Source organism: Aphis gossypii, unplaced genomic scaffold, assembly GCF_020184175.1.
Source record: "Aphis gossypii isolate Hap1 unplaced genomic scaffold, ASM2018417v2 Contig00201, whole genome shotgun sequence".
NCBI classification, from domain to species: domain Eukaryota; kingdom Metazoa; phylum Arthropoda; class Insecta; order Hemiptera; family Aphididae; genus Aphis; species Aphis gossypii.
In genome coordinates, this window is record NW_026083025.1 from 13,768 (window position 1) to 85,856 (window position 72,089).

General features: G+C 29.2%; 3 protein-coding genes and 4 long non-coding RNA genes across 11 annotated transcripts; 4 read left to right on the top strand and 3 right to left on the bottom strand.

Moving 5' to 3' along the window:
• Positions 1-6,514: 6,514 nt before the first annotated feature.
• LOC126553322 (uncharacterized) lies at positions 6,515-7,180 on the top strand. The gene is made up of 2 exons (XR_007606484.1): positions 6,515-6,703; positions 6,771-7,180. It is a non-coding gene; the product is annotated as an uncharacterized LOC126553322 (long non-coding RNA).
• Positions 7,181-7,565: 385 nt separating this feature from the next.
• On the top strand, positions 7,566-9,053 carry LOC126553319 (uncharacterized). 2 transcript variants are annotated; one of them, XR_007606480.1, is made up of 5 exons: positions 7,566-7,729; positions 7,798-8,025; positions 8,095-8,251; positions 8,344-8,900; positions 8,959-9,053. It is a non-coding gene; the product is annotated as an uncharacterized LOC126553319 (long non-coding RNA). The 2 variants fall into 2 exon arrangements; XR_007606479.1 differs by having other exon boundaries at positions 8,344-8,893.
• Positions 9,054-12,391: 3,338 nt separating this feature from the next.
• Positions 12,392-17,482, bottom strand: LOC126553316 (uncharacterized). Of its 2 annotated transcripts, XR_007606475.1 has the most exons (6): positions 17,271-17,482; positions 17,113-17,128; positions 16,900-17,032; positions 16,210-16,350; positions 13,011-13,105; positions 12,392-12,875 (listed from the first exon to the last, which is right to left on the bottom strand). It is a non-coding gene; the product is annotated as an uncharacterized LOC126553316 (long non-coding RNA). The 2 variants fall into 2 exon arrangements; XR_007606476.1 differs by lacking the exon at positions 13,011-13,105 and having other exon boundaries at positions 12,395-12,875; positions 17,271-17,481.
• LOC126553315 (uncharacterized) lies at positions 14,003-15,236 on the top strand. The gene is made up of 4 exons (XM_050208458.1): positions 14,003-14,031; positions 14,114-14,499; positions 14,622-14,743; positions 14,858-15,236. The coding sequence occupies exons 1-4, from the start codon at positions 14,003-14,005 to the stop codon at positions 15,008-15,010; spliced, it is 690 nt and encodes a 229-aa protein (XP_050064415.1). The 3' UTR covers positions 15,011-15,236.
• Positions 17,483-24,553: 7,071 nt separating the features above from the next.
• Positions 24,554-25,295, top strand: LOC126553321 (uncharacterized). Its single transcript, XM_050208501.1, has 2 exons — positions 24,554-24,958; positions 25,069-25,295. The coding sequence occupies exons 1-2, from the start codon at positions 24,802-24,804 to the stop codon at positions 25,293-25,295; spliced, it is 384 nt and encodes a 127-aa protein (XP_050064458.1). The 5' UTR covers positions 24,554-24,801.
• Positions 25,296-25,738: 443 nt separating this feature from the next.
• On the bottom strand, positions 25,739-30,039 carry LOC126553314 (uncharacterized). 3 transcript variants are annotated; one of them, XR_007606474.1, is made up of 4 exons: positions 29,820-30,039; positions 28,777-29,394; positions 28,497-28,555; positions 25,739-28,405 (listed from the first exon to the last, which is right to left on the bottom strand). It is a non-coding gene; the product is annotated as an uncharacterized LOC126553314 (long non-coding RNA). The 3 variants fall into 3 exon arrangements; XR_007606473.1 differs by having other exon boundaries at positions 29,317-29,394; positions 29,655-30,039; XR_007606472.1 differs by having other exon boundaries at positions 29,655-30,039.
• Positions 30,040-31,802: 1,763 nt separating this feature from the next.
• LOC126553303 (uncharacterized) lies at positions 31,803-32,648 on the bottom strand. The gene is made up of 4 exons (XM_050208449.1): positions 32,620-32,648; positions 32,306-32,330; positions 32,076-32,214; positions 31,803-32,020 (listed from the first exon to the last, which is right to left on the bottom strand). The coding sequence occupies exons 1-4, from the start codon at positions 32,646-32,648 to the stop codon at positions 31,803-31,805; spliced, it is 411 nt and encodes a 136-aa protein (XP_050064406.1).
• Positions 32,649-72,089: the final 39,441 nt, after the last annotated feature.

Here is a 72,089-nt window from a genome sequence, read left to right on the forward strand (position 1 = left end):
GCGCTCATCATGCAAACAATGCATGAAACAAAAGCATCAATTGCAATTATCAGCGAACCGAACAAGATTCCAGACGGTAACTCCGGCTGGCATGGCAGCGAAGATTCTACTTGCTGCATCTACATTGCACCAGACATAGAAATCACCTGCACCGGTCAGGGCTCCGGATATGCCTGGATAGAGACCTCGGGTGTGCGGGTGTACAGCTGCTATCACTCACCCAACAAGAGGTACTCAATTGAACAATATAAAAATTACCTAAGTCAACTTGAAGCTAGCGTAAGACAGGGTCCGTCTAATGTGATTGTAGCCGGCGACTTTAATGCGCACTCACCCAGCTGGAGTTCACCATACACGTGCCCTAAAGGGGAGGCGCTGTTGGACATGGCAAGTTCACTTGGCTTGGTAGCCAGAAACGAAGGTGACGCTCCAACATATGAGCGGGGAGGTCGCTCCTCGCATATCGATGTGACGTTCGCCTCACCCTCAATTATACGGCATATGCGTACGTGGCAAGTCTTGAAGACAGACATAGCAAGTGACCATCACCCAATATACTTCTCCGTTCATGGAAGTATAAGCCACCATAGTACCAAGCCTAACGGTTGGTCTTGGAGACGGATGGACTACGACAAGCTGGTGTCGTTCCTGCGGACGGACGATACACTGGTAGACGGGACGGTGCATAACGAGGCTGAACTAACGAGGCTTTTAGAAAGGGCATGTGACAGCTGCATGCCTAAACGCAAGTTCTCTGGGCGCAGCAAACCAGTGCACTGGTGGTCTGGAGAGATAGCTGCGCTTAGGCAAGAAAGCTTCAAGGCAAGAAGAGCATATCAGAAGGTGCGGAAACGAAGAGGGCCAGAAGAATGTCGGGAAGAGCAGCGGGTGGCAAGGGAATTGTCCAAGAAGTTAAGGCTGGAGATCAGACGCAGCCAGGAGAGGAGCTGGAACGACTTGTGTAAACAGGTGGACACAGATCCCTGGGTCTACCCTACAAGATAGTGTCCCAAAAGCTGGTAGGTAGACGCCCAATCCCTGGCCTCAAAACCCCGGGACGAATGGAAGCTATCATGGATGGACTGTTCCCTAAATGCCAACCCCCCATATACCCCAGCATCGATGTACAGCTGAAGGACTCGGATTTGTTCACCGAGAACGAACTAAGGGAGGCGGGCAGGTGTCTGCCAAGGAATAAAGCCCCCGGACCGGACGGAGTGCCAGACGAAGTGCTACGAGTGATAATCAAGCAACGGCCCCAATTGCTCTTGCCAACATTTAATAACTGCATGACCACCGGCCACTTCTACGAGGGTTGGAAATCAGCGCTTCTAGTTCTCCTTAGGAAGGGAACAAAACCACTCGAACTGCCCTCCTCATATAGGCCGCTGTGCTTAATCAATTCGGTGGCCAAACTGTTCGAAAGGCTCTTGAAAGCCAGACTACAAGAGTATTTAAGTCAACAGCCGGATGGTATAGCACATCAGCAATTCGGGTTCACCAAAGGAAGATCAACTACGCAGGCAATCGAAAAGATTATGCAAATTGTTGAGCGTGTAGGAACGGGTCAGCTATATAATCGTAAGCTGTGTGCGCTAGCCTCCTTAGACGTGGCGAACGCCTTCAATACAGCACCATGGGAGAAGATTGATGCGGCACTTACGCTTAAAAGGGTGCCGAACTATTTAATACGTTTAATCAGATCGTATTTCGAAGGAAGAAATATTATATTAGAAGACACTCGGCGAGCAGTCACGGCTGGAGTTCCTCAAGGTTCCGTGATCGGTCCACTACTATGGAACGTATTTTATGACGGACTAATGCGGCTAAACTACCCAGAGGAGGTGGAATTGGTGTGCTTTGCTGATGATGTAGCTGTAATGGCTACGGGTCACAACACATGGCTGCTGGAGAACAACATGAACGAGTCACTAATGCTGATTTCTACGTGGATGCAAAACAACGGCTTAACGTTGTCCAGCGAAAAGTCCGTGGCTATAATGCTCACAACCAAGAGAGGGTATGTGAGACCGTGCTTTAAAATCGGTAATACGGAAATCAAACTCGCGGAGCATACGCGATATCTTGGAGTCGAGCTTAGCTCCGTCCTAGGCTTCGCCAAGCATGTCGAGGTAGTCTCTGAAAAAAGTACCAGAACAGCATCAGCTCTTTCCCGGCTAATGCCGAATGTTGGAGGACCATCCGCGGCGAAGAGGCAACTAATGACAACAGTGGTCCATTCTCAATTATTATATGCTGCACCAATATGGCACACAGCGCTAAAGCATGAGCGCAATAGGATTAAGCTTAGTTCTCCTCAGAGGAAAATGGCGCTTAGGGTCGCGAGCGCTTATCGTACCGTTTCCAGTGCCGCTGTGTTGGTAATTGCTGGTTTAATACCAATCCACATACTAGCATCTGAGAGAGCGGAAATTGAACGTGCAATATTGGATGGCCAGGAGACACAAACGGCGAAGGCAGAAGCGAGGGCCAGATCCATAATTAAGTGGCAATGGAATGGGATGGGAGCAAGACAGGGCGCTGGACTCACGGACTAATACCTAAGGTTGACGAGTGGTACAACAGGAAGTGGGGTCAGACAGACTTCCACATCACCCAGTTTCTGTCGGGACATGGGTGCTTTAATAAATACCTCCTGAAATTTAAAAAGAGGAACGATGCGAGGTGCATGTACTGTGACAATCCTGTGGATGACGTGGAACATACTTTCAAGTGTGATAGGTGGTGGGGAGAAAGGCGTTGCGCGGAATTAGAGCTCGGTGTGGACATTTCTACAAGAAATTTGGCGCAATCTATGTTACAGTCCAAGAGGAAGTGGGATGCAGCGGCCAAGTTCATTAAAACTGTACTTAAGAAGAAGGAGGAGGACGAAAGAGTGATGCAAGGTACAGCGCTACTAGCAGTATAAGTCTACATATATTTTATAGCTCGAAGAGCACATCTGCAGGGACAGAGCCCTGCAAGTAATTGTAATATTATTGTGTTAGAGATAGCGAGTGGGGGATTGGCCCACCGCTTCTCAGAATTGTTGTTATAGTTGTTTATTCCGAATAAATGATGGTCAGCGGGGGTAAGTAGTGTGTCGCGCAAGCAAACAGTTCGCCCCCGCTGATCGGTATAATTAAAAAAAAAAAAAAAAAAAAAAAAAAAAAAAAAAAAAAAAAAGAGGATGCTGGATGTTGTGGTGCAGCAGGATGCTAGATGCTGTGGTACAGGAGGATGTTGTTGGTTAGGTAGGTTAGGTGCGCGGCCATCTAACAGTCGTCAGCTCAGTGACTCCAGGCGTTTTTGTATTTTTGCATAAAATTAATAGGTACATTAGCCGAGTACGGGTGTCCGTGATATTTGTAGTAGGCTAACCAAAATCACAGGAATGGTAGCTCGGGGTACTTACTACGATGTGTGTAAGTTTCAAAACGATCGGTCAAAGGGTTGATTTTATACGATTTTCCAAAGGGCATTCAAAAGGGGATTTTCACACATCGATTTCGCAAGTTTAAGTGTGATCACTTAGATTCGGTCACACTTATCACGGCATATCATAACGAAAGACATTACATGCGAAAAAATAAACATAATCCTTTCCAAAAATTAAATACCATAACGCCAAACAATTTGTATCCGACCACAACACCATTTCACGAATACATCAATACATATTATCTGAAATAAAACTTTTTTCAACCCAACCCATGTTTTCTGTTATTTAAGATTTAAAATTATATTATAATTATCATAGTTATATAAATCTCAAGTAGATCGCACAAGTATTCAATTATTAATTAATTTTTATACGATCCATAGTCACTGTAGATTGCGCTGCAATAATATTTTCCCTCCAATTTGGTTTTGTATTCGATAATTTTATTTGTTTTTTGGTTTTATTGTGCCAAAATGTCAAGGCGAGCAAGGGTAATTTTTTCAAATGCTACTGACGGTGTTGTAGCTAATATTATTATTAGCTTTAGAGCTCCACCGTCCCCCACTACCCCGAACACACCACGCTTTAGGGATTGTAAGTAATTCATCTTTTTCATTTATATTTTATTTAGTTTAATTAATTATGTTATTATGAAGTGTATAACTTTTATAAAATCTTTAATAATGTTGTTCTGTTGTTTTTCTTATATATTTAAAGTTACATATATAATGTCTTAAATATTTGTTTTGTGTTGTTCAATTAGTTTCTAAAAAATAAAAGTCACTAGAAACGTAATATAAGTATAAAATAATTTGTACACTTTCCATCCAGTTGAATAAAACAGACATAAAATACCTACTATTGTACTTTTATTGTAATTACAAAAGTTGGCAAGCTTGCAATCATGAAAATACTGAGAACTGATTATTGTGCATTTGCCACGATTATAATGACAGTTTATGCGTCAGTTGTGGGCACGGCTATTATAGATACTATGGTTGCGGCACGGCCATAGATAATAGAAGAATAGATAGGCCACGGACTAAGATATACTGGACGGTCATCGATATGGTGGCGGCGGGGGGGGGGGGGTAGTAGAGGAACGGTCCTCAAATGTTTTGACACCGCCACTCTCCCATCCATAATAAGTACAACTAGGAGTAAAAGCGCTCCTAGTAACTGCAGCACATAAAAAAAAATATATTTTTGAATTACAAAATTACAAAACTAGATTGCGCTAGGTGGTATTAGAAACACACAAGAACTTTTCATGGACGCCTAATCACGAACCGTCCCGCAACCATAGTATCTATAGCCGTGGTTTTGGGTATGTATGACACAACCGTAGTCAGAAATTGATACGTCGATTGATGTATACGATGTTCATAAAAAACCTAAATAACACGTTTTCGAAAAATCTAAATAATAGAACTTATGCAGATCCCTACGGACAACAATTTAATCTCTATTGGTTTTCGTCATATCTCCCACGGTTTTCCCGGCAAACAGCTCGTAAACGTGATTTTCCAAAGCACGAAATTGTCAGTTTTCATTCGCGTTTTCCCGGTAAACCGATGGCCGGACGTACAATTTGCATAGAGGTCGATTTATTCTCCGAGGGATTCTTCACTAGGACCACCTTTTCGTTTTTCCAAAAAGTCATTATTTAAAACTTTTATTTTTTAAATGGCGTTTGACGTATACGATGTTTTTAAAAAACTTAAATAACACGTTTTCGAAAAATCTAAATAATAGAACTTATGCAGATTCCTACGGACAACAATTTAATCTCTATTGGTTTTCGTCATATCTCCCACGGTTTTCCCGGCAAACAGCTCGTAAACGTGATTTTCCAAAGCACGACCCCCCGCCCGCTAAACTTCTCCGCCAGAAAACAATTATTCGATTTTTAATTAATTTATTTATAATGTATTTGCATGAAACACCGGGTGATTTCGCGGTACCAACAATGCACAATGAGATTAGTTTTTCTATCATTATATTATATTATATTTCTATCATTATAATGTCTTACTTCTACGCCTCGCCTTCTTGCAGTTGTTCCTCAAATCCGCTATATCAATAAGTCCGGTAGTATAGAATACCTAATTGACATTTAGTCGATTCGTACTATTGTACTCTCTCCGTGATATTTGTAGTAGTTTCACCAAACTCACAGGTATGGTAACCCGGGGTACTTGCTACGATCTGTGAAAGTTTCAAGACGATAGGTCAAAGGGTTGGTTTTACACGAATTTTGGAAGGGAGTTTACTTTTCCGGATGAGTCCCGCGGTAGACCAACAATGCACAATGAGCTTAATCTATCAAAAAAGGTCGATATCTCGGTCAATATTGGTTTTTCGACCCCCCTCCAAAGGACCGAAAATACTCCCCGGGTGCCGTTCCATAGGATTCGTCGAAAAATCATGGGTTCTATGGAAGTAATATCGAGGCTTACGACCTCGCGAATCGCGAATTTACGCTACTCCCCCCGCCCGCTAAACTTCCCCGCCCAAATACTTCCCACATTCATTTCCGTAAAAATTTGAAAGCGGAATCGTAATCAGCGGCTCGTGCTCTACAGAGTTATGATGTTAAACTGTTTAGTATCGAAAGCCATCGCATAGGTGCTCACCGCCAAAATGTAGAAGAGACCATGTAAAATCCCATGCCGTTCACTGGGACTCTTTTCAATATCAGGGGCGAGCACCTATGCGATGGCTTTCGATACTAAGCAGTTTAGCATCATAATTCTGTAGAGCACGAGCCGCTGATTACGATTCCGCTTTCAAATTTTTACGGAAATGAATACCGTGGAAGTATTTGGGCGGGGAAGTTTAGCGGGCGGGGGGTCGTAAATATTACGTAAATTCGCGAGATGTGTTAATTTTAGCCTCTCATAACCCATTGATTTTTTCGACGAAACCTATGGAACGGCACCCGGAGAGTATTTTCGGTCCTTTGGAGGGGGGCCGAAAAACCAATATTGACCGAGATATCGACTTTTTTTGAAAGATTAAGCTCATTGTGTTGCAATGTTTCAAAAAGAGCGTCGTTGATAATATATTATAGTTATAAACAAATTGAATACAAAAAAAAAAAAACTAAACATTCATAATACTAAATTCATATATTCATATTTTTTAGTCAATTTGTTGCCGAATGATACTGTGAAAATAAGTGATGACAGTGTTGTTGTTATTAAAATGATTAAAATTCCAAAAATAAAAATTCCCCAAAAAAATATGTGTTATGAGAACGTAAGTTTTTTTTATAAAAACTTGAATAAAAAACAAAATAACTAATAATTTATTGTATTATTTTTAGAATGTCATAAAAACTATCGCGACTGCAATGATGGAGTTGCATGATATGGGGCATAATGCCATCCCCTTGGATGTATTAATATGTTACCTAAAAAAATGCTCTCAATTTAATATTAAAATTATCAAATACCTTACAGACTACAATATTGAACTCCAAAATAATTTAAATAATAATTCAAATAAAAAATTCTTTCCAACAAAGTTAATACATCAAAAAATTTTTTCTTACATTAAACAAAACAATTTATTTCTTAATTATAATCAGCAAAATCATCAAATTATTCATAACCTTATAAGTCAAGATAGCCATTTAAAGAAAAAAAGTAAAAAATACTTGAATCAAGAAAAAAAAAAAATAAATAAAGCAATAGCCAGTAAAACTTTAAAACATATGGTGGAATTTGAAATAAAGTAAGTTGATTATAAACATATATACAGGGTGTTCCATTTATTCATAAGAAAAATAGTTTAGTACATTTCATACATTTATACATAAGTTGCCATTTAAAAATCAAAAGTTGATAGTGGTTACACCTACAAAAATAACGATTAAGAAAAATGTGGGAATGAAAATTATTAATAAAGTAGTACACATTTTGAAGTTAAAAAAAGTTAATACTTTTTGAAATAATTAGTATCTTACGTTAAATGGATCACTCATATTTACATATTTACATTTTTATATTTATAATACATATAGTTACCAACTGAGTTTTTAAACATTTAATATTTACAGAAAACAAATACCAATTAAAAATGAGATTTCAATACCATATCATTATTGGAAAATGAAAATTTTGAGTGTTTATCAAATTTAAAAATATTTAATATAATCCCTGAAGTTTTGTTTGATGCATTCCTCAACTTCAGTGATAATTATTTGTTCACCGAGGAACATAACAATAAAATTCATGCCATTTTAAATAATTTTAATATGTTAAATTTGACATATACTGAAGAGTAAGAATATTTTATATTATATATATTTTTATTTATTTACATTTATATCTATTTACATTTGTCTACAGGAAGCAGAATACTGATTTTGGAAAAATGTTACATGGCACATTAGAACAAATGATAATATGTTCTAAATTTAACATTGTATATAAATATATCGACAGTTTTATAACAACTAACAAGTTCACAGAAAATGCATACGTCGGAAATAAATATTTATACCTCAATTTTCTATGCATGGTCCATAAATTGGAGAAATTAAGAACAAATTTGTATTTCGACATGGAAATGATTGTGTAAGAAAAAAAAAAAATATTAGAAATTTAAATTACATACAGTTTTTACATATAGACATTTACTTACAGAACGAAATTAACCCAAATAGAATATATGAGTATTGATATGGGGATGTACTCAAAATATTTTATTTTTGAAAACCATGAAAAGTTTTCAAATTTAGAAATAATAATTATTGGAACATATAGCTGGTTGGAGAAAAATAAATACGCAAAATTCTTAACTGTAAGTTATTTACATATATTATATAATGTATACATACATTATTAACAAAATGTTTAATTATGAAATTATTTAACTATTTACAAAAATTTCAGATGAAATGCTTGATTAACTATGTACTTAATTTTTCAAAAATTTTACATATACATCTTAATAAATTAACAAGTTCCACATTCATAAAAAAAGCTGTATCATCACTAGAAGAAAAACAAATAATTCTCTGTTCTCGATCATCTCCTAAAAATCCATACAAATATTACTTAAATACAAATTTCATAGCTTCAAAACATAATTTAAACAAATCAAAATTGTATTCTAATATCATTCACATTTCTCCTTCAAAATTTCAATTTTATATTTCCCACATTCTCATCCCCATAAACTCTATTGACAACTATATTTAAAAAAACAATTTAATCTACTTCACAAAAACTTTTCTTTTATTCTTCAAGAACATCTTAACACAAACGTACAAAATTTTTTTTCTGATTTCCAAAATAATCTTCAGTCTTACAAAAATAAAATTCAAGAAATAAATAAATATATCAAACAAAACAGCCTAAAGAAAATTCCAAATTATCAAGTAACGACAATTCTAAATACTCCGGCGTCGATTAAAAAAGAAAAAACATCATATTACAGAAGGTTAGAAGTTAGTTTTAGATTTTTACTAAACTTTATATATTTATTTATTTTTATTTTTTTTACAGGGGTAATGAACAAACAGTATATGAAAAACTACATTTAAAGAATATAATTTTATAAACATAATTGATAATTAAATAAAACACGCTGTAATCCTGCACCAAGTATTATTTTCTGGACAACTCGACCTCACCACCCCTTTTTGCAAATTGTAAGTATCCAAAATGCATTTCCCAAAAAGTGGTGCAGTTTACACGGACTTGCTGCGGTAATGCGCTTCACGTCGTCATCCAACGCAATTGTTACCCTCCTAAATGCATCCACAGGATAGCGGAGTACGTACCCTTTACAGGGACGTATTTTTTATAGCTGTAGGATTGTGGGTTATTTTTAAATATTTTTTCAAAGTTATGGTTTAGCATGCGGTTGCCGCATGATGCCAGTTATTCGGACTTGCTGCGGTAATGCGCTTCACGTCGTCATCCATTATGGTTATGGTTAAATGCAAATCCATACGGAGAACAATTTAATCTCTTATGATTTTCGTCATATCTCTCACGGTATTCCTGGGAAACGGATCGTAATCGTTTTCCTAATCATTATATTATGTTTATATGTCATGTATTTATGTTACGCACTCTGATTCCAACTAAAACAAAAAAAATTATCAAGTACAAAACAAAATTTGGAGGGAAAGTGTTATAGTTACGCAATCTCTGTGCTGACATTTTTCGAAGCTTCGAAGCTCTAACCTTTTGAATTCGTTTTTTAATAGTTGTTTGGTTTTTTTTGTTCTTAAAATATGAGTAAACGTAGCTTATCTCTGGTAGAGTTAGCAAAATCAAATGTTGTGTTGCAGAAATCAAGTGTACCTGAGATTTCTAGCAACGACAACAGTGGTTTGTTGTCGTTTGCTTCATGTAAGTAATAAACCTACAAATGTATTGTTTTATTTTTATTTTGGTTGGTATATTAGTCATAATTAACTCCTCTGGAGTAACCAAATCCCAAAGAAAAATTACCACTAAAGACATTAATAAAAGATAATAAGGTTATTGAATGCGAAATTCAAAATGTAATTGGTAATGTAGGATTTGGTTATGTTTATTGTGGTAATTTGAATTATTAATTTTTATTATTTAATTGTAATAGACCATACAAATACTAATTGATTTTATTTATTTATTTTTTCACCAATAAAATGTCGTTGTAACAAGTACGAATAAGTAATAGTCCAAACGAGCGTTTGGCAGGGAGAAAAAAATTCTACAACATAATTACTTTCAACAATCATTAAGCTACGTTAATATGCATTTACTTATAGAATTTCTTCATTATAGCCGGGGCTATACATGGCGTAATCTTTGACTTTTTCCATAATTGTAAATTTAGGTTTGAATTCAAACTCTTGATTATATATTATATCTAGCTACTTTTTAACTAGAGAAAACCATTTAAGTCCAGTCAACATAATATCATGATTAAAAGTAAGGGTCCAGTTAATCAGCACTGATCGTTTGTTTAACATTGCACTAAACTTTTAGGTACAAAACGTATGGAATCGTGTGTCATAAATGTGCACGATTCAGTATGCTGATAAGGGCCGTACGTAATCGTGTTCTACCGTAACCTACGATCGGAATCTAGTTTATAAAATAACTATACCTGTAATAAGTCCGGTAGTATAAATTACCTAATTGACATTTAGTCGTACTATTGTACTAACCACGATGTAGATAAGATAAGGTGATAACACTCCAGAAGTCAAAACGAAGTTTTATCTCAATTTCACAATACCCATTACGGTCATAACAAGGTTTATTGATAAGGTGTCGTCACTTGTTTGAAATCTTGATTGAAAATTTTACCACAGATAGACATCACCACCGGGAGCGCTATATGTCCTATGAAGGCCGATAAATGAATACTTTTGTACGCCAAAGCCATAGAAAATTTAAAATAAATTATGATTTAAGGAATAAAATACAAAATTTTATTTTGTAAATGACCATGACTTCTATGTTTGTATTTAAATACTTTTTTTTTTCAAATACAATTATTAATATTATTAAATACTGTTATTACTCATTTTTAAATTTCCTATTCCAAAAAAAATATGTATGGTTAATTCACTAAATTATCATACCTACATAATACTTTCCATAATATATTCAACAAATAATATTCATAATTACATGGACGTAAATAGGGAAATTGGGAGGGTGCTTGGCCCGCTCTGAGCCATCTTAAGCCTTTCCTAAGATATATATATATAATTTAAAAACTTCATATAGGTACATTTTTAACTACTTATTTTTCTAACATATTTTGTAGTTATTGAAGAAATAAATAAACAAAAAATTTTGACAAAGGTTGGTTGCTTAATACATAGTCAAATATTAACTAAGTATATAATTACATATTATGTCAAAACAAGGATGATATTTGCTTGCAAAAGAAAAAACGAGCAAGTTGCTGAAAAAAAGAGAACACAAAAAAAACTATGTATTATGTATACTAGAAAATAATAATAATAATATAATATTACTTACTGACTTGTTTAATTTAATTTGTCATGCTCATATTGAAGTCTTAGTAAGATATGGGTCCGGTACTCCGGTAGGTATCCTTTGCTTGTACTTAGAACGTGACATTTCTTAAACGCAATATATATAAATTATAGTATAGGTAGCCAAATCCAAAAATAATAACATTTTAATTAATATACTTACAGTTTCAATAACATTTTGTATTTAACAGTATGAAAAAATCGGCCTTCATAGGACAGGAAGCGCGCTCTGGTGTCTATGGTAACTATGGTAAGAATTTCAATCAAAAGTGTGTATGCATAGGGATATAGAGTGACGACACCTTATCAATACAAATTGGGTCATAATCACGATTAAAGATATACAGGTTGGGAATCGGCTCATATAAACAACCACAAATCTTGAAGCCCAAATTGTCTAAAAAAATCAGCTGTTCCCACTAGTCACTAGCGCTACCAGCGGAATTTTTGTACAATATCATCATCGATATTACCGCGCTTTTTATATTCAAACGATATATTACGTAATTAAATATATTATATAATATATATATCTTAAATAATGTTCAATATTATACACTATTAATGTGATGATAAGTTTAGTTGCATTTTGTGTGATTTTTCGCCTCAAAAATAACTATTTTTAAATACTACCTTTTTTTCTTACTGTACGATATTTATTATTTTTTTCATAAAATGAATAAGAATTGTTGTGTTCCACTTTGTACTAAACAATTTAATTGCAGTACTTTTGGTGTACCCAAAAATGCATTGCAATTATGGGAAACTTCATTGGGTATTCATTTAAAAAGTAGTTCTAGGGTTTGTGAAAAACATTTCAAACCTGAGGATATTGTCACTGAGTGGGTCTCAGGCACAGGAGTAAATAAATATTCAGTACGTAATATTAATCTTTAATTATTTTAATATTATCATTTAAATACAATATATTATATAAAATTAGTAGTTAATTACCGCAGTTAAAAATAATACACATACATTTTTTATTTATCTCTATCACTGATAATTACAAGTAATAATAACTGTTTTTCATAGATTTGTTTTAAAAGACCTAAATTGCGAGCAGGCGCTATTCCATCAACACATTTGTTACAAACATTTGGAACGGTGAATATACTATAATACATATTTTTTCATACAACATTTTAGTTGCCTTGGTTGAATTAATAAATAAATACTGTGAACTCTTTAGGATACTTTAGAAGCTACTTCTTGTGTCAACAATATCAATGATTACAAAAACAAAGAACTAAATTTGTTAAAGAGAAAGGTTTTATTAACTATTTTAATTTAACACTATAATATACACTACAATACATTGCATTTAATAATTTGTATTTGTGTAGAATATAGAAGACATACATAATGACCATTGTTACTGCAGTTCTGACAGCTACATTTCATCAGACATACCTGAAAAAACATTTTCAAATGAGTTAATTATACAACCAGTATCATTAAAGAAGACAAAGCATGTTATATCTGATGTGGAGCCTACAATAGCATTATTTACGGATATTTTAAAAAACATTAATTCCGTTAGGTTACCATTAAAATGGTATGCAGATTATGATTATCTTCCAGGTAATACAAATCAGTTCATCATTGGATTTCATAAATTAAGTTCTTTTGGAGATGGATATCTAAGAAGTATAAAAAAACAAATTATTATGACAAAAGGTATACACTAATATATTTATTAGACATAGCCTTAAAATCATACAAAAAATGTAAATTGTTAAAAAAAAAAATTATTTACTAGCTAGTAACTACCAATCACTATATTATCTTCATTTACACACAAGTTTATTAATATAAACTAATAAATTATATTTATCCAGTGCTTTTTTAATTATTAATAAATTAATTTATTTAATAGATTCAACTATATCTATCCAAGTGTACGGGAATGAAGTTTCCATAGAAAATATTGGTCTGCTTTCTAACAAACCTAAGAATTTATTAGAATTAGAAAATATTATCAAGTGCATTGACAAGTTGAGAGTATGTGAACGATCCGTGTTGATAAATAAGTACAAAATCATTGAATCAAAATTCGGATCACAATTTATTCAATCATATGATCGATGGCGCCATACTAATTGTTCAATTATACTTGATAATGTCACTGAAAAGTAACTATTGTTATAATTATTTTTAATTATATTTATATTTATTTTATATTTTAAATGTATAGTAATAGTTGTAAATGGTGCAAAAGACTTTCATACATTGTCAATAGTAAATTTAGATCAAATAGCAAAATTCATTTTTCCCCAACTAAAAAAAAGTTCTTGGAAAGGCTAAGAAAAACAAAAAAGGTTGTTAATCAAAAGTTTTCAAGAGCCAATTCAAAATTAAATTCTTTACGACAAGATTTGTTTAATGTAAAAAGTAAATTGGAAAAGATAACAGATACTAATCTGACTTCAATATTGGAAAATTTAAACATTCCTGAATGTCAAACAGATCTAATATTTGAGATACTTAAAGCATCTAAAGTTAAAAATGTAAAAAATCGTAGATATAGTGATAACTGGATGATACTTTGCCTTTTACTCCAAATAAGGTAATAATATTTATAAGGATTTTACATAAAATATTTAAAAAAACAAGAGGATACTACCTAAACATTTTTTTTATTTTTTTAGATCTCCAAGTGGATATAAGTTTCTACGAGACCAAAATATTCTCCCTCTTCCGTGTACAAAAACCGTTAGAAAATATTTACTTGCTATTAAAATAGGATGTGGATTCGATGCCAATTTTTTTAAACTTTTAGAAAAAAAATTTTCAATTAAAAATCAATTTCAAAGGAAAGGTATACTTTTGTTAGATGAAATGTTTTTAAGAGAGAGCATTAGTGTTAACAGTCGGACACTAACATATGCTGGACTTGAGGATATGGGAGATGAAATTCAATCTGGACAAGATAGCAAACAGAAAGCCAATCACGGATTGGTATTCATGTGGCAAAGTCTGTGTGAAAATATGACGCAGCCAATTGCTGTTTTTGCCTCAAATGGTCCAGTGAATGGTAATAAATGACTTATATTAATTATCCTAACTCCCCAATATTAAATTCCTGTTTACAGGACTGAATATTAGGTTTTACATTTATATTTTTTAACTCTATCAGAATAATTTTTTTTTTTTAAGGAATTGATCTCGCAAAATTAGTTGTAAAGGCAATTTTACTTATTGAACAGGCTGGAGGAGAAGTTTTAGGAGTAACATGTGATGGCGCTTCTACAAATAGAACAATGTGGAAAACATTAGGGGTATGAAAATACATGTAATAATGTATTAAGTACTTACACTTATATGTTAATAATTAATAATATTTAAACTGTACACTTTAATAATATCATAAAATATTTTTTATAAATTTATAGATATCAGTAAAAAAAGAAAATTTTAAAAATTACTTTGCAAACCCATTTGATAGTTCCAGAAATGTATACGTGTTTTCAGATGCACCCCACCTTTTAAAAACTGTACGAAATCGTTTATATACTAATAAAGAGTTAGTGGTATGTACAATTTGATTCAATTATTAATTATACATTAAGTAACACTTTATGATTCATTATGACACTACAAAGAGAATTGTTGTTATTATTTTAGATTGATCCATCTAAAAATGCCATAAAATGGGAATATTATTCTAATATTTTCAAAATTGAAAGTAATAGCTTAACCAAAGTATGTCCAAAGTTGACGAAACACCATTTTGAATTAAGTAGTCTTTCTAAAATGAAGGTGAAATATGCGGCTCAAGTAAATAAATGATATGCAGTATACTTCTATTTATAAATATTAATTATAAACATAAATAATAATTAACAAACAAAATATTATATCTATCAATGTTGAGTTTAGATTTTTAGTAGATCTACAGCTGTCGGAATAGAATTTTATAAGAAAAAAAATTTTGAGTGTTTCAAAGACAGCGAAGAAACAGTAAAATTCACCTATATGATGAATGATATATTTGATGCCTTAAACAGGAAACACACAGCTGAAGGAGTTAGAAAGGATGATACAAATTTAGAGGTTTTTTATATGTTGTGTGTACGTGTTTAATGTTTACTTGTTCCTTATAAACGTGTTGACAATATCAAAGTGTAGTAAGAACCTAATATCTTAAATACCTATTGTAGTAAACCCAATGCACACGCATTATATTATATTATGTTATATTATACATCAAACATCTACCTTTCTCATAAACAACTCAAGTTCAACCAAGGAACGTGCTATGTCGTTTAAATAATAATTAGTACGTGGTCGCAGTGTCCTGCACAGCGATCACTACTCTATCTATAACATTTTACGATTGTTTTTTTTTCCTACAATATTCATTAAGTGTTTATGTGCCTATGTATTGTAAAATTTGTAATATAATATAATATTATACATTAAATTGTACAGTAAATAAATATGTACATATATATAATTATCATATTAGATATTGAAGAAAGGATTAGTCTGGCTAGACGAATGGGAATCAAATGTAACTAATGGTTTAATCAAAGAAAATAGATTTTTAACTCGGCAAACATATGAAGGACTTAAAATTACTATAAAATCTACAATAAATTTAGTTGAGAGTCTTTTAAATGATCATGGATTTTCTTATGTACTAACAGCAAAATTTAACCAAGACAGTTTAGAGGTTGGTATATGATTTTTAGTAAATATCTGTTTAAATTTAAGAACTTGATTTTGTCATACTATAACTTACCTATTTTCATTTATTTTAGAAGTTTTTTGGGATTTTGAGACAGGTTTCTGGGCCCAACGACCATCCAACAGCACCCACTTTCCTCCAACTTTATCGTATGCTGTCAATGTACTCTTTGGTGAAACCTCCAAAAACAGGAAACTGTACAGTAGAAGAAGGTTGATAGTTAATTCTAAGAAATATTAATATTTAAAATATTACTTTAATCAAAGGTACAAGATAGAAAAAATTAAAAATAATGTTAGTAATTACAATTTTCAGAAACAATTCCTGTAATTTCAATTACTGACATAAAAAGTGTACTTAACGATCCACAAAATGTGTCCAAAAGAACTATTAAAGTGGAAAAATTAAAAAACAAAATTAACAAAATTATTCAAGATGACTGTTGGGATTTGGATGATATTTTTTTAGAACATAATTATACAGACTCAACAGTTTTTGAGTGTGTTGTATATTTTTTAGCTGGGTAAGATAAATAATGAATTATTTTCTGTAATGAATCCCCTCTACCTTGGTCTATTTTAAAAATGTACTAATATTAATTTTAGATACATAGCAAGACGTTTAGTAAAGAATACTAAATGTGAAATGTGCATTAAAAGTCTAAAAAATATAAATACCTCTGGAGCTGGCATAGGTAAAGAAGCAGATTTGATTCAAGCTAAAACAAGAGGCTATCTTACATACCCTAGTAGTAATTTGTACATTATAGTCAAACGTCTTGAAGAATGCTTTGCCATACATTCTAACTCAAGTGATGTGTTTGAAGATACGTATGAAGAATTTTTCAAACAAAATTTGACTTTGAAGTTTTCATGTCCTATACAAGACCATAAAATTGAAATGTTGACTAACATTTTCTCATATTATATAATAATGCGCATGAGGCAGTTTACTTACATTGAAAACCAAAGTACTAAAAAACAGAACAAAACAAAAAAAAAATTATCAAAATTAGTAAAAAGTTGAGTCATTATGGTACTTAAAAAATCAATTATATGCATATCAATAAATTTGTTATAAGATAATAAGATAATAATATTAATAAGATTGTATACCTAATTGTTTTGTTTTTTCTACGCAATCGCTGAACAACTTGGAGTTTTGAAATTTGGATTTAATATGGTCACAAATTAGTAAGCGTCCTAAGCTCCATCGCCCCCATCACTCGTAAAGTTCGTAACTCATGTAGTCTTCATGACCACGATAACTGATTTAAGATATATCCTTAATCGTGTTCATGACAAAAAATCAAATTATCAAAATAAAAAGCGGCATTGCGGCAAGCTGCAGTAAGCACGATCACATTTAATCGTGATAACTAGTAATAATTGTTGACACTGGAAATTACTGAGCGCTAGTGACTAGTGGGAACAGCTGATTTTTTTAGAATGTATGAGCTTCATTTTATCACCGTTCGATTCCCAACCTGTATATCTTTAATCGTGGTCATAATCGATAATAACAAGATTGATAAACAATAATATTAGATAAAAAAAAGTGTCCTATCTACACTCACACCAGAACACCGGCTACCGAGTGTCATTGAACGACTATTGTATGCCTGTATCAGCAATAAAGTATAAAAATAACATTTTGCAATTTACCATTATGAATACACAATAAACAACTGGTTACTGATACGGTATTATGACGTATTAGTAGATAAACGATAATAAATGCCGGCATTCCGGCAAACTGTTTATTAAAACATGTGGTTTTTGATTAATCGTTAATGTTATTTTCCCATTATCAAATATGGGATATTAATCATTAATTAATTAAGTACTATACTTTAAATGTTTAACCAAAGAATACGTTACAAACAAATACTAAATTATGTGTATTATTTAAAATATAAATTTAAAGTTTGCGCCAATTATTCGAACGCATACAGCATACCTATTATATTTTTTGATAGTGTTTTAATGTTGTAATTTGATTAATAAATTTGAAATTAAATAAAAATATACTTCTATCCAATCAGCAATATTATTATGTATATGGGAATCAGATTTCATACTTTGCCGACAACTTTATTTGTATAATTTATATATTTTATATATTATTATTTGATACTAACTCTCCGTGATATTTGTAGTAGGTTCACCAAACTCGCAGGGACGGTAGCCCGGGATACTTGCTACGATGTGTGTAAGTTTCAAGACGATAGGTCAAAGGGTTGGTTTTATACGATTTTACGATTGGCGACTATTATCTAGGTGAACCACAGCCACGGTTATGATTACATTATTATTATTGTTTTCCTTTTATCAGTTTTTTAACCTAAATAACACGTTTTCGAAAAATCTAAATAATAGAACTTCTGCAGATTCCTACGGACAACAATTTAATCTCTATTGGTTTTCGTCATATCTCCCACGGTTTTCCCGGCAAACAGCTCGTAAACGTGATTTTCCAAATTATCATATTCATCATTATTATAAGTTTATGTGATTTCGGACGGTCGTTTTTTGGATTTCCTGCTTTCAAAAACCCTACAGAACGATAGTAAATGCACTCGGGAATGCACTCATACCACTCTCAGAACTCTAAGTCGAAAGCCTGATTTTACACGACCATCGGAAATGAGATTAGCTTTTTCCGGGTAAGTCCTGCAATAGACCATCAATGCACAATGAGAACGCCGTCTCCGAGATATTTGTAGTAGGCTAACCAAAATCACAGGAATGATAGCTCGGGGTACTTACTACGATGTGTGTAAGTTTCAAAACGATCGGTCAAAGGGTTGATTTTATACGATTTTTGGAATTTTTTAAAACACGATTATACGTAATATAGCATAATATTGTACGCGGAAAAAATTAATTTCTCCTTAAGTATTGGTTTTTGCTATTTTTAATTTGCCTTTTATTTACATAATATTAAATTAATATATTCTTATGTTTTAGTCAATTTGGTTGCAATTGATAAATGTTATGACGTACTAGATAGTAGGCCACCAGTCTGGCGGCTAATTAAATCAAAAAGGCTTATTAGCAAAAAAAAAACAAATATTACAATGAAGTAAGTTTATTGTATAAACTTTGGATAACAAAAAATAAATAACTAATAAATTATTATATTATTTTTAGACAGCTTTACGTGCCATCGCTAAGGCGGTGAAAGATCTCTATGGCGTGGGTCATCGAACCATAGATGTTGAGCTTTTAAATTCATATCTACAAAAAAATACTATTTTCAACCTCAAATTAAATAATCACTTTAAAAATAATATTCAACTACAACATTTCATAAATCAACCATCAAAATTCGATTTTCTACAGCAATCTTTCTACAACAAAATCCTTTCAGTCATAAAGCAATATAATTTTTATAATCAATACATTTCAAAAGAACATACAATCATAAATACTATAATATCTACTGACTCTAATTTAAAAAAACAATCCAAAAAATATATAAATGTATACAAAAAAAAATTAAAGAATGCTCTATTAAGTTCAAAAATGTAAAATATGGTAGATTTTGAATTCAAGTAAGTTTATTATAAATTATAAATATATATATTTATCTAACCATTTTATTTTAAAAATTTTTTATGTACAGTAACCAGATAACAGAAAGTCCTTCAATTATATTGTTGGAGTGGAATGTACAAAAATTCAATGTTTTAAATAAATTAAAATGCTTCGATATTATTCCTGAAGAACTGTTTGAAAAATTTAAAACATTATGTGATGATTTAATTTTTATTAAAAACAAACAGATGGCCATCCATAATATTTTAATATTTTCAAATATATCGGATCACCGTGGTATCGAAAATTATAATAAAGAGTAAGAATTATATACATACATTTTTAAGAGGATGCCACACCCGCATGTGTTGTCTCCGTCTTACAAATGTACAACATAGCAAAAACTATTTTGCGCAAATATCTATTAAAATATCTATTATTATTATAATCTATTATTTAATCTATTAGAGTGGCTATAGGTCAGGATATCTCTACACTTAAAATAAATAGATCTACATTACAACGTAAAAGAGCGATGTTCCGAGAAACAAAAGCAAAGGAACTTAAAATTAATTTTAATGTATTAAAATTGGATTACGTAGTTTTACATTGGGATGGTAAATTACTTCCCGATTTATGCAAAAAAGTGAAAGTTGATCGATTACCAATTGTTATATCATTCGAGGGAATTACACAGTTGCTAGGTGTACCAAAGCTTTTAAATGGGACTGGTGTAAACCAAGCAAAAGCTATTTTTGAATCGTTGGAAGAATGGAGTATTATTGATAAAGTGCAAGCTGTATGTTGCGATACAACAGCATCAAATACTGGCCGTATAAATGGAACTTGTGTTTTATTGGAACAGTTTATTGACCGTGATCTATTATATCTACCATGTCGTCATCATATTTTTGAGCTACTATTAAAAAGTGTATTTGATTTAAAATTGAAATTGCCTACTACAGGTCCTGATGTACCTATTTTTAAACGGTTTCAACAACAATGGCCAACTTTAAATACACAAAACTATTATATTGGATTAAATGATACAGAAGTAAAATCATTGGTAGAAAATAAAAAAGATCTAATAATAGAATTTTGTAATAAAGAGTTAAAAGAGAGACAATGTAGGGAAGACTATAAAGAACTATTAGAGCTAACAGTTATATTTCTTGGAGCAATACCACCTCGTGGAATAACATTTCGTTACCCCGGGGCCTTTCATCACGCATGGTGGATGTCAAAAGCGATTTACAGTTTTAAAATATTTTTATTTCAAAATCAGTTTCAGTGTCAAAGGAAAGGAATGCTTTCCGTGACATTTGTATTTTTTTAATAAATATTTACGTGAAAACGTGGTTTAGAGCACCATTTGCCATTGAAGCTCTTTTAAATGATTATAACTTATTAAAAAGCTTAGTTGAATATCCAGATTCTGATATATCTCGAGTAACCATAAACAAATTGTGTGGACATTTATGGTACATTTCTCCTGATACTATGGCTTTGGCATTTTTCGATTATCGTATACCAAAAGATACTAAATTAAAAATGATAAATGCAACTACCTCTACCGATAGTATTGATAATATTAAACCGAAAAAAATTAATATTCGTTTAAGTGAAGTTAAAGAGTTTGTTAAGAAGGATTTTGATGATTTAGTATCACCAGAAACCCTGAATTTTTTTTCAAGGTTTTCTATTTCTACGGAATTTTTTAATGTTGATCCTGATACATGGGAAACGAGAGAAGATTATCAAAAAGGACTTAAAATTGCAAAAAACCTTATGGTAGTAAACGATGTAGCTGAACGAAATGTAAAATTAATTGAAGAATATAATACAATATTAACGAAGGATGAAGACCAAAAACAGTATCTTTTACAGATAGTAAATGAGTATCGAAAAAAATATCCGGATAGTAAAAAATCAACATTGTCATTCATTTAAAAATATAGTACTTAATTTACATATTGTACCTATTTTCTTATTATTGTTATTTTTCTTATTATGTTGTAGATATTAATTCTATTTAATTATGCACTTACACATACATTGATTATTTTAATTATTCAATTCCAATAAAATTAATTTTCCAAAATAAATATAATATTTTGTTTTTATAATTTTTTTTATAAAAACTACCCTATTTCGTCGTATCACAACATAAAGCTTGTACTCGTAAAAGCAATCATATAGAAAATAAATGGAAAATTTCGATTTTTGTTTTTCAGAAAAAGGTAATAATTTTTATTTTATTCTAATTTTTACAGAAAATAATAGATTTACGAGAAATTTTGTCTGAACGTTTTTTATAGAGAGTACCTGAATCTACAATTTAGGTCATTTGCAATTTTATACTAAATGCAATATATAATGAATTAAATCAGAATAACCCTATAACTACCCTATTTGGTGAATATTCAACCCTCTTGTGGCACCTAAAGGGGATTATTAATCATCACCAAATTTTACCCACATAAATTTTGTATGGTTATGAAAAAATTGGGAGGGTGAGAAATTAAAAATTTGAAAGTTCATAAATAAGGGCCACCCTTATATATATATATTATATATATTCTATATTATTAATTTTTAAATTACGACTATTGTAATTATCTTCTTTTTGTTTACATAAGATTTACCATTTATATATATTGCGCACATAATTCGAATTACTACCCTGTCATATGTACATCTGCACACGCATACAGATACAGTATACTGTATAGTATACATTGTATACATATAAGGAATTCTATTAGGTATATAGTGAATTATCTTACCTTAGCTTGACTATAGACTTGTCAGCGATTGAGTGCAGCCAGTGTAGGAATAATAGATAGGTATGATGTTAATTCACTTAAATATAATATTAATTAAGAAACACAAGTGATATAATATTTACACTGAGTTAAGTAATAGATTTATTATTTATAAATTAAAATGCAAAGGCATTTATTTTAAACATACATAAATTGGTTCTCCACGTATAATCATCGCCAAAGGCTTAAGACGCACATAGGGAGAGTGTTGTTGTGTCCCAGTGCCTGATGATCGATGGGTGTCTTCTGAGCCGGTGGGGTAATAAATTTAGATAATGGTCAAAGGACATAACAATGTCTGACCACAAATGTCTACTATCGTATGAATATATGTGCGACTAAGTATATATAAGGAAAATGATGATGCCACTATTATAGTTATATGTGGCTATCATTACAGTATCTATGACTTACACTTTTTGAATAATAACAAATATTTAAAATCGTTAGAGGATAAATCGTTATCGTTACGCGATTTCGTAAAAATTTAAAATTCAAACGCACTTAAAATTTTCCTATAATGATGCTTCAAGTTTTCTCTATAGCTACTTGAAGAAAAACATATGGAAAACTTAGTGTTGTATTTTTAATCCTTAGTTATAAACACAAAACATTTTATGATTTTTCAACTTCAAAATTACTTGCAAATTTTCGCGTTTTCGACAGATTTCGTAAAAATTTGAACTATAAACGCTTATAAAAACTGACAAACGATTTTTAATATTTTTTAGCTACAATAAGAACAACTCATAAGGAACCTTGTATTAAATTTTCAAGTTTTTCTGGTCATCCAAAATTTTTATACCGACACTTCAAAAAAAAATTCGCATAAAAATCGAAAATTTCAGTGGTCTATAAATAACTCAAAAAAAGTCAAACATTTTTGAAAATTTAACTGTATATAGATAACACTAACATAAATATTTGGTGAAAATTTCAAGTATTTACAGTGATTAATTTTTGAATTACAACTATATAAAAAAATCGATTCGGCGAAAACTGGTTTTGTGTAAAAATTCCCGTTTTTCCGTCATTTCTTTTTTGTTTTTCTCGATTTTTTTGAAAACTGTTGGAAAATGTTTACTTTTTACCTCTATTAAGCACCAAGGATATTCACTTTTCCATCGGAAACCACCCCCGAAGTTTGAAATTAAAGCATTATTTTGACTAGTTATGCTGTTCACAGACACAAAAAAAAAAAAAACCTGCATCATTGTAAAATCAATACATTCATCACTTCGTTCAGAATCTAAGAACATCAGCTTGTATACAGCTAGGGAGGACAATCGGCCGGAAAATGTAAATTTCGACCGGCTCTTGCCTCTATTACCATTTCGTCATCACAAAAATGTAAAATTCAGATAAACCCAACTTATTCATTCACGATTTTTTTTTTTTTTTTTTTTAAACAACTAAATTCTCATTTTTTTTAGTAATTTTTAAGTTATGATCTTAAGGAGATATATTATAGTCGATTAGCTAATTATTAGCCTTAGGCGGGGCACAGAAAAAATGTTGAGTGTTTTTTTTGTATGAAAAATGTTAGGTTTGTATGATGTAGGTTAGCGTCTAACTGGATATAAAATAATTGTGAGAAACAATATTATGATTACATGATGACAAAGATTTTGTTTAATCGTAATTTGTATGAATAAATACATTATAGATAGTTGATTTTCGGTTTCTTGTGAGTCCAGACTTTAAGATTAATTATTCTGGAAAAATATAAAATTGTAAAGGTCTATAGTGTTAAAGTGGGTACCAAAGAATCTAACAGTTCTAAACTAGAAAATGAATTGTTAAAATTTCAATTATGTATACTTGTTATATATAGTTATATATGACTTGTGACTTGTGAGTTATGAGTAATATTAGTAAAACTACCAAGTACCAAGTACCTACTACAAATGGATAACTCAAATTATTTTATAACAATTTCAAGGTAGTGTATTAAATGTATAGTGTATAGATAATGTACAGTCACATTAAGTAATTCTATATAAAAAAAAATCATTTAGTATATTCTGATAACTATAATGTATAAAGGGAAGCAGATGATGTTTTCCTTTAACTTTGTAATTAAAGTTGAAATAGGGATGACAATGGATTAGGAGTATGAAATACATTCATTCGTAACATTTGTCTTGATCCATCAACATCAGTTATTTTTTGCAAATTATAAATATTTATTAACAATCCTAAGATGCAAAACATTACTATTAAAAGGGTTGTGGTTTTAAATGGTCGTGGATTCTCCTTAAGAGACAATAACGGGAATTGGAATGGAATGCGCCGCATTTTATCGGGCCAACGTTCGTACTCTCTCTCGTATATCACGACAGTCTATAGTTGATAGTACTATAGTCTATAGTACAGCCAGAATTGTAGGTTGTTGGTTTCATTCGTCACAATGTATATGGCAAAAAATTCAAGAACTTGGTGAGATTTTGGATTCTAAAATTGAATAGATTAATAAAATTTCAATAATTTATTATAAATGTTTTATTTAGGCACAAAATAATTTATAAATTGTTGTAAATAAATTCTAGGACTAACCAATTTGTACAGGGAAAATAGGAAAGTCCATGATTTATTTCGAATGGTAATGACAATTGCGTTGTTGCCAAACCATAAATTGGATGAAGGTTTTGATGTAGTCAGAAGGATGTACCATACAAATATTAAAAACTTGATTGGTCCATCTGAAAATCAAATCATTAATGAATTCTTTGAATATTACAGGAGAACATGGTTGACTGGTAATTTTAAAACATAAACAAATAATATTTATGAATTACGTTAAGTAATTTAATTATTTTTTAAATAAAAAAAAAACTTAATAACTAACATATTTTTCTATATGTATATAAATAATATAAGATAAACAATTAAATTAATTTAATAAAAATACATATAATAGGTATTAGATGTATAATTATCATTGAAAAAGTTTTAAATTATTCATTTTATTTCCAACAGATAATAAAATACTGACAGGTAAATATGCCATATAGTTTTAGGAAAAATGGGTAATATAAAATAAGTCGTTATTTCTGATAATATTTCTGATTATTTATTTCAAAGGAAATATTGATTAATATCTCAAAATATAGTTTTTATTTATTTATTTTAATATCAGAAAAGATTATTATATTTAACGAACCTTAGATTTTATAATTTATTTTTTGATCAATAAATTAACTTAAAATATATGCTCAATGTTTCAAATAATTGGACATTCAGATTTATCAAACTAGCTTTTGAAAATAACAGAAATAGTATGAAGAAAGCACCCCCTGGAAATTGTAATAGTATCTCATTTATATAAGTATATCAAAATTCTGATAAAGATTTGGCTTAAAGCTGTCACTAGTTATTGATGTCAAAAAAGTGTTCATTGCCCACCCCACTAAAATAAATCCTGGTAACAAAACTCTTTGGTAATAATTGGTTAAAAAAATATATTATAATATATTTTATAGTTACACTGTGGCAAGCCACAATTATTTAACTACTATAATTTGTACAGGTATTTTTTCTGAGATGCTGTCAGTAAGCCGTCAAAACAGACGAACGAATAATGTTTTGGAAATTAGTCACAGAAATCTCATGAGCCACATTCAAAATCCTAATCCAAGTCCATGGTTATTTTTAGGTAAAGAATGAATAAAGTTGATTTTAATAAACAATCAATAAATTTTTAATAATATATAATTTTTATTTTCATTTAAAAAAACATACTAGTTCTTCGATATTTTTTTTATATTAGAAAACCTTATTACTCACACTCATAGGATAATGAATGATTACCGGTTGGCAGTAAATGGCCTAGAAGTCAGGCAACATAGACCACGTGCAAGCAATGTACAAGATAAAAAAATAACGTTGGGCCTAACAAAACTTGACCAAAACCGGTTTACTGTGGCAGAATTTTTGGGTTACACTAAACATATAACGCCAAATTTCGGAATACAACGACCACAAAATGAAGGTAAAAATTCTAATAGTTGTATTACATTTCTATTAGTATTATTAGTTAAAATATAAATTTTTATAACATATTGTTAAATAATTTTTAATATTTTAGAGTTACAACAGGATGTAGGATTCGATGTTGAACCAGTCGAAACTAATAACCAAAATATTGGTAATCATGGCTTTTTATTTTTAATAAAATGTAAATGTTTATAACAAATTATTAAATAATTTTTAATATTTTAGAATTACAACAGGATGTAGGATTCGATGTTGAACCAGTCGAAACTAATAACCAAAATACTGGTAATCATGGTTTTTTTTATAAAATGTAAATGTTTATAACAAATTATTAAATAATTTTTAATATTTTAGAGTTACCAGAACAGGTTTTAGGATATGATGATGAATCCGAAGAAAATATTTTAGAAAACATTGGTAATGATGGCCTTTTTTGTATTACTTTTTGTTTTAAGATAAATAAATTTTTTATTCTAGAGCCAAGTAATCGCGTGATAATTGGATATGAGTCACCGCCAGCATTCTTCCAGGGAGTGCTGAGGCATTACAACTTGGAGTTAGAACCACTACCAATTTATGCAGAACAGAATGCAATGCCTGAAGATGATTTTGATCAAGTAAATTTAAATAATGATGATTTGCGTCAAGTGCAGGAACATTATGATGAAGGTTAGTATACCGAGTAGTGATAGGTTAAGTCAGCGGTTCCCAAACGGTATGCACTGTGCCGCGGTGCCTTTCCAAGGGCGCCGTGTTCGCTCCACGCTGCCGACTATTATCTGGTTCAAAAAATAAATTATGACAATAATTAACGGTTAAGATAACAGTAATTTTGATGAAGTATCATTATTTTAATTATCAAAAAAAAAAAATGTAACACCACTATTGGATATTTTGACCATAGAAAAAAAAGGTTCATAGATTTTATCATTGACGCCATGAGCAAAGCTAAGTTCCAAAAAGGTTCTGCAGATCGAAAAGGTTAGGTTAGGTTAGGTTAAGGTATTAGGTATTGGGTTAAGTGTAAAATGATTAGTTATCAATGGGCAATTTGAAAACCTTATGTAATTTTCATGTTTTAGAACTTCATAGTTAAATTGTACCATACATGGACATAATATTTAAACAAAAAATTTTTTTCATAATATAAGAATGATAAAATAATATATTTTATTCTAGAACCGTTGGTTTGGCCAACTTTTGAATTTCAACCACAGCGACAAATTATAAATGAAATAAATAATTTTCCTCACATAGAAATTAGAAGATCAAATGATGAAGGTATATATTATATTTTAATAATATAAATGTACAATGTTATGCAGGTCATCTACAATTTTACCCACTATAATACTATTGAAAATTCTGATAAATATTCAATATTTAAAAAGTATATATTTACTTATAATTAATGAGTGTTAGATTGATAGACTAAATTGCCTCTAGTCATTTCAAAAATTGTGCATATTTTCTCTCTGTGTTTGTAATTACTAATTTTTAAAATATTAGTTATAAATTATACTTAAGCTTTAGTCTTATGCCAGGCAAATTGTAGAAGTATTATACAAACATTATTGATGAATAATAATAACTACATAAATTATCATGTGAAGAACACTTTGCCATAATATGATATAATGTAAACATAGCTTATAAGCCAATATCTCTGATTCAATTTGGCCATTAATACAAATAAATAATATTAATAAATACTTGTTATGCATAAATAATATATATTATAATTATTTTTCAGTTGAAAACATGAGAGAGTGGTGTGCGTGACATGCATGAGTACTGGGTCCAACATCGTATTGAGACCATGCAACCACGTCTGTTAGTGTGGTGAATGCTTTGAAGGTTTAGACAGATTAGTTTGTCCACTTTGCAGATCTGTAATAACAGAAATAATTGTTATTTTAGATTAATTAAATTAAACATTATATTAAACTATATTAGTGTTTCATCATTTTTCAATATTTACCGCTGGTAGTGTGGTATCAATGTATTTTTTTCTGTTATTTATTATGTCTGTTATTGTACCTAAAACATAAATTGTGGATGTTACTTGTTGGGAATTACGAAATTGCAAATGTGTTGTTTCATACTGTTAAGTAAAAATTATATACTGTAAAATATCATCAGATCTAATATTAATTTAAAAAAACTGACAAAAAAAATTGCTTGATTTTTAAATTAAAAAAATTATAAGAAGAACTGCAAAAGCTTTGGTAAATTTATAATTTGGATAAACTAGTACGTACCACGGATTAATCTGATGCAAACAGAAGCATGGGTATCCGCTGTCAGGTTAGGTTAAGAAAACAAGAACAGAGGCGGATTGTAAGCACCTTTTTAAAGGTGGTTTACAATGGTAAAATTAAATTCAAGATAATTTAATATTTTAATAGTAAAGAATTAAGCTAATTAAAGCAGTTACTATTTATTATTAAATTATAAATTTTAAATTTATGAATGATGATAATAATATGATAAAATACATTATTATTTGCCCACTCCATAACCTAGCCTGATGGCTGATACCAGTTAACTAGTGAGAAATTTTGATCAAGAGATCCCAAGATCCCAAGACAGCTAGATCCATGTTGTTACCATAATATGGTTGGGATCTCGATGACCCGGGTCCTATTTGTTCATACACCAGTCACGATCACGATTTAAGATATCTTAAATCGTGCTATTAGTATAAGGTCTATGGTGTAAATATCTCGTATATCAAATTTCTAAAGATATTCTAAATGTACAACCAATCATTGTAAATCACCAATCAAAATTTTTAATACTAATATCTCGTATCTCCGTGTCAGCGTGTCATAATACATCGTATCTCCATTGATTTTATAAATACATTTATGTGTCTCCTGAAAAAAGTGAATTTTGGACTTAGTCGAGGACCACGGACTAAGATATAATGGACTGGCATCGAATTGGCTGGGGGAGTAGGAGGGACCGAGCATCAAATGTTATGAAAAATAAAATCCGAATGATTCCAACGCCATCTACATTTTTTTTTTATATTATTTTAGTATATAAAAGTATATAAATTATATAGAGAGCGCTAAAATCATTCGGATTTTTTTAACACCCTGCACTCCTCGCTCGCGTAACATTTTCGGCTCACAGATATTGCACTCGATGCCAGTCCATTATATCTTAGTTCGTGTCGAGGACGTATTGCAGACGGCGCCAGACGCAGTTTCACCGACGAATGACGATATGAAACACGGATGACCTTGGTTAGGTTAGGCTCTTGTCACTTATACTACTAGACTTGAGCGACAATAACCTGTCATGTCCCAGAACATTCTATATGTTGTCGACACTACACAAGTTGCAAGTATTGAATTTAAGCAACAACCGAAATCCGAATATCGTGTATACCTTATTTGATAATGAAACAGGCGAGTTTTTAAACATATTACTATTATCATTGTTATTATAATAAATAATATGTTGTATTTTATTTTAAATTAAAACTATGCATTTTAGATTATTAAAATTTCCAAAACAATATTATTAATCTTATAATAAAATCAATAGCCCTATCAACATAATTGTTACTAAGCTGTTGTAGCTAATATATTATAATAGTCTAGCCAGTAAGCATTTCCATAGATTAAATACACACTAGATAGCCCACTACCATATAGAATACGGAAACATGTAAATTAATAACGTGTCACCTCAGTGCCGCCGAGTACGTACTTTAGGTGGTGCATTTGAACCACCTAAAATTGTGGGTGGGTGGGTCTCGGTTGGGTACTTTTACCAAAATGGTTAATACTAATACTATATAGTAAGTATAAGTAGTAAAGTAGGTACTAGAGATTTAATCAGTTACCAATAACGTCTTAGAGTATAACCTAGATATTACATTAATACAATACTACACTATTACCATATTACTATTAGTCCGTGTAGCTTAGTTGCTGTATTCCTAAACGAATTTCTATGAAAGTAATAACAATGTAATATCATTGAATATTATTCATAATCAATGGTAATATGTAACAATATGTACTGGTTACGACGTACGGGTATCCTTTTCTTATGTTTTAGTAATGAATAAAAGTTAAAATTAATAAATGTTGGCCTATGGTCTAGTCTGATTGTTTGATTGAATAATATGTAGATATTGTAGGATTTTTTATCGATGATCGAAATCGGGAAAAATATCTAAAATTATCTCTAGACCAAAATCCAATAATACCCAGTCACTCACAGAGCATCATTTTAACAATAATTGTTATTTATCACGTAACGTAATGTGATGAGCACGGTTTAAGATAGAATGGTTAAGCAACGAGGTCTGATATTTCGGTGGTAGAGTTTCTTATCAAAAATATGAAAAACTCACTGCCATGTGGCGCGATCTCGGATCTACTAAATTACCACGATACTCTTGATATTCTTAAAATATATTAAATAATAATAATAATTAATACTATATTATAATTATTAATTACTATTATATAGTACCTACTTCATAATACTTTATGATTGAAAACGTAGAAGAACTTTACGATGTAAAATTTTTTTTAACAAATGTCAAATTTATATTGGCATTTAATAGCTTTCCAATCTAATACCAGCTGTATGAAGTATTACCTAATTTTACAAAGAAAAATAAGAACCAGTTGTTAAATCAACTGATTTTTAACAGATTACCAAAAGGAATAATAGGTAAATCAAAGTAAAAATATAGTTTGTATAATAACATAATTTTATAATTTGTAATTGTTAATATCTTACTATATTATATATAGTACGCTATAAACCAAAAGCTTATAAATTATATTTCCTAAGATGATACTAATTTAGACATTTTTTTCTTGGTTTTGTTTAATTTTTTAGCTTCCTGATTTTTTGTATAACTATATTGTCTCATCCTCATTGTTATATACATAATAAAAATGTCTGTTATGATATCCGTCTTGTGTAGATTACATGGAAAAGTTATGGTTATGTTCTCTGTCTGGAAGAACTCTTCTTGTGTATCATCAAAAGGACTTGAAGATTCAGCATGTTTCATGAAGCATAACTCTAATGACTCCAAAAATTTGAATAAATAGTGATTTGGATGTGTTAAAAATCCCCGCGTTTTCAAATTCACCAAATCGGCAGCTGGATTTGATGATACACTATAAATAGTTTGTAAACTCTTAAGGCATATTTCACATTTTGTAGTTCTTATCAATCTTTTATTTATATATCTATAAAATAATAGTGTAATAATAAAAATTGTATTTTTAATTTTTTTTTAGTAAACCTACCCAGCCATAAAATAAACTGCACACTCAAAAGCTGTAGAACTGACATCACTATAATTGTGTTCGCTAAAAACATCCTCAAAATTCCATTGACCTTCTTCAACAATGTAATCAATTTTTTGTTTTAAATTATTTATTTTAACTTCCCTTTCATTTACATCATTTTTATCATTTAAAATAGTTTTTAGGTCTGTGATTGTAATAACTGGGATATTTTCTACAAGAATAAATATGAAAAAGTACTTAAATTAGTGAAAAAATGAATTGTTTACCTTCTAGTATACAACAATTTCCTGATTTGGGGGGCTTGATTATTGAATATACCGATAACATTCTGTATAGCTGTAAAAATGTAGGTGTAGTAGGGTGGTCATTGGAACCAGCAACTTGTCTAATGGTACCAAAAAATTTCTAAAGAAAATAAATTCACATACAATTAATGAATCATATTTCTAGGAAATCAGTAATTTTATACATATAATAGTAGGTATTTAATTATTACTTCTAAGCAGTCTTGATTAGTTTTACTTGTCAACACATAAGCAAAATTGCATTCGTCAAGAAGATAATTTGTCAATTATATATATAACCCTTCAGTAGTTTGTTTTGTTAAAAAATCATCTTCTGACAGTAATTTATTGGCCACATTTAATTCCCATCTATGTAAAACTGTCAGTGCGTTTTTCAATACCTTTAACCAACAAATATATTTATGTACCTAACTAATTGATTTCACTGAACAAAATATAGTAAATTTACAAAAACCACAACTACCTACTATATTACAAATTATTAATTAGCAAATAAATAAAATACTTTCCTAAGATTTTAGTACCACAAAACATCACATAGAAACGAGCAACACATAACATTTAATTAAACCTCCAAATCTTGACTATTTTTTTTTATCCCTTCTGCTGGAAATTTTCTATTGAGGGCGTCAAATAAATTATTCATAAAAATAGTAAATTGTATTGTTTCCTCGCATTCATTGAACCCTGGGTATGATTTAGTATTAAAAAATCTTATACCATCTGCTACGGATTTGCTGAAAATCTGTTAAATAAAAGATAATTTACACAATATTAAACAACGTTTTTATTTTTCATAAGGAGTTATTTGATTTTACTTGTGAAGCAAACTTCACTTTCATCTTTGAGAAACTGTTAAGTTGAAAGTGATTTTTGGTGAGTTTTGGACAAATTCTTGTCAACGACTTAGAATCAGTTTCATAAAGGTGCTCATAAATTGCCCATTTAATTGGAGGTTTTGTTGGACTAATCTAATCAACAAGTAATGTTAATATAATAGGTATATATAATTATTTAAGTTGTATTTACTAATATCCTTTCAAATATTGTACTATTAAAACAAATTAATGATTATGTATTCATTGCTAAATTAAACTATTTCATGAATAATTATATGTTAAATAATCACTCTTAATGTTTTTTTAGCGTGCAACCGGTTTCTGACAGTTTTCAGCAAATGTGGCGCATCAGAGAATACAAACACTTGGCGATTGTTGTCGTATGGATTGGTAATTGAATTTCGTATTTCATCTGATTGTGCATAAATTCCTAACATATGCCACATTGTACGATTAGTTGATGCGCCATCGCTTGTTATAGCTAGCACTTGAACCCCAGAATTTTCCAACAATAGAATCGTCTTCAGCAGAATTTTAATTAGATCAATACCTATTCGATTTCAAAAATTTAAATGTAACTTATTGTACTATTTAATAGTTAAAACACGGTTCACTTAAATGTACCTTTAACTGGTCCTTTTGAGGCAAAGACAGCGATTGGCTGATGAAACTTCTCAGATAATCCTCGAATCATCAAAACTAATGCGTGATTAGCTTTTCCTGTATTTTTAGTATTCAACTCATCACCATAATCTTCCAAACCATGGTATGTTAGGTTCCTAGTGTTAACTGATATACTCTCTCTCAAAGATATTTCATCTAACACCAATACAACTTTTTTTTGGTTCTCTGTTTTATTGTCAAATTTTTTTTTTAATAGTTTGAAGAAATTATTGTCAAAACCACACCCAATCTTAACTGCTAACAAGTGATGTCTTAACGTTGTTACACATGGCAATGGCAAGATATTTTGTCCACGAAGAAATGAATAACCGCTCGGAGATCTATGAAGTATTCCAGTATTTGTAAATTATTAAAAAACTTGAATATTATACTATTATTACTTACCTTATTTGAAACATTAGGCATAATAACATCCAGTTTTCATTATAGCGTCTACTTTTAGGATTTTTAAATTTTGCTGCTGCGAATATTTCTTTAATTAGTTCTGATTGACCCTGAGAAACGTTTGCTTTATTTAAAATGTCACTTAATTTTTGTTCACTAAGGTTTTTCATTTCATTTTGAATTTTATTTAAACTATTTTGCAATTTTAAAATTTTACTATTTCTACGAAAATTTTGTTTTTGAATGATTTCTTTAGCCTTTTGGATTCTACTATAACTTTTTTGCTTGTTAGGAGAAAAAACTGTTAAAATATTTTGTCCACTATTAATTCTTGCACGTTTTTTTTGACTAGAATACAGTAGACGTTTACACCAGAGACAAATATTGCAGTTACTGGAACACATTTATTACAGTATTGTGAGCTATTTCATTACTATGAAACCAGTTATTTGGTACATCTATCGTTTGTCTGTTGTTTAAAACCAATTGGTATAATGAAGTTGAAGGGCTTAAAGTGTCAATCTGCTTAAACAATAAAGTAATATTGAACAATGAACAATTTTATTCTATTTTAGTTTGTAATCTGTTTTTGAAATGTACCTTTCTTTTTTTAGGTTCTGGCAGAATCAATGCATTACTAGGTATACATGGTTCAATAAATTTCTGTACACAGTTAGAGACGTTAACAAAATCCATTTGTTTATTAATATTTAAGTTTGGGGTGAGACCTAGTGATAATACCACATTTTCATTACAAATTTTAATATTATCATGTTTAATGTTCATTGGGATCGCACCCTTTTTAAGTTGCAATCTCTTTAAACACACCTAACAAAATATAGAAAAGATTAATTATACAAAAACTTAAACATTATTTATAAAAAATATATTTACAGTATATTTACTGGATCCTTGACCTGAGTCCCAAGTACTAACAATATCACTTTCATAGAAATGTTTTGCACAGACCCTATGACTTTTTTTAAGTTGCATCCCTAATGCTTTTTCCCACAATATTTTAATCTCTGCATTTTTAGGGACTCCAAAAAGAGATTTTGATGCCTCGTGAGGCTCATGTACACAACAGTAACTTGGCATTTTTAAATTAATATAAAAAGAAGTATGAAAATTGTATAATTAATTCACAATAACCACAATTATTATAATATCATGGTTAATAGAATTGGCGCGATTAACATATCCTTTATCTCTTTTTATGTATATGACTATTAATTGCTATATTCTGTAGTATGTTAACAGTCATACAGAATAAAATTCTATATATTTTCTATTCTGTAGTATGGCTAAATAGTAAATAGTAAATAATAAAATGCCGTCTGGAATTATTGTTTTTGGCGCCAACATTTAGTGATACACCATATTGGCACTGAAAGCGCTAGTATGCAGTGAGTAAAAACATTTATTTGATAAGAAACTTTTCCGCCGTAATGTACCGTGGGATTGTATGAATCGTTGCTCAACCATTCTATTTTAAACCGTGGTGATGAGACACTAATATGAAAATGACAAAATATTTTTAGATTGAGATAAAACTGATAAATATAAAGTATAAATAGTATATCTAAATCAAATTAAGTATTATTACTTGTTATTATTATTGGCATGGTTGTTCATATGGTACGAGTTACTATGTAGAATGTAGATATGATTCTACGACTTCTTAGTCAAATTTCCCAAAACAGTGTTCATTATTGGTAATTTCATTATCTTAAAATTCAGTGTATTGTGGTCTGTGACAGTGCAACTTGTATTTACAATTTAGTAACATATTTTCTTTTTACTCGAGCTTAAGAGTTATATGTAGTTAAAAACCGTTGAATAATTGTCTACTTTTCATACCTATTCATATTTACTTTTATACTGTTTTATTTTTATAAAACAATAAATATGTCAGAAAAGTGTATATGTGTTTGTGGCAAAAAACGGGAGCAACTTAATATTGCGAATTGGAATAGAAATTTGGACAACTGTAAAACACGAAAAACAAAAATTTCGTCTAGACCAATATCTTCCTTTTTTCCTGCACCGAAAAAAATACGAATGAATGAAAAAACAAATTATTCTATTTCAAATGGTAAGTTTTACTCGGATAAATAATTTTTACCAGTTCAGTTTAATTTTCTTGGTAGCTATCCCAGACAGCCACGCCGGAACATATAATGTTTTCATAATATTCTATCTAGTTTATAAATGAAATATTTAAAATGTAATATTATTTTAATATTTTGAAAACTTTATAAAAGAAATATTATTTTTCAAAACATTAATTTAATGTTAAAATTATATTTTATTTTTAATATTACAATTAAAATGTATCAAATATATTAATGTAATATTTAAAAAAAAACTTCTACTAACATTTGGTTCAACATATTTCAACAACATTATAATATGTATAAATTCAATTAATATTTTTCATCATAATATTTCCAAAATATTTTGGATACGTTTATTTTAAAATATTATTATTACGATTTAAATCTTAAACTTAATTTTAATGAGCCGCTATGGTATGAAATATACGTGTAATGTGTATCACTACTATCATCACTAAAGACTATGGTTAGCAAATAGAAACATCGACCATCGTAGTTTTTAAGAAAGTCAATAATAAAGATGTGTCTTTCAAACAAGACGTGTGTCATATTGGATCAAACTCTAATTGTCAATTTAAGAGTCAAATTAAAGCTCAAATAGAAAGTAGTAGCAATATATTCAACAACAACAATAACAACAACACCAGCCAACATTTTAGTAGTCAGTAATTCATCAATTGTTCAATGTTCTTCAACTTTATTTAACAATTCTCATGTAGATTCAATTGTTGAAGATCAAACTTCTGAATCTATTAGTATTTCTAATAAACTAAGGTCTTGGGTTGTTCAATATAAGGTTTCTCATAATTGTTATAATTCTCTTCTTAAAATAATGAAAAGTGAAGGTTTAAAAGTTCCTAATGATATATTATAACTTTGATAAAAACCCCCAAGACCCATAATGTTATAAATATAACTAATGGTTCATACATTCATTTTTAAATAGAAAGTATGTTATTACCTATTCAAAAAAATAATAATGCTAATATTTATATACCAAATCATGTTATAAAGATAGGCATTAATGTCGATGGGCTACCTATTTCTAGAAGTTCTAAATCACAATTGTGACCTATACTGATTTCTGTTTTAAATTTTAAAGAGCTTATTACTAATGTTGTAACTTGAGGAATATATCATGGAGATAAAAATCCTAATTCTGTTGAAGAATTTAAGAATGCATTTGTTCTAGACCTCTTAAATATTATAATTTATGGTTTGAATGTTAATTGCACTCTTATTAAACTAGAAATAAGTAACATTGTTTGTGATTCTCCAGCCAAAAGTTTCTTTTGAATGTGAAGTCACATAATGCATATTTTGGGTGCACATCATGTGAAGAAGATGGTACATATGTAAGCCATAGAGTGGTATTTCCTGGAGTAGAGACTACATTAAGGACTGACTATTCTTTTCGAAATAGACTTAATGAAGATTATCACAAAAGACCTAGTCCATTAGAGTTATTGCCAATTGATATAGTGGATACTGTGTGTCTTGATTATATGCACAATGTATGTTTGAATGTAACAAAAAGATTGATTGAATTATGGGTAAAAGGTAAAAAAGATATTAGAATGATTGATAATAATATTCAAGAAGTGAATAATTCAATATTAAAAATAAGAGATTATGTACCTTCTGAAATTTGGTGTCTACCCCGCCCATTTACTGATATTGAATTTTGGAAAGCTACGGAATTAAGATTTTTTTTATTATACTCTGGTCCCATTGTTTTGAAAGGCAAACTTAAAAAAGCCCAATATTTTCATTATTTATTATTAGTTTTTGCCATTAGGATTTTATTATACACTGAAACTTGTTATACATTAAATGATAATGCAGAATTTCTATCAAAAAAAATTTGTTAAGGAATATTCTATGTTGTATATGGTGAACATCACTTATTGTATAATGTACACTGTTTAATCCATCCTCCTAAGATTGTAAAAACTTATGGACCGTTGGTTAATTTTAGTTGTTTTCGGTATGAAAATTATTTTCAAAAAATAAAAAATAGTTTAAAATCAACTAAATATCCCCTTCAAGAAACTCACAACAGATTATTAGAAAAACAAAAGTTAGAGTTATCCCAGCAATATGAGACTCCTAAAATGTACACCACGTTCAATGAAATAGAGCATAATATATACTCCCCATTTTATTGTATAATTGATAAACTCTTTGAATAAATAATTTTTAATTATATCAGATTATATCAGACATTTTTTTCTGCTCTAGTCCACGGCTTACGATTTTTGTGCAATACTTGCATTGTAACAAGAGCTTTCGAAGATGTCGAAGAAAAGGAATATTTGTTTAACATTTGTTTCATTTGAATTTTTTTTATATTTTTATATTTTTCATTTTTATTTTTCAAATAACGTATTACTGATCTTTTTGTTTTTAACAATCTTTTTAAATTAATATTTTTTGCTAGAAGTTGTTTATTTATCATTTGCATTTTATAGGACTTTCTGGTGTGTTTATGTATGATTTTGATTTATTTTTCTGTGGACTTGGTAAATCGATTAACATTGAAACCCAAGATTTTGTGCCTGGAGATGACAAAGTAGGGCTACCAAACATCATGGAAGGATTCAGATTTTTATCATTATTTGTTACATATTGTCTCACAGGTGTTAAAACTTTAAATTTACTCGGAGAAGGTGACCAACCAGGACTTTTTGAAAATTTTTTATCGCCTATATACAACAATATTAACCCTTAATTGCATATAGTTGCATTCATGCAACATTATTATTTTTATTTTTTTCTGTTCTTAGAACTATTGGTATGTATAGTTTGATTACACCATTGTATTCGTCAAATAATTCTGATTATTTTGATATCATATTTGTTTACTGTTAAGTGTTTATTTATACTTTAATAATTCCTGAAACTAATGAGTGATTGTACGTTGACCAAATGGATATATGATAACTTTGGAGAATCATGATATTGAAAATATATGTGATATCAATAATCAAAAAATGTGTATCGCTTATCGTACATCTAAACTATGTTGTACAACTGTCGTTTAGGTTTTTTCGATAAATGGTACAAAGATAATCCATGATAAACTCCGGTTGCACGAATGCAACTATATGCGTACTAACTTCTTATCTGTCTACACACGCTATCGACTTGTTGGTTGATTACAAAATAATTACAATACATGCTTTTAATTACAAAACGTTTTATATTACCTATATTTTTTACTTTCTAGACACATTATTCTATTCTGTGCTAGACACTAGTTTTATAAATAATATTTTTCGTGTTTTAGTTTTTATATTTTTATATTACAATGTCGAATCATAAAGGACTTAGTGAACAAGAAATGCTGTTTGAAATACCAGTGGATTCTGATGATGAATTTGATGAAAATGACTTTGATGAGTTAAATGAGTTTGTAACTGTAGAAGATATGGATGGTTATCTAAATTCTAATGAAGTAGAACTACCTGTCATAGATGAAAATTTGGTATTTGTTGAATCTTTAAATCATAATAATCCTATTGATACATCTGTACCTCATGATGTAACTAATGATGTATTGCTGTCCTCTACTTATGCTAATAATTTTTCTGAAAATACCACTCAACCCACTGTTTCTATATCTGAAAATACTAATTGCCATCAAAAACCATTTACTCCAATTACATCAGTAAATTGGACAAATATACCCTTTGAACATAGCACAAGCTCACAGTTTCTAGGTAGTGAAGAACTTACAACTGATATTTTAAACTTGGATTCTCCCTACCAAATATTTAGTTATTTTTTTGATAATGATCTTACTGACCATATTTGTGAAGAAACTCTAAAATATAGTATTCAAAAAAATATTCAAAAACCATTTAAAATTAATAGAACTGACTTTAAAAGATTTTTAGGGATCTGCATTATGATGTCTGTTCATAAAAATCCGTTTATTCGTAGCTATTGGTCATCGAATATAGGTAATACTGTTATAAAAAATACCATGCCTGTAAATGTGTTTGAAAAAATCAAGCAATTTTTACATTTTAATGACAATTCTCAACTAATTCCATTCAATAGACCTGGACATGATAGACTTTATCGTATAAGGCCACTTCTAGAAACATTAAATAAAAAATTTCAATCAGTTCCTCTAGAAGAATGTCTGTCAATAGATGAGCAATTATGTTCTACTAAAACTAAACATTATTTAAAACAATATATCCCCATGAAACCACATAAATGGGGTTATAAGTTGTTTGTTATGGCAGGTGTTTCTGGTTTTGCATATAATGTGGAAATTTATAGTGGGCAAGAGAATAATTCAGATCTACGTAGACCTTGTGAACCAGATATTGGTGCAAGTGCAAATGTTGTTGTACGTCTTGCTCGTATAATACCCTCAAATAACAATTTTAAATTGTATTATGACAATTATTATACTTCAATACAGTTAATGATTTATTTAAAAAGTAGAGGTATTGAAAGTCTAGGAACTGTTAGGAGAAATAGACTTAAAAATGTACCATTTCCTTCAGATACTGTTATGAAATCTAAGGATAGGGGTACCATGTATGAGTGTACAGCTACTGTAAACGAAGAAAAAATTACAGCAGTCTTATGGAAAGATAATAAGTTGGTAATCTTACTTTCAACATTTGTAGGTATGAACCCAGTTGAACATGTGAAAAGGTTTTCTAAAAAAAAAGAAAAAAAAACAATAATGGTTCCTTTTCCTAATATTGTTAGTATTTACAACAAGCATATGGGTGGAGTTGACTTGCTGGATGCCACCAATATTGGAAGGTATAAAATTTCAATAAAATCCAGAAAGTGGTATATGAGGTTGTTCTATCATTTAATTGATATAACCGTTACAAATTCTTGGATATTAAAAAAACGTATTTATGAAAGTAAAGGACAAAAATATCAATCTAGTTTGGCAGATTTCCGTGAAGAATTGGCTGTTTCATTATGTCAAATGGGAGAATTAGTATCGCCTAAAAGAGGTAGACCACTTAAAGAAGACAAATTAGGCAATATAACAGATAAAAAAAGGCAACGTAATGTTAACACTACACCTATGGATGTAAGGTTTGATGGTTTTCAGCATATGCCTGAGTGGTCTCAAAGCAGACAAAAATGCAAATACTTAGGTTGTAAAGGTATCACATACATAAGCTGTGCTAAATGCAGTAAGGCTTTGTGTTTTACTAGAAGTAGTAACTGTTTCAACAAATATCATATGAAATAGTTCTAACTCTGATATCTATAGTTATTTCAATTTTCATATTTAGAATACCAAAGATTGATTGTTACCTATGGTATTATTATTTTGTTATGATATTTATAAAGACTGGTTGTCATTATTATTATTTTATTTGAATATTAAATTATTTGTTTACCAATTGATATTAATTATATTTTCATTTAAAAAGATAAGTTGTTATTATATTATTTTATTTAAATGTTACTTATTTGATTATTTTGTAATGATACTTACACTTATAAAGACTGGTTGTCATTGCTATTATTTTATTGAATGTTAGAAGACTTAACACATTGTATAACATTGTTATATAATATTATGATTTTATGTTTTAATTTTATTTTTTCCAATAAAAAAATATTATTTTAAAGAACTACCTTGGACTAGTTTTTTGTAGTTAGAATAAGAATAATAAAAGTAGTTAAAGTGAAAATTAAAAAAAAAAAATATACATATGGAAATAGAAATAATAATAAATTAAAGTTGGTGCGCATATAGTTGCATTTGTGCAACGGACTAAAAAGCTGTACTTTTCAAGTTTGGATTTTAAGTTGGAATTTTTAAATTATTTTTAACAAACTCCCCATACTCAAATTAATCAAAAACATTTATTTTCAGCAAAAAAAAAAAAAAATCATGCAATTAAGGGTTAAATATATATTATATTACATGGTGGAATAAATAATAAGCTGATGAATTGATAACTGAACGATCCCAAATGTTTCCAAGGATTAGGGTAAAAAAAACGCTTCCAATATTATAACATTATTTTTTTAGCAATTAAATTCCCTTAAAATTTAATATTTAAATATATTGTTATTATGCTAAATTTCAAAAAGTGTGCTTATTCAAATTATTAAAAATAATGCTGTCGACATTCATTTTTAGAAATTTTTTAAATGAAATAAAAAAGTGAAAATATTTTCACTCTTTTTGAGTTATTTTTAGGTATTTGAAATTAATTATTTTAACTGTGTCAAAATACTTGAAAATCCCTATACACAGTTCCTCATAATTTATTTTTATAGTGATTCAAAAATTATAAGAATACATATGTACAACTTTTTTTATTAGCTTTTGAAGTTCAAACATTCATAAAAAATTCGTCAAAATCATGAATTTTTAAAAATTATTTTTTTTAAATTTATAAAAATATTTGTGTAAGTAGCTAAGAGTTTAAGTTTAGTTATTCTTCATATGTTTGACTTACAATTATTATAAAAGAACTTGAATGCAAACCAATTAAAAAATATATTTATCCTTAGTTGAAATGTTTACAGTATCCAAAATTTACTCGTAAAATAACAATTTACTATCAAATAATTTTAGATTTTTGTTATAGTTATAAATTATTATTAGTCCTAGAAACTTGATACATAATCTGTTAGCACCGAAGCCGCTCCTACGAATAATGCGGTTGGCGGCAACGACTCGCGGGGTGATGGGAAAAGGAAGGGTACCAAAATATTACAATAATAATAATAATAAAGGAAGTATAATATTTTACAATAATAACATATACATACAATAATACAATCAGAGGCGCCCCAGTAAGATAGACAATAGATAATATTTCTATATATATAATATTAACACAAGAAATAACGATTACGACCTGGCTCCAATATGGCACCGCCGATACACACCGCGAGTTCACAGCTGTGGACGTTAGAATAGTTCGGCCGGCCCTGTACGCGTAAGTTTCTTCACTGAGATGCCGACAAGTGGCGATATGGCTATCTAGTGCACGCCGGGTTAGTTGGACAAAGCTTCAGGTACATATACGGCGAGCGAGTCCAAGTGTGTGTCCGGTTCACCAGCTCGCAGAAGGCAGACAAACAAAAGCCAAAACAAAATGTCCGGTGCCGGGGACAGCCACACAAGGTGTAGGGCCGAAAAGGAACAAAGGCGGAACAACGACTTAACAATAAATGCGTTGTCCGCAATCCGCACACGCAGTTTAGTGTGACCACAGCGCAAGGCAGCGAGCGGACGCGACGATGCGTCAAGCTCGACCGCCTGGAAAAGACACAGGATTTGGCCCGCGACAGGTAGCCAACGACCAGAAATCCAGTGATGGATGGCAGAGGGGGGGGGGGAAGCGACTTTATAGCGGAGCTTCCCCGTCCGACACGGCGCTGCAATAAGATACGTCGCGTCCGTGCTCGAACATAATCCAATATTATTTTAAAAACTTAAAATAATGATTTAAATTTAAAATTACATTATAAAGTATGTTTAATTATTAGTAGATAATATAATAATTGCCAGAGTAGTTTTCAAGTTGAGTGTCTCCAATTGTCATGTCTGAGAATAATTTTCTTTTTAGTTTTACCGGCGTTTGTATTATTTCAGGTACTATAATAATATCATCATGAATTGGTGGTTTTAAAAACGTATTTATTTTATGACAATAAATATATATACATAATCAATATTTTTAAAAATCTAACATATTAAATTAAATTTCCTTACGATTATTCTTTTTTTTATTGGTATCATATGGATTTTTTTTTGGAACAGCATTTGGAATTAATGTTAAACGTTTGGCCGATGGGTTCATAAACATATGTTTTTCAAAATGATCTCCACAAATCAAACGTTTCTTCAACGATTTAAAAGTATTTTTTTCCATTTAGCGATTTAGCCCCCCCCCTTTTTTTAATTTCATATTTATTTCTAATAGATCTGCGTCTGTTATAATACCTATATTTTAAGCAATAACTGAAATAAACTACATTATATACTTACCGGAATTTTCTATCCAAGTTTTTGATGTTCAATTGTTTAAAGTGTCTACGACTTTTTTTACGAGTGTAAAGTTAAGGGACCATAGCTAGGACTATCTTTCCGGACGCCTAGTGATAAGAAACCTTGTACGCCTGGTTGCAGTTTATTATTTTCAAGGCGCCATACGCTTAAATTACATTATAGCACAAGATAGCGCCATGTAATTCACCCAGTGAATACTGATTTTAGTATTATAACATAATGTACTGTGTATAATATTATAAGTACCTAGGTCCTAGATGCATACGATCTTTCGGTACTGGCGGGCGCGCGGTTATTAATTTGACAATGTTCCGGAAGGTGGCGAAGCGATTTGATATTATATTCGGAAAGCCAGGAAAATTCTCTACGTGCTAAATATAAATCTAGAGTGCACACGGGTCTCGGTTGTACAGCAATAAGTGACTGAACGTCCAGGGTCCGCGCCGTTTTTAATTTTTTTGACAATGTTCCGGAAGGCGGCGACGCATTAAACCAATATATTCGGAAAGCCAAGAAAATTTCCTATCGAACGTTTATAATTTCATTTTGTACAAAGCTTTCGGGGACATAGTAATATGCGACCGACCAGCCCAGGGTACCAAGAGTTCACGGCCGCGGTACGACGATCTATTCGCGGTTTTTGATTTTTCCGACCGTGTTCCGGTCGGTGGCGCACTCTTAAACCTACATATTACGAAAGCCCGGAAAATTTTGAATACGATGAAAATTAATCTAGAGTGCACAGCTCTTTTGGGGACATAGTAATAACCGTGTTCCATCACACTAACAACTTTTAGTGAAGTTTCTGTAAGTATATTTAAAGAAAATGTACTGTGTAGAGTTAAGGCTTATAATGTTGTTTCAATTGTTGATTTTTGCTGCACCAAATTAGTAGATTATTATAGAAGGAAATTTCAAGAATTTTCAAATGATAGAAACCCCACAGCACGTAATTCTTTTGAAAAAATTATTAAACTTTGTGACTATGCTTCAAAAGATGAAATATATGTTGAAAATGAAGAGTATTATATCCCAAGTGAGGAAAATAAATAGCTCATGTATTGTGTTGAACCTACTATTGGTATTTGTTCATGTTAAGTTGGAATACATGGGGTATTTTGTAAACATCAAGGTATAGTTTACAAATATTTTAATAAAACTGGAGTTAACTTTCCTCCAGTAACCATAGAAGACAAATACTTAATAACAAAACTGGCATTAGTTGAAAAAGTACCAAATAAGACATTTTATGAGAGCTTATTACCTGCAGAAGTAATTCATACAGTCACCTATATCTCACGACATTCATCAAGATCCAAATAAAAAAAGTTCAACAGAAAGTATGCAGATTGAAAAAGAACACAATCCCAATTTAGAAAAACACAATTGTTTATCCATATTAGATGATGTTACTCAGAAATTGTCTAATAATATAATAAAGTATGGTGAATCAACTTATGAGAATTTGTTAAATTTTTGTAAATTTACTGCATAACATTAAAAATTGTGTAACTAATGCAAAATCACATTAATAAAAGTATATTATGTATAAATATTTTTATATTATTATTAACTTATAACTAATTCCACAAACCTATACTAAAGTATTACTACCATAGGTGTTTAGTTTCCTTTTGAGTTGGTTCTCATATTTAATTTTTATATTAGGTACCTATATAAATTAACAAATATAAGTAAAAATATTAAATATATTTATTATTATTAATCATTATATTTCCAACTAACTTTGTTTGTCATTATGTTAATAAAATTAATTAATGTAATACTACACTAGTAAAAGTATATTGAACTTATAAGTTAATTTACTTTAATTAAACTATAATACATAAATACAATATATCATAATTTGAATTTGAAATGTATACAATCATTACATCATTAATGTATAAACGGGCCGGGAGCGTATGACGATAATACGCGCACCCCGGACACCTATGAATGTTGCTCACCACTAACACTTAGGTCTAAAAAATATGTTATGGAGGACTAGCTGGGTGTGTAGTGGTGTAATGGTGTAGTGGTGAACAGCAGTGGTCGGGATCGCCGGACAAAAACTGTCGAGCTACGTAATGCGCGTAGTGTAATTATGTGTATTATCTGTGTTGTGTGTGTATATAGGTGTGTGTGTACTCTTAAATGCTAAAACGGATAGGTAACTCTAATAAAAATGGTAACTCAAATTGGTAATGGAAAATAAAATATAATAATAAAAATATGCGGCCTACTTGGCCCAACAATAAAATGTATACAGTATAATAAAAATAATAACTACAGCCCTTTTGGCCCAACAGGTAAAAATAGTTTGGCACAGCCTATAATAATAATACCAATATAATATTTAAAATAAAATAATAATACAAAATAACTCACAGATTGTCGGTGCTCGGCTGGCTAGCTGCTATCTAGGCTATAATAATTTCACACACACACGGACACAAAATAATTTAAATAATACACGCAAAATAAATAGTATAATAAAAATAATATAGATAGGTGGCGATTAGCGCTCACAACAAAAATGAATAATATAATATAAAATGTGGCGATTCGTGCCACACCAGGTATAACAAAAACTAGTGGCGATTTGCGCTCACACTGTAATAATATAATAATATAAAATTGGCGATTAGCGCACACAATACAATAAAGGTACAATAAAATAAAACGGTGGCGATTCGCGTCCACGGATAATAAAATATGAAATGTGGCGATTCGCGCCCACTAAATACAATTTATAAAATTTAACTCGGCGATTAGCGCACGACAAAAAACCGCGTTACTGCATAAACGCTGGAGAAAAGACTGAAAACAATAGTTATAATAATATTAATTTATTACGACTGGGCCGGCCTGAATCCTTATAATTTCGCCGGCCGCGTTAATATATCCCAGCAGATGCACGGCGGCGGCGTACGATAACGCGGTGTAATCTACATGTTATATAACTCACAAGACACATTCAAATAGGTACATACAAAAATAAATGGCCGTAGCCATTTTCCTCCAAAAACGAAATACCGTTTTCCTCCACTGTCCATTTTCCTCCAAAAAAAAAAAAAAATTTTTTTGACCATTTTCCTCCACTTTCCATTTTCCTCCAATAAATAAAATAATAAAATCGTCATTCTTTATCAGAATATTAAATTAAAAAAAAAAAATAACAAATCAAATATTTAAATTTTAAAGTATAATTGTAATATAATAATACACCGTACGCGCTGAACTTGGCAGGTGGCTAAAAAGAGAAATAATATAATAAAAAGTACTCACGTCAATAAAAATGCATCAATTAATAAATAAAATAATAATAAAAAATTAGTTAATAAAAAGGGATTGGTGATAACGCAACCAGACAATATGTAAAATATAAAATATAGTAAAAAGATAATGAATATAATAAAAAAGTATGCATGTCGATAAAAATGCATGAATCTATTAATAAAATAATAAATTAGTTAATAATATAATATGTAAAATAAAAGATATAAAATATAGTAAAATCACTGCAGTAAATAATATTACATTTTTTTATAATTATAAGACATCTCAGCAACAAATGAATACCTGTTGGAAGAAAATAAAAATTAGATATAATATGAATAATTATTTCACTTTTTGTAATTAGATACATACCTAGACATTTCTCCGTTTTGTAATTTGATAATTAACATGTATACTTCTCATTTTACAATAAATATTTGTTAACAAATAGGTACGCGCAAAATGTAATCTAGCCATACTCTATTTTTATAATAAAAACACTGACTAAAATATTGGAGGAAAATAGACATAATTTTAGTCAAAAATAATGTGGAGGAAAATGGAAACCAACCTTTTTTGTTTTTGGCGGAAAATGGACAGTGGAGGAAAACGGTATCTCGTTTTTGGAGGAAAATGGTCCCGCCCAAATAAATATTATGGTAACAGTTGATAGTGTGTGTGTGTGTGTCCAGCTGTCCGATATCGATAATTATTTTATATTATTTTATATTTATTAGAATTATGTTGCGGCGGCAACAATGTACATCATTCAAAATAATATAAAGTTAATATATATATTATAAAAAAAAAAATTATTATTACATTTATGTACTGTTTTCCTAGTTCAATATATGAATCAATATATTATATATTTTTAAAATAAATAATCAAACATAATATATCAAGTATAATTTATTAAATAGTAAATAATACATAGTACCTAGTATAAACTATATATAGTAATAAATCATAATTTAAATTTGAATTCGGCGCTAAATATTTCAGACTAATGAGAATGCCGTATTTCCCTATGGGTTTTATTTGATGTGCGGAATGTTAATATGCGTCCCGGGGGAGAGGGGACCGTCTATCTAAAACTGTGGTACTACGATACTTTATTTTACTGATCTTTTATTTTATGAGCCACCATAATTTGGTGGCTTCCAAAAATTGTCCAATGGCGAATTGGAAAGAGAGTAAGATTGATTGTAATATACTTTTTGATTGTAATATACTTACTCTCATATAATGACCACTTACTAAATCGTGGTTTGTTATATTGTCATGTGTTCTATTCTCTATGTAGATTAGTCTTTTTTTTTATTTTTTTTTCGTGAGTTTGGATTGTAAATATTATTGTTTTATGATGTCAAAATGTTTTATACATGTCTTGCTATTATATTCTAAAATTTATCACTCCGATTTGAAAAAGTATGCCATAGTAGAATAACTCAGAACCTTCATCTTATATTAGGTTGCCCATCTGAGCCATCTCGTGTATTTATTTATCATTATATGGTTAGTCAAAGATAATCGGTAGATAGCGTCTAGTTGTTCAAAAATAAATTATCTGATATTAATTTAATACGGATTAAACACAGATGGGTGTGACCATCATAATATCGCTGTTCGTCAAAAACGTATACTTATGTTTTTACCAGGGTGTATCAACACACCATGGTTTTACCCGTCCTTCGTAAATAGATAGGTACCTACTTATAGTATGGTCAGTGTGGCTTGACTCATTTATTCGTACTCGTGAATACGACACGTACGACATAGACTAAATGCAGTCTGAGTAGAACTCATTGGCAATATTTCTGAGGGTAGACGGTACGTTTTTCTATTATTCCCAATATAACGGTTATAATATCGTTTTAAAATAGCGAAGATCTAAATACGACACGGTGTAGTGTGAACCTGGCTTTACTTTATATGTACTACATAATATAATTATAATGAGGGAAATAAGTGGGCTGCTTATTGTTCTGTAGGGCTGGTGAAAAATGTATGTGGCACCCGATTCAAAATCCTGCGCACGCCTATGACGGTCCGCGATAGATTGATAATAATTTATAATTTATAAATATCTTGCGTATATTGTTAATATATGACTACACTACGTTGGTATATTATGCTTTTATAATTATTATAATTAATAAAACATATAAGTAATAAGCAGTGGCGTCATTTCAGTTTTCGGTAGAAGGGGCAAATTAAAAGTTAAAAAATTACTGACTCTATGATGATGGGTGGATAGAGGTGAGAGAGTGGTTAATTGACAAACATTAAATGTATGCCATTTATGCCAAAATTTGTGTCAAAAATCTAAAAAAAAAAAACATTAAAATATATTATATTTTAAGAGTCAACCAAATATTACAAACTTGAGATATAATTAGATAACAATGATAACAATTATATAATATACTCTAATTGACTGTTTCATCTAAACAATTTTTCTTTATAAATTGTAATTTATACGTTTACTGATATACTGATGTCTGATATTGCAGATTAATTATTAGCCCTGGGCCAAAAAAACTTGAAATACATTCCAATTCCAAAATTTCTTAAATCTTGCGACGATGGCATTATTTTCAATCGATTTATTCTATTTACTAGACATCTATATGAATACCAATTTTTATTAAGTATCCGATTACCGACCAATTTTAAATAACTGTTATATATTTTCCGTTATTACTAATGACAATTATATTACTGCCATGTTTGTTTGTTTATAAATTTCATTTGTATTGGCGTTGTTACGTTTTTTAGTTTACAATTTAGTCAGACACGTAGCTATACTAGCTACGTCGCACAGTGCAGTACCTATAATATAAACTATTAACGCGCGCAACATCAAATATCACAACGCGTGGATGTATTTAACATTTCACCTATTTAAGCTACAAAAATATATAAATATACATATTTGTTGTAAATTATGTCAGCAATATTTTTATGTAGAGGTATTTTTGTGATAAAATTAATATTTTTAAAAATAATTTAAAAACACTGAAAAATTGCACATAAAATCCAAGATGGCGGACACTTCCGGACTTCGGAGCGATTACGACTTTTTTTTGGTTAATCCACAACCAACAACCAAATTTTCTGCAAAGTTTCAAAACTTTCCGATTTAATTCCTAAAACCACCTTTTTTGAAGCTTAAATGACTGGACTACTAAATGGCTAAATAATTGTTATATTTTTCTTTTATTAATTACGAGGTTACCCCTATAACATTTCCGTTTATAATATACTATATAGTTATATAATATTTTCTGTGAATACGCAATATTTTGTCATGATAATTATTAATTAATATATTTAAAATTTCAGATTTTTTTTTTATAAAATTAATTTGTACAAAATTGAATTTAATTTAAATCTGTGGTTTAAGAAAAAAATTAACTTACCGTGCCAATAAAATTAATTAACTCGTTAGTTACTGAATAACTTGGGAAAAAATGTAACTCGTTAAGTTAGAAGTTACTTCTAAAAAAAAAGTAACTCGTTAATTAACATAGTTAAAAGTAACTTAACTTTTTAACTTAAATTTAACTTATTAACTCGTTAATGCCCAGCCTTGTGGATTAGGTGCCTATAGTTTTACAATTTGATTACATATTGAATATTAGTTTGGGACGTTTGGGTACATACTTAATATTATAATGATTAAAGAACATTTATTGAAGAAACAATCTGAAACTGGTCAACTTGACTATGAATTATTTATTATTTCAAAATTACCGATATTTCTTTAAGAAAGATCGAACTGAATTAAACTATAATACTATATCTATGGCATTAATTCAATGCATTTATTAGAAACTCTTTTTATTCATTATTATAATTTTCCAAGTCAATCCCTGTACGGCAGTACACAATAATATTATTTATGAGTTTATGACTATGGCCTGTGCCGCTGGTGTTTGGAAGAACTATTCAATGTAGTTAATGATAAACGCAAGACAATAATAGATATTCATTATTTTTTTGATGTTTTCTATTTATAATACGATCACTACGATCATAAACCAAACATAGCATAATAATACAAGTATAGACAACCAATAAATACTAAATGTATAAATAAATAAACCAAATTAAATGTACAACCATATTATTTTTTTAATCTATATATTATTAGGTGTATAATTTTATTTCATTGCAAGTGCAATTTGAGTTGAAATGGCCGACTCATGTTGTCGGTTTTAAATTTCCGACTTATTATTTAGTTCCGTTGACGTTTTGGTAGATATCTTAAAAAAATGTTGTGTACGCAATCATAATTAAAATATTTCCAACACTATATTATGTCGTGTGTATGTTATAACTATCTTTAATTATTTATTAAATTAGTTAAAATTGAACATGCCTAACAAGTATGGTTAGCAAAAATTCTACATTCGTAAAAAAAAAATGTTGTGGCGCCCCAATTTAACGTTGACCAATTGGCGCCCTAGGCTGTAGCCTACTAAGCCTATTGGTTAATCAGGCCCTGGGTAAAATCATTCATCATTGTATACGAAAAACGATTCTGGACGGAGATGATTTGTCAGTCTAGGATAAATTATACTTAAATATTGCCAGACATTCTAATTTGAAACAAACATTTTATTTTTCAATTAAGACGCATTTGCAAAAGGCATGGTTAATCAATTTTGACTTTAACTTTAGATATAAATACAAACAATTTTATGAATTTTGAACTACAAAATAATTTGCAAATATTCATGATTTTGACGAATTTTTGTCAAAATTTGAACTTCAAATGCTAATAAAAAAAAATTGTGCCTATGTATTCTTATAATTTTTTAATAACTATAAGAATAACATATGAGGAACTTTGTATACAATTTTCAAGTATTTTGATTGGGTCAAAAATGTGATTTAATTGTTCTGTATAATATGTTGATCCATTAATATATAATAATATTTTTTACACACTAAAAAAAAACAAAAAAAAACTATATTGTTAAGTCAGATTATGGTACACTTATTTTAAAATTATTAAAAAAAATTATCTTTTTTTTATCTCTTTATCTAGATGAATATGAGTTTAGTCATCTTTCATCTCTATTTAAATACTTTTGAGTTGCATCATCTTTATCTTTATCTAGATAAAAAAATACTTATTTAATCCGAACACTGTATATAACCTATTATAAGGCCATGATATAATTATTAATTTACAAGTAATAAGCGACGGCCGGAAATCGGTAAAATAATTTAAAAACAGCTAGCAAATTAAATTAAACCACGTTTATACGGGTCATGAACTCGGGAATTTGTCAAAATTGAGTGCGAATGTTCGCCGCTAGGATACGTCATACTCGTCTGAGGCAAAGCGCTAAAAATGTATTTTGCCGCGTAGCCGTTGAAAATGTTGAAATAGAGCCGATAGCCGCCACCCGGTGACCGTGTCATTCTGTATTTTGCGATCACGCGGAACGGTCGTCAATATTAAAAGTTTTAATTTTAAAATTTTAAAATTTTAAAATTTTAAAATTTAATTTAAAACACAATATAAATGTAAGTACAATATTGATGACTACCTCTAATATTTTATATATTTTATATTTTACTTATCTTTATTCCCAAGTTCAATTTTAAATACATTTAATGATTGTATTACATAATAATCAATTATTATTTTTGAATAATATGCAGGGCCACATTTAGCTCACGTTCACATTCTTCTTGTTAAAAGAAACTAAATACTTAACCGTAAAAACTAATCACTGTAAATACTTGAAATTTTCACCAAATATTTATGTTAGTGTTATCTATATACAGTTAAATTTTCAAAAATTTTTGACTTTTTTTGAGTTATTTATAGACCACTGAAATTTTCAGTTTTTATGCGAATTTTTTTTTAAAGTGTCGGTAAAAAAATCCAACACTTAGTTTTCCATAAGTTTTGCTTCAAAAAGCTATAGAGAAAATTTTAAGCGTCATTATAGGAAAAATGTTTTGAACGTTTGAGTTTTAAATTTTTATGAAATCGCGTAACGATAACGATTTATCCTCAAACATATTATCTATGATTATATAAGGTATTATGTATTATGAAAGTGCATACCATAGCGTCCTCTTAATTCTGTACAATTTAAAAGTAACAGTTAATTTTCCTTGGTTAGTATAAATTCAAATTTATTACATTAATTGGTAAATAGGATAACTAAGTATTTAACTTTCAGCGTACCTATTGTGGTTGAATATACAACTAATATTGATAGTGTTGTAAATATTGTTAAATTTATTTTTGAAATTGAAATTATTCATCGTAATATTTATATTCCAAAATAACAACATTAATTTGATATAAATAACTAACTTATTGTAGTATAGTGCATAAATATTGAAATATTTTGTCTCATTTATTATATAAACTTTATGCCTATAATTTAACTTATGTTTAGATGCCAACATACATATATGACTATGGTGGTGGAGGCGGCGGTGGTCGTGGTGGTGGAGGCGGCGGTCGTGGTGGTGGCGGCGATGGCCGTGGTGGCGGTAAAGCCCCTAACAGAAATAGTAAGTATATATTATCATATGATACCAACTAATTGGTTTTCTATAGTCTAGTTCTATCTACGGACAATTTATATTCATGTGCACAATTTGAGACTTCAGATTTAACTTGTTATTTTATGAAAGATCAATCTAGACAACCTAAAGACAAGATTTACTACAAATATTTTAATACAATACGAACATTAAAGACAAGTGGGTTGATAACTAAAAAGACCAATGACAGACAAATGTTCAAATCCTCAAATATTAAACTTTTTAGTCGGTGGGATAGTAATAATTATGGTAAGTTTATTAAACCAAATTACTAATTTTTAATTTTTTTAGTTACCTATTTATAATAAAATGTATTACTAATTTATTACAGAACCAGAAGAAGATATAAATTTAGTTTTAAACCAAATTAGACATGATAACTACAGTTTACCAGAACTAGAACGTCATTGGAGTGCAACAGTTAATTATAGATTAAATACAATTAAAAATGCCACGTCAACTCAAGAAATATTTAAAGAATGGCCAAGCTATATGATACCAATGGGATATAAATTAGTATGTAAAAATATATTTAATATTGGATTACATTTATATTATATTATGGTACTTTACCAATAATAGTTAATAAATTTAAACAAATCATTACTATTATTATTATATGACATTAAAATGAATTATGTAATAATATAAGTAACCTATTTAGTATATTTTGGTTAATACTTTTATTAATTAGATATATTATTTCTTGATATATATATATTAATATTTAGGTACTAAATTGACTCAATTATCAACTGATTTAACCTAACATCATTTAATAAAGTATAAATCATACACTAGGTATCTTTCATCTTTCCTGATTATTTTTAGATTGATATTGACTTTAAAGCATTATATCCAAATTGTTTTAATGTTCTTGGAAATTATGAATTAAAATTGGAAAAGATATTTGGTGCTCTGATGACCAAAATCAAGGATTACAATTCTCGGAACATTTTAAAAAGTCTTACAGATATTGAAAACCCAAATGAAAGTAAATCATTAATTTATTATTATATACATTTTATGAATAAAATTATCTTCAATAACAAATTTTTTTCAGATGTTAAACAAGCTGTTACATTTTACTTATTCCACTCTATGTTTGTTCCTACATTGAAGAAAGTTACAATCGACGACAGAGGAAAAAAAAAATAGTAACATTTTCAATAAAAGATTCATTCATGGTATTTTGCAGCACAGTAACAATGGTCGAAGAGTATATAACTAATCGTAATCAACTTAAATTGCCGATTCAGCCCTTTATTATAATTTTTGGTATCCCATTAGAACCAAAAGAAATAATTGTTTTTTTTTGATTCAATTAAATTTAAAGTTTTTACTGTCATAAGAGCAATAGATCCATGCTTTAAAATATTTCAACTATTTAATTTGGAATATCCAATTCAATCAGGTGCAGTTTGGCATTTTTTTCAAAAATACTTGTACTCAATTAAAACAAAATTTGATAAATCTTACCCTAATTTAAACCAAATAATTTATGACTTAGAAAATAGTGTAGTACATTTAAACAAACTAGGTTTTTTCAACCTGGAAATTTCACGAGACGCTATGCCATAATACGTATTACGTATCTTCTCGTTTACATTTTCGACAAGACAAGTGTGAGTGAGAGTGACTATAATGATTTTATCAGATTATTATTTATTAGATCATGTTATATTGTACCCATACAGCCATACGGACTATAAGCTGTGGCTGTACCTATATTTAGTGTCTGTTTTCCAAACTTCGAAATATATATCTAAAATACATCATTATTGTCTTCATCGTCGTCAACGTTGTTCGGTTTTCGACTTTTCGTGTTATAGTGAAGTGCAGTTTATAAATGTATTAAAATTTAATAATATGGAAATAACGAGTTCAAACAAAGGTGGTTTAAAAGCCTTATTTAGTAGACATATGTATACTATTAAATATAAAGGTATTAAAAAAATATCATGGCGCTGTGTAAAATCAAATGTATTAATGTCCAGGGATTTTACAATCTGAATTGGATTATTCTGAACCGCACGTAATAAAAACACTTTAATGACATGTACCAAAAATACAGAGAAAATTAATGTAACAAAATATGTGAATGAAATGATTCAACTTGCTGTGCATAGTGAAAAAAAGCCGGGACAAATAATTCCGAAGTGGTAGCAAAAGCTCTGATGCCAGCTGAAGACACTGTAAAAAGAAGATTAAGAAGACAAAAACCTAAAACTAATCCAATAAATCCTAATTGTCTCAGTGAGTTAGTTATAGAGGATGAATGGTGTTATTTGGGTGACAAGTCAACACGCTTTTTGTTGCACGATAACGGGACTGACAAAACTGAACGGATAATTATTTTTGCAACAGATAATGGTTTGAAATATTTAACTGAAGCTTCGACCTGGTAAATGGATGGAAATTTTTCAATTGGCTCCAGTAATATTTCATCAATTGTATGTCATTCGCTAGTATAATTTAAATAAATGGTTAAGTGATAATAACATGTTCCATCAAGTTCAACAATTTACTATAAACGAAGAAATTAACTTGGTATCTGTTTCTGGTGAAACAGTTTATAATGATAATAATATTAAAGGGATCATTTTACCTTTACAATTTCAATTTAAAGCTTTTTTTGAAAGTGATGATAATTTAAATAAAACTTTAACACATTATTCAGATTTAATGAATGTCAAAGATGCATCAATAAAAAATTGTGTGCAAGGTAGCTTATGGAAAAAAAAAATTTCCCAGTACCAAAACAAGATAGTAGTGCCATATTTCATGTATATTGATGATTTTGAATTGAATAACCCTTTAGGTTCTCATGCATCATTTCATTCCCTTTCTGCAATTTATTATAGTTTTCCTTTAAGCGATCAATCAAAACTTTCTAATATACACTTAGCAGCATTAATAAAAACAGTTGATATGAAAGATTTTGGTAATGATTTATGCCTTAAAACATTAATACAAGAGTTAAATATTTTAGAAACAAATGGTATTTATATTAATACAAAAGATGGCTTCAAAGAAGTACATTTTATTTTAGGTTTATTTCTTGGAGACAATTTAACTTTAAATAGTGTTAGTGAATTTAGTAAATCTTTTTCAGCAAATTTCTTTTGTAGATTTTGTAAAGTAAAAAAATCTAAAACTCACAAATTATGCGAGGAAGATAGTACATTACTTCGTAACCATACAAACTATTTAGAAGATATGGATAGAAATGATTTTAAAGAAACAGGAATTTATAAAAAACTATAGCATAGATATAATGCATGACATTTTTGAGGGGATTTGCCATTACAATATGTGTCATATTATAAACTATTATATAGGAGTAGTAAACTTTTTTACATTCAATGTTCTAAATTTTAGAAAGCAACATTTTAATTATGGCTCCATTGAATTTGGTAATATTTCTCCACCTATTAAAATGTCTCACCTTAAAAAGCTTCATTTAAAAATGTCAGCTCGAGAGATGATGACTTTTGTGTATTATTTTAGTTTAATGGTAGGAACCTTAGTACCTAAAGACGATGAAGTATGGAAATTTTTTTTTAATTTTTTTGGAAATAATAGAAATATTACTCTCTGGTCAGTTTACACAAAGTTTAGTTTTTCATTTAAAAAAGTTAATTAAGCAACATAACTCAGACTATATTATATTATTTCAGGACACTTTGAAACCTAAACACTACCTTTTAATTCATTATCCTATGATAATTTTAAAGTCTAGTGCTCCTAAGTATTTTTGGTGCTTTAGATATGAAGCTAAACATAAGGAAATGAAAATATATGCACATGCAGTAACTTCTAGAAAACATATTTCCCTAACATTGGCTAAAAAATTTCAGTATAAAATTATAAGCAATATATTATTAAATTCCTTTAGTAAAAATTGAGTATGAAGTTAAATCAAAACATAAAATCAATAGTAGTAATAATGAATTAATTCAAAGAAATTTAGGTTTGTCATTAGATGAATTTAATTGTTACTCCCAAGTTAAATTAAAAGGCACAACTTACAAAATAGGTTATTTATTATCCAAGTTTGTGGATGAACTTTATTTATTTGAAATTTTAGATATTTTGTTAATTAAAAAAAACTATAGCATTAAATTTATTGTCAGTCAGATTCAAGTACATAGCTTCAATTCTCATTTAAGAGCATATCAGATTGATAAAAATGATATTAATATTAAAAATGTTTTGAGTCCAGAGGACTGTAGTGGACCACCAATTAATATAAATATAATGCATAATAACAATTCAATGATTCGATTAAAAGAATATTATTAATCTATAATTTAATTATGTTTATTAATAAATCATTTTGTTAATATTAAAAAATATATATATTACATTCTTATTGATAATACCGTATAGTTGAATAGTATATGTAACTAATTATTCTTATATATTTTTTTCTACAAAATAAGTGTCTACTGTATAATTTTAAAATTCATACTTAAAACTAACTATTGTATAAATATTTAATATTAATAGCTAAATTACATTTGTACCAATATAAGTTATAGAAATTATTCAAAAATGGATAGCATCAGTTTTAATTTAATAAAAGCGGGCAAGTGGGTACCGTTCTGCTGTACATTAGGGGGTGGGGTTGACCTCGGACTAGGGTAGGTTAAATTTGAATGCAATGATAGGTATCATTGTATACGAAAAACGATTCTGAACGAAGATGATTTGTCAGCCTAGGATATAATTTCCAGTTGTTGGTGAAAAGGTGGTTTATGTTTTAATGGCCTGAATACACCAAAATTTAAGTTCTTTTATAATTATTGTAAGCTAAACTTATGAAAAATCTTGTATTTAATTTTCAACTCTTAGCTACCTATACAAACATTTTTATGAATTATACCTACAAAATAATTTGCAAATATTCATAATTTTACGAATTTTCGTCAAAATTTGAACTTCAAATGCTAATAAAAAAAAATTGTGCCTATGTATTCTTATAATTTTTTAATCACTATAAGAATAACATTTGAGGAACTTTGTATACAATTTTCAAGTATTTTGATAGGGCCAAGAAAATTTTATCGGCACTTCAAAAAAAAATTTTCAGTTGTCTATAAATAGCTCAAAAAAACTCAAAATATTTTGAAAATTAAATCATGTAAAGAAAACGCCAATCTAAATAACTGGTAAAATTTTCAAGTATCTACGACTTATACTTTTTGAATAATAACAAATATTTAAAATTGTTTGGGATAAATCGTTGTCGTTACGCTATTTCGTAAAAATTTAAAATTCAAACGCACATAAAATTTTTCCTATAATGATGTTATGAGTATTCTCTAAAGCTACTTGAAGGAAAACTTATGGAAAACTTAGTGTTATAATTTTAATCCTTAGTTATCAACACAAAAAATTTTATGATTTTTCGACAGATTTCGTAAAAATTTGAACTATAAACGCTTATAAAAAAAAATTGTGACTAACGATTTTTAATTTTTTTTAGCTACAATAAAAACAACTCATAAGGAACCTTGTATTAAATTTTCAAAACTTTTTGGTCATCCAAAAATTTTTTATCGACACTTAAAAAAAAATTTCTCAAAAAAATCGAAATATTCAGTGGTCTATAAATAACTCAAAAAAAGTCAAAATTTTTTGAAAATTTAACTATATACAGATACCACTAACATTAACATTTGGTGAAAATTTCAAGTATTTTCAGTGATTAGTTTTTGAATAACAACCATAAAAAAAATCGATTTGGTCGAAAACTGGTTTTGCGTAAAAATTGCCGTTTTTCCGTCATTTTTTTTTTGTTTTTCTCGATTTTTTTGAAAACTGTTGGAAAATGTTAACTTTTTACCTCTATAATGCACCAAGGTTATTCACTTTTACATCGGAAACCACCCCCATAGTTTGAAATTGGAGCATTATTGTGACGCCGTGTGGCCAATACACGGCCGTCGCCATCGTGACCACCTCTGGCACGACGACCGTCGTTGCCTGCCTCCCCGCCGATGTCGTACAGGACGGACCGGCGTTTGTTACGGCAGTAAAAGTAGCCATCCATGTATATTGTATATTGTATTTATATTATATTATTGTGTTCTCGACCCACGTGAATCTGTTACTGATATACTTACAGATAAAATATAATTTTAAAATTTTATTTTTTTTTTTTTTCAGTTAAAAAGGATATTCGGTTAGGATTTCGCAGGACCATGATTGATGATCACGATTCCACGTGCTATTGTTTAATTCATATTTCATAAAATAATTCATAAACTATTTATGATAAACGTTTTCTTCACCGTTATTTTTTTTATTTTTAAAATTGATTATGTTTTAAAAACATTCCTATTTACGAGGGTTTTTTTTTATAATTTTTTTGTGTAAGTATTATTTAGTCATGTTCATAAAATACTTAAGTTTCTATAAAAATTCATTTGTACCTGACTTGTTTCAATTATATCGAAATATTGTTTTTATAAAATTTATTTAAATTATATCAAAATATTGTCTCTATTTGTTTATTTGTTGTAGTAAAATTTATTTAAATCATACTTATTGTATTGCATATGTTTTTGAAAAATACATCCACAATATAATGTACATTTAAATATACGATATTTTTTATTTAATACACTCAACTTACCTATCTACAAATTTTTTTTTAAGTGTATATAACACTATAGTGTTTTTTTTAATAAGCGGCTTACGGGCGCCGCCAACAAACGTATAAATTGTACCAAGCCTTGTACATTTTAAAATTTTAATATAAGTCTTACACACGCTGGACGCGATCTGGTGTCCTGGTCGCATTTAATAAGAATATTGTGTTGGTATATTATTGGTATAATATTATATAATATAGTTTTCAGAAAAAAAAATAGAAATTCTCAATAAACTTATATTGGTATTATGTTCTGAAATCGTATAGGCGCACAGTTAAATTACGGATCCGATAAACTCGTGTAGGTACATGCATATTGTTATATATTATGTGTGTGTGAGGTTATTATATTGTGAAGGGCATTTCCGGCTACAGTGTATATATATATATATATATAAATATATATATATATATATATATATATAAATATATATATATACAATGTCGCAAGTAAGTATACAATGTAAAAAATTTATTATGGTGGTTGATTTATATATGTCTTATTCTATTTTACAATATCACTTACGCCTGTGCATCGGCCAAAACGTAGGTATTTATATTATGCATAATATTTTTGACTCGTATAATATACCTATCTATAGGTACATATTAAGTGTATTGAGATTTTTATGGCCTTCGAAATTTCGTTTTTCGTTTTAAATCGAAATATGGTCTGTTATATTTATTGCATGCGACGTTAGTAGCGTATAATATATATATATATGAAGCACAATAAGATTAGGAGCTAATAGCTTATAGTTTATACTGAAATAAGCCATAAACCTATAATGTATTCATTATTATAACTTTATCATGATTTACAACAATTTCAACGCATATCATTTATCGATATTAAATTCTAACGTTATTATCATATTCACTAGTTAATACCAGAGATATTATATAAGAATATATATATTTATAATATATTCTTATATTACCTATGTTTAATAGGTTATTATACGATACTTATAGTGATAAATGATTAGTAATCACGAACGTCGAACATATTGTGCTTATCTGTTGATTTGATTACACTTCTTCATAATTTTTATATAACGGTTTAACCGTTTTAGAGTTTAACCAGTTTTAATATTAAAACTTAAAAGTTAAGCTAATTTCATATACGTATCTAATTTTTTCAATAAAGGTAATATATTTAGGTCATCGTAGTTAGTGAGTTTAATTTTTTTTCAACTGGTTGTTATTGTCTGGAATCGCTTGCATTCGTTTTAAACTGAAATCAGCAAATGTAATGTCGATAATTTGGTACATTTATCTATTTATACTCAAAAGGTACTTAATATTATATTTAAATTAAAACTGTTAAGGATATTATGATCAATTTTTTTCAATCAGTTTGAGAAAAAGTTTATCGGAATGTATGGTAACTAATAAGAATAAAGAAAAATGTTTAATTACTTTTAAAGTTATTGTACATTTGTACCTTTCTAAGACTTAAAATTTGAAATTGACTTTTTCATCACAGTTCAGTATGTAATCTTCATTTATTTAATTTTTACCAAGCCTATTAATTTAAATTATAATTGTTATAGGGTACGATCTATTTTCTTCAATTATCTTAAAACAAGAGTATATTGAAGTAGGTATAGGTAATAAGTAGTTATGTTAAATATTAAGTTAGAATAAAGCAAAATGTTTATTAGTCTAAAATTCATTGTACATTTTGTATTTATTATTTTTATTTTAATGTAAAGTAGTAAAATTCAGCAAATTTCAGCACCTAAAAATTTAGATTTGCCAATATATTTAACATTATTTATGTATGGTCCGCTAGCAATATTTGATAAGAGAATTCAAGGGTTCCCAAAATCTATTGCTAACGTTAAATTGTGTGTTTATTGCCTACCTACCAAATATATTTTGCTGTTCGATTTATCAGCTATTTAGTACTTTTCTGATCTACGAAAAAATCTATTGCTACTGTTCAATTTCTTTATTTATTACTTATTCAACCTTTAAAAAATCAACAATAACAATAAAACAAAGTGTTCGAACGCGGTTGACTTCCCGCCGAATAGTCTACATCGCCAAAGGCTTTCAAAGTCGCGCGATCGGCCCGGAATGTCCGCCACAAGTCATCCCCCTCTACGGTGTATATTTGCCGGGCGTTGTTCACGATGACTCTCGTTCGTCTAGTCATGATAGGCCATAGCCGTTTTTTGTCTTTCGCCATCGCCAACCGTCGAACCTAGCGTGTTTATGTGTTCACCCATTTGTAGTTTTTTGGTGACTTCGTGGTCAACTCACCCGTGATTTGGACGTTCATATACTATATGTATACCATGAAGTGTAGTGACAATATTGTCGTAACTCCTAAGTTAGTTGGGGTCTGACGAGTTCACTACACTCCGGCTTTATTCGAGCGACTGTTGAATACTTAAATGCTACATCTATATGACTATTTATCAATATATTAACACTTTAAAAGCTGTTGCCTTTCCAACTTGGATTCCACTTGGTATCGCAGCGTAGCAGCACAGGTTTCATTTTTTTTTTTATTATTTTTGTAGATATAATATATTGTATTGTATGTAAAAAGAATCGAAAGTTTTGATTCTTTTAATTATTATTATTGTTATTTCGCGTACACACCCGCATTATTATTATTATTTTATAATATATACTTGGTTTTTGTAAATATTATATGCCTGGAGCTCGGCATCCGGTATATTAATTATAATTATATTATGTACTTAATTTTTTACACCGTGGGTGACCCTCCTCCCATCCATCTCACTAAGCAAGTCGTTGCCGCTAACCCCGATATTAAAAGTAGAAGCGCACGGCGCACATAAAGTGTTTACATACTAACGAGTTATTATATTTTATTATATTTCATTGACAGTTGACACTACTAGTCTTTTTTCTGGTAAGCGTATTTATATCGTAGGTACAGTACAATTAGATTCTTAATAAATTAAAATTAAATAATTAATAAAAAATAAATTGAGTTTTAACCTTTTAATAAAGGTTTCTTTTTTAATAATGTTTTTTTTTTCAAATTTCCATACTGGCGGGTAAAATACATTAATTTTGAATGAGATTTTAAATAAAACTCGGTTTAAATCTATGCTGTGGCTACACCATTCAAAAGTTGTTTAATTAGTGTATTTTGATAACGAAGTTGCTGCATTCCACCACAGGGACAGGACACAGATTAAATAAAACGTTTTATTTAATGTGTGATTCCACGGTAGTTTAAGTCGCATCTAATTCTGTGTTTAAAAATTTAATTTTAAATCATAATTATTGATAATATAATATACATTTTACTATTTTTACAGCCAAATTGTTATAAATTTGTTTTTTACTAAATATTAGGCGTGATCCTAACTATCGAACTTCAATTAAGAAAACACTAGAATTGTAATAAGAAGCACACTAAAGGTAACTTTAAAATCGTGATTTTTATCGGTTAACTAGGTAATTGATATTTTATTTAAAGGATTGTTCGAGGAATATTAATGTTTTTACTAATTGACCAAAAGTTATATAATTCTGCAAGTTCAAAATATATGATATGGAAGAGGGAATATTTGAAAAATCTTTTGATTTTAATGTATATTAATAAGGACATAAGGTATGTAAGTCTAATTGTTATATGATACCTATTAATAAATATTTATTAAATTTATTATGTATTTTAAAAAATCTATATTCTTTAGCAGTTGTCAGTGTACTGTTTGTTTTCTCTCTGGCCCACTCGCAACATGTACAAAACATATTTATGCAGAATCATTTTTTTTTTTTTTATCTTTTTGATTAATCTTATGGTAAATTCGCCCATTACAAAAATGATAGCGAATCATATTTTTGAAGTTATGACCTATTAATTTTTCATTAATTTTTATTTTTTTGAAAGTCGAATACAGAATCAAATAATACTAGATTACAAAACCTATTTGTCAAACCCTCAAAAATATTTTACTCTACTCCTAAAATTATTCTCATGCACTAGTATATTTTGACAGATTTCCACACCACCTTAGCATTGTATTCAACAAAACTGGAGGTACTGCATTTTGGCGCGTTTTTATTTATAGTGGTTTCCCAACATAGGCCTACTCCACTCATTATCTTTGTAATTGACATATACTACTTATATGAATATTATATTAACCCTTTTAATTCACTCATTAATACTTACCTTGTAATTTTTTTTTATAAGACATTCACAAAACACATTCAAAATTATCATCATAATCTAATGTCTGTTCTACACATGACAAGCATTGAAGTATTATCCATCTGTTACACGTATCGCATTGAACCCAATCAATGTTGTTCTTTTTTATCTCTTTGTGTTGTTTGTCCGTACGCCCACAATACAAACAAATATCTCTCATGATATCAGATTTTTCCAACAAAAGATCTTTTAACACCTCTCTATATACCATTGGGCTGAAATCTTTATTGAATTTAACGTTATTCTTTTTAGCTTTTTTACAATTACCTTTCTTGAACATCACATGGCAAATATCACTTATCGCTTCATGAGATACACTTATGCTGCCAAATTCCAATGTTGGATATTTTTGTTGAATGAAAAGGGCTACTTTTTCCACTTTTTTACCACACTCATTTTGAAATTAAATTAATAATACTATTATAGTAGGAGCCTTCCTCAACTATTATCAATAATAAATCAAACCTTAAATTATAACTACAATATTATACTATTATAGTAGGAGCCTTCCTCGACTACTATCAATAATAAATCAAAACCTTAAATTATAACTATAATACTATACTATTATAGTAGGAGCCTTCTTCGACAACTATAATAGTAAACCAAAACCTGAAGTCCCGAAGTCCCCTCTCAAAAAAATCTCGTCTATGGCATTATTTGAATACACAGGGGATGATATATTTTCAAATAATCAATCGATTATTTTCTTTCGATTTTTCTCTTCATCAATTGGTCGTTTATAATTCGATGTCTGTAGCTGTTATTCCTTAGATTTTAATCTTTAATCGAAGTCAAACCTGTGCGCACGCGTCGCCGTTTTATCAGCTCCTGATCATCACTGAAAGTACCAAGTATAAACGAATGATTTGTGTTTATTGTATAAATTATTACATTTATTTATTTTGTTTTATAATTTGGACTTAAAAATTATAGTAAAATATAGAAATCAAAGACAATATACAGTTTCTTTTTTTTTACGCTTAGTTTGGCTAGATGTAGCTCGCTAAACTGCACCTGGACTAGGTTATGGTCGCATTTGAAATAATGGTCTTGAGACTGTAGTGTCCACCCCTGACTTAGCTTCAACTGTTAGGTCAACGCTTCAAGAATCCATATAAGTAAATAAATAGTTGATAAAACGCAAGTATCATGTGAGGTCAATTCATCAAAACTATACTGACTTAGCACCATGTGTAATTTTTGAAATAAATAATTACTATTCATTTTTAAATTAACAAAATTTATTTCTGTTGCAATCAAAATTTGCGAGCTTAATTAAATTTATGTTAATATACAATAATTATTATTTTACTTACACTTAGTTTGGCTAGACGAAGCACTAAACATAACTGCACCTTGGACTAGGGGATATAAGGTCACATTACTGTTAGTACTGTTAGCCCATCTATTAAATAACATCTAAGAGCATTATACAAAATGATTAGAAATTATATGTTCTTTCTAGTGGTAGTACTGTTTAAACCCATGGTGATTGTTATCATAATGATATTATACATTTTCTAACAGTTATTTGAGATTACTAACACTCACAACACAAATGAATTTTTGAACACGACTTTTGGTAAATTCACTTACGTTATTGAATTTAAAAAAAATACTGTACGATAGGCAATTACCTAATAAACATAAATATTATACATTTCAAACAATTGTTAAAGTTTTTGTACTCTAAAAAGTAGTGTAAATATGATGACTCCTAAAATTATCATTGGGCAGTAATGTGCTAATAATAATATAACACTATTACTCCATCAATGCCTAATGATAATTTTAGTCATCATGTAAATTTATTTTGTTGTTTAATTTGTTATTATATATTTTTACTTAGTTTATTTAAAAAATTACCATTTAAATTAAAAGACGAAGAGATTGCTGATATTTTAAGTGGTGATACTTCAGATATTGAAGAACTTTATGAAAATGATATTAATTTAGATAATTTGGATGAATTATTGATGAATGTAAATGATGTTTATGAAGTTAGTTTTTATTTAATTTAATTTTTGAGAATTATTTATTTTTTGATGTAATTATTTATTAAAAGTTTATGTTAGGACATAAATGATGTAAATAATGTGACAGAAATTGATGATATTGATGAAATTGTACCTGCTAACAATGTTGAAACAGAAAATTTACAAGAAATAATTCATGAAGTTGCCAATGGTAACAAGACAATAATTACTGAACCAAATTGGATTTCTGAACAATGGAAGGAACCAGAAACTGATTGGCAAGGTAAATTACCTGATCCACCTGATGAGTTATTATCTCCTCTACAATATTTTAAAATATTTATTGACGATGACATAATAAACAATTTTGTTCAACAAACTAATATTTATTCTACTGAAAAAAGTGGGAAGTGCATTGCTGTCTCTGTTTTAGAAATGGAACAATTTTTAGGTATTAATATGTATATGGGTATAGTAACAATGCCTCATTATCAAATGTTTTGGCAAAACAATAGTCGTTATCCTTTGATTGCAGACAATATGTCCAGAAATCGGTTTGATAACCTCCGTTATTATTTTCATATAAATGACAATGCAAAAATGCTTCCTAGAACTCATGCTGATCACGATAAACTTTTTAAAGTACGTCCCTTTATAACTGCTGTTAAAAATAATATGAGAAAAATTAATTTTGAAGAATTTTCATCAGTTGATGAGATAATAATACCATTTAAAGGACGTACATTTATGAAGCAGTACAACAAAAATAAACCCCACAAGTGGGGGATTAAAATGTTTGCCATAGCTTGTAGAATAAAATTTAGTGGTGTTTTAGGTATAGGTACTGTTTGTAGTAATCGATTGGCAAATTGTAAAATGAACTCTGATACCATTATGCATAAACAAGGACGTGGTGTTTTTGATTCAAAAGTTGACACAGTAAATAATATTGTAGTCACAAAATGATATGATAACAAATTTGTACATATCATATCTATATATAAAGGTTCTTATCCTACAGATATTGTAAAAAGGTGGTCTGTTGGAGCAAAAAGTAAAATTGATGTAGTGAGACCAGCATCAGTTCTAGAATATAATTCGTTCATGGGTGGAATTGATCTCCATGATATGTTTGTTGAATTGTACCGAATTGACATAAGGCCATAAGGGTAAAAAGATTTTATTTAAGAATTGTTTATCATGTTATTGATATGTGCACTGTTAATGCATGGCTATTGTATATTTGTATCGCAGACATTGCAAGCAAATTAATATTAAAAAAACTTTAAGCTTACTTCAATTTAAAACTGATTTAACTCACGCATTACTTTTATCTGGTAATAAAACACCAAAAATAGGGTTAAAGTTTCCTAATGTCATACGATTTTAAAAATATGCTGATTATTTAGTGGACACATATACCAGTGAACAAGCTAAATTTCCACTAATAATTTGGGCTGCAAACATCACGTCACTAGCTCTCACTACTAAAGTTTGCGAATCATATCATTCTCGTTTCAATTCTAAGTTCTATCATCCACATAAAATATATGAAGACTATAAACAAAACAAAATCGACAGAAAAACCTTAGTATCATCGTTAAGCCTTAAATAAAAAGAAAAAAGGTAATATTACAAAAATAGCACTTGCTAAACGACAATTTAGATATTTAATATTACAATGTATACCTTTACAGTATATATTTATAAGTGTTCCATAAATAATGATCACTAATGTAACATTATTATTTAATATTAATAAATTTATATTATAAATATATAATTTATATAACAACGTGTCTGAAGGGTTTAATAAAAAATTTAAAAATATTGTTAGAATTAAACACCCAAATATCTACATTTTTATCGAGTCCTAACAGATGTGCAATGCATCTGCAGTGACTGCATTTGTAAAAAAAAAATTAAATTATAAATATGCCACAAGCAAATCATTACGAAGATAAAATAAAACAAAATCGCATTGAATTTAAATGTAATAATGATAATGATATTTTATACTTTTTGAAAAGAATAAGTGATCAAATATAAATAATTGTGTAAATGTTTATTTATATTGTAAATGTGATTGTGATTTTGACTGGTAATCTTATATTCTTGAAAAATAATAGTGATTTTAATGTAATAAAAATTATAATATTTGTACAAATGTGACATAAATAAAGTTAGAAAAAGTTTGTTAACTTTTTACTTTACGTACTTATATTATTTTTTAGAGATAATTAATTTAGAACGTAATAACCTAACTCAACCAGGGGCTTAACGTCCTATGGGTAAGTATAAATAAATCTGTACCTATAACTCCCGAGGGCATTAGTATCCTGTAAGTGAAACAATAAATAATGATAACAAAATTATAGACTTTCAACAAGCAGTACCCAGTACATCTGATGGAATGGTATTTAAATATTTACCAAAGTCGCCTGTGTTTCATGTTCATCAATTGATGGTTTTGCCCTTATGTGTTGCATGTTTCATGTTTATATGAATATTTAAATTAATTGCTTACCTAGGGAACTAGGTTAGTGATAGTTATTTTTTTGTTGACACAACAATACTTATGTTTGTTTAAAATAGATTGTGTTATTTAAGCTTTTATTATAAAATACTTATAAGTTTTCTTATAATAAAAAAATGTATGTTCATGGTAAAAAAAATCAAGGTTTGATATTGCCCAATGTTAACATTCATTTTGTATCTTTCGTTCATTTTTGATCTAGTAATTATTAAATAAAATCAAAGTATGTAAGTAATAGTGGTAATATTTTATACCTATTTATTTAATTGTTAATAATTTTTAAATTAGTTAGATTCATAAATAACTTTATAAAATTATTTGAGTTAAAAACGTTTAATTTTGGGTAACTTTACTTATAGATACATATGTTGAAGAAAAATCAAGACTTTCTAATGACCCAAGAATTTTGTATGCTTTATAGTTTACCTCCAGCAATGATTCAATTCTTATTTGTTGATTTTTCCCAAAAAGTATGCAGTGATGACAGTACAAATTGTTGTTTGAAATTAAATAGCTAAGCCAGTCTCTTAGAACATAACGATTTCCTGGTTGTTGTTTCCAAAACCAAGCTGTTTGAAAGCTACGATTATACTTATCCCTGGAAAATTGTTTTTGAGGAAGATTTTAACCTGCAGGTTGCATTGGATCACTTTTAACAAAGAATGGTTTTGCTGTATGAGTTAGAACATACATAGTATTACACAACATGAATGTTCTGAATCACATGTAGAAGCATCATTAAAGTTTTAACTGTACCAAACTTCTTTGCCCATAATTTCACTGTTAGTGGAAAAACAACAACAAGAGAAAGCAATGAATCGAGAAGTGGTAAGAAGTTTAATCGACATAACTTTTTTTTTAGCAAACAATTGCATTGCATTTCGGGGGGTCACCATGAAAATTTGTCTGACACTGGGAATCATAGAAACTTTTGAATCACCGATTATACCTTTTAATAGATTAATAGATACGAGATACGATTAGATACAAATTATAAGTGTATAATAGTTTTATTTTATTTTATCATGTCTATTATTTAATGGACATGATAAAATAAGTTGATTTTATACGTACTTATCAGTTACTGTGGAGTGTGTGTTAGTAAGGTACTTGGGTCCCGACGTTGTCACGTTGTTTAATATTTTAAACAGCTCTAATTTTGTTCTATATGTTTAATAGTTTAATACTTATTAGTTATTTCTATCTATGTTCTTTTTAAGATTAATAATGACTGCTAGGGTATTACGTGATAAAATATATTCAGTCGACCATTATACTAATAGTATAACTAGAAGCAAATTACCATCCAATATTCAAGTATTAAGAACTTTATTTTTCAATCTACGCATTGTAAAACTTAATGTAAGAGATAGTGCAAAGCATGACTAAATAGATAGGTATGATCACATCTTTACTGATACGCACATTCCCCTTCAGACCCAGTCTATTACTCAGTTCTCGGCTTCTCATTGGCTATCCATATTATCAAGTATCAACAGTTTTCATCTAATCACCTATTCTGTTGGGTCAACACTAAAATACTAAATTTATAATCATTTTTTATATAAATTGTTGAATTGTAGAATTCTTTTTTCTTATGACTTAACTTAATTACTTAAGTGTTAAGGTATACTGTTATGACTTATCTTATGTGCATTATGGTGTGTCACATACTCACATGGCTAAATAGACAAACACAAAATATATTATAAATTATTAATTATCTTCTAGTATTTCGAGGTACTTATAATATGTTGTATTTTATTGATATATTAATGAACACAAATTGTACAAGAATGTATCCATACTTTTTATGAAGTAAATTTTTTAAGTTTTTTATTTTTTACAGGCTTTTTGATAAATAATAATGTCGAGTTTAAGTTGTTGAGACGTATAAATGACCGAGTTCTAATCAAGCATTGGATTACTTCTAATGGAATATTTAAAAATGAAACTTTGGGTATTATAATATCTAATAGTTGTTTCATGATCCTTGGTTCATTAGATATATGATTTCCATGAAGTTTAATGAAATCAATTTCTATTATTTTGACACATTCCATTAAATTTGCGGTTGGTACTGTTAGATTTCCTTTAGAAATAAACTCAATCCAAGATAATTTATTTTCCTGCTGCATGGCAATTAAGTGAGGACACTTAGTAGCAAATCTATTTGTAATGTATCCAGCTACATACTGAGCTGCTTGAGACTCAAGTTGTGAAAATGAATCATCTGAAACCTATATAAAATTAATATTTTTTAAATTATTATAAAATATTATATTTAAATAAATAAATAAAATAGTTTCAAAGGTACACAATACACACAGGCAACTCATATTGGTTGAGTAAATCAATGCTTTCTTTTGGAATTTTGGCGGCTGTTTCTTCTGATTCACAAATTATGTTTGTCAGGTCTGTAGTTCTGTTTAATTCATCACCTCTATAAATTTCTGATGAAATCAAAATTTGACTAGTTAAACATGAAGTTTCATCCAGCAAATTTGTTTCTGATGTAGGTTCTGTGTTAGTATTTTCAGTAAACACTGCACTAGAGTGTTTTCCCAAAATATACCAACGAAGACTGTAATGCAATATTGATTTAAATGGAAAAGTTAAAATCTAAATTAATAAAATTTTAGTTAAAATGTCTTACCAATATTTAAAATCAA

What these genes read in the sequence shown, in the direction of transcription:
- LOC126553315 (XM_050208458.1), top strand. Translation starts at nt 14,003, where the DNA reads ATGATACTTTGCCTTTTACTCCAAATAAG. An exon ending in CTCAAATGGTCCAGTGAATG is followed by an intron (nt 14,500 to 14,621) that starts GTAATAAATGAC and finishes TTTTTTTTTAAG; the next exon opens with GAATTGATCTCGCAAAATTA. An exon ending in CAATGTGGAAAACATTAGGG is followed by an intron (nt 14,744 to 14,857) that starts GTATGAAAATAC and finishes ATAAATTTATAG; the next exon opens with ATATCAGTAAAAAAAGAAAA.
- LOC126553321 (XM_050208501.1), top strand. Translation starts at nt 24,802, where the DNA reads ATGGAATGCGCCGCATTTTATCGGGCCAACGTTCGTACTCTCTCTCGT. An exon ending in GCAAAAAATTCAAGAACTTG is followed by an intron (nt 24,959 to 25,068) that starts GTGAGATTTTGG and finishes AATAAATTCTAG; the next exon opens with GACTAACCAATTTGTACAGG.
- LOC126553303 (XM_050208449.1), bottom strand. Translation starts at nt 32,648, where the DNA reads ATGTTTTGTGGTACTAAAATCTTAGGAAA. An exon ending in GGTACTAAAATCTTAGGAAA is followed by an intron (nt 32,331 to 32,619) that starts GTATTTTATTTA and finishes TGTGTTGACAAG; the next exon opens with TAAAACTAATCAAGACTGCT. An exon ending in AAATTGTTGTATACTAGAAG is followed by an intron (nt 32,021 to 32,075) that starts GTAAACAATTCA and finishes TTATTCTTGTAG; the next exon opens with AAAATATCCCAGTTATTACA.